Source organism: Miniopterus natalensis, chromosome 6, assembly GCF_054644295.1.
Source record: "Miniopterus natalensis isolate mMinNat1 chromosome 6, mMinNat1.hap1, whole genome shotgun sequence".
NCBI lineage: Eukaryota > Metazoa > Chordata > Mammalia > Chiroptera > Miniopteridae > Miniopterus > Miniopterus natalensis.
Window position 1 is genome coordinate 7,170,867 of NC_142086.1, and position 72,089 is coordinate 7,242,955.

The 72,089-nt window shown below is 36.2% G+C and overlaps 1 pseudogene; it reads left to right on the plus strand.

Annotated features, from left to right (window-relative positions):
• Positions 1-28,277: 28,277 nt before the first annotated feature.
• LOC107543934 (argininosuccinate synthase-like) lies at positions 28,278-52,540 on the plus strand (annotated as a pseudogene).
• Positions 52,541-72,089: the final 19,549 nt, after the last annotated feature.

A 72,089-nucleotide genomic window follows, 5' to 3' on the forward strand; every position in this document is an offset into this window, starting at 1 on the left:
TTGTATCTATTATATATTCCAATAAGTCCTCCTTCCTCATTAATTTTACTGAAGCCTCCAGATGGGAAACAAAATATTAATTTTGTTCAGCCTTAGGCATTGTTGACTGTTAAGGTACTCACTAAATCACTGATTTTATTCACATTAATATTATATTTCTGCTATAAAATTTTAGAACCCTTGGGTAAAGGGTTCAGTTTGTCATAAGTATAATTAATTGTTCTTTAAAATGATTAATTTGTCATAATAGGAAAAAAAAGTATTGGGCAGATGAGGCTCCTGAGCCAGCTAGCCTACCTTAAAGTTATGGTAATACTCATGAAATTATGCAAATTAATTGACTCTTTCAATGTTGCATAAAATGCTACTTCTAGTACAGTGCATGGAACATTAGGCTGTTCATCCTGCAAAAAAAAGGGGGGGGGGTAGTTCCATTTCGGAGGCTGAATTCTTACAAGCAAGGTCTTATGGTTGAGGATACTCACAACTACAATCTATTTTTCTACAAAGCAACTGGCTTTCAACCATTGCACACAGAACTTGAGCTGTTGATAACAAATTTTTCCCCAAGCGATTGTCAAGAAAATGTCAGCTATGTCTTGTGGGTTTTCCCTCCTCTTAATACAAAAGAAGAAAGAGATTTTTACTATTCAATTACACTAATTAAAAATGATGTTTATTCTAAAATTTAGCAATAGAAATTTTTACTGAGATAGGCTCATTTAAGAGCTTCCCAAAATATGATATGGTATGATAAAAGTCTCAGAGATTAACTAAATTATGCAAAATTTGTTTACTTACCAAATAGTAAATCAGTAATAACAGCAAAAAAAAAAAAAAAAAATACAATGCCTTTAGCATAATTATCCTGTCCAGAAATAAACTCAGTCAGATTTCAAGGACTATAGAGTAAGAATAGCAAATTTAGAATGTCATATATTACTAAACTTGGTGATATTATTAATGCATTCTTATTTTAAATCACCATTAGCAAATAAGTACTATAATTCAGAAATATTAAACAATTGAATTTTTTAAATTAACAAAATTTTTCTATTGAGTTATCAGACCTACTATAAGGGAAAAACAGAATCTCTCATGTAAAATTTAGGGCTGCTTTACAGGATTTCCACCAAAGAAGGAGGATATTCTCTGGTTTGTAAGTGTGCTTTCCCATTAGACAAATGAACTCATGTAATCAATTATTATGGCTTGAGGCAACAACTCTAACCTTAGTTATGTATTAATTTTCAACTTTCTTCCATCAATAATATTACATTAATAAACATATCAAAGCACTACTTTACAATAATATCAGTCTCTCAGTGTTCTATTCCTTTGGCTTTTCACAGTTTTTTATGCTCCTTTAAAATTAAACACTTGGACCCAGCCTGTGTGGCTCAGTGAGCAGTTGAACATCGACCTAGGATCCAGAAGATCAAGGTTCGATTCCTGGTCAGGGCACATGCCTGGGTTGTGGGCTTGACTCCCAGTAGAGGACATGCAGGAGGCAGCTAATCAATGACTCTTATCATTGATGTTTCTGTCTCTCTCTCTCTCTCTCCCTCTCCCTTCCCCTCTCTGAAATCAATAAAGACATATTAAAATTAGTTAACTAATTAATTATTAAAATTAAGTTAAATTAAATTAGCCACTTGGTTATAAAATTCAAATAATTGATTTTTATATTTCACCTTTTCCTGTATTTGTAATATAGAGCTTTAAAATTTTTCTTTCAGAGCTTCTGGTCACAGTGGAAGAGTAGGCCTGGCTGGCATGTCTCAGTGGTTGAGCATCAACCTATGGTCCAGGAGACTGCTGTTCATTTCCCAGTCGGGGCACATACCTGGGTTTCGGGCTCGATCCCCAACAGGGAATGCGCAGGAGGCAGCCAATCAATGACTCTCTTATCATTGGTGTTTCTATCTCTCTCTCCCTCTCCCTTCCTCTCTCTGAAATCAATTAAAAAATTTAAAAAGATGGAAGAGTAGGTAAAATCTGTTCAATCACACTAACCTCCCATAACCACATCAAAATTACAACTAAACTACAGAAAAGCCATTATTAAGAACTGCCTAAAGTCTAGTTGAACAAAAGTACTATAAGCAAGGATATACAGAAGCCCTATGGAGACAGGTAGGAGGGGTAGAGATATGGAACTGTTTGATCCTACACCCACACATGGCTGTTAAAAATTGAGAGGGATGCCTGGGTGTGAACATTCCCCTTGAGGAGTGAGAAGCCCCAGCCCCACACCAGGATCCCCCAGCTCAGGGTCTCATTGACAGAAAGTGAAGTGTGCATTACTTCTGGCTGTGAAAACTATTGGAGATCAAGGCTAAGTGAGATGCAGGGCTGCTGCAGTCCCAGGTGTTCCTCTTATAGGGCCTACTGAAACTTACTCAGAATTACTCACTCTGAGCAGCAGCTCGAAAGGCACCAGGGACATAAGAGGAGGAACTGAATTGTCTTTCTTCAAGGTGAGGGCTGAGGGCCAGGTTTCTCTCAGACAGAGGCCATTATTCCTTTACTGAGCCCTCCCCCACACAGAGCTGGCAGGCAGATGCCATATATGAGCCACCATCAACCTGGCTAACATTCTTACACCCTCCTCCAGTCCAGTTGATTCCCTGACACCCTGCCCCACCCAATATGTGGGCCCACCCAAACCTCTTCCAGTGTCTTTTCCATGCAAATTACCTGTGTTGGCTTATTCTACGGACTTTTCTAAATTTCTCAAAGGTTCATTCACAAACTCCAAACAAGCAGCATCTGGCCTCTTCATGCCACTAACCTCTTGCTAAGCAGCTTCAAGTCTGGCAACGTGGCAGCCAGCAAAATTCACAGTTTAGCCTCCCAGGCATCTCCAAGCCCAGCACAAGTAGAAACCGTATGCAGATCACTTTGTAGCTCATACCAAGTGGCCCGAAGTCAGTCACAGGCAGTGGCTGACCCAGGCCTGCTCCTTCTGGCCAGATTCAGATCACACCAAAGCACCAACCAAATACCTCCAAAATTGACACACCCAAAGGGCAGACTCAGCAGCCACCAGAGCTCCACTACAGTGAATTCTGCTCTGTAGGATTAGTCCCTGCACAACAGATCCCCCACTGTAGTCATGGCCAGTCCTCACAACCAATCAGCCTGAGTGAGAATTAATTCCTTCCATTGATGTGCCAATAGTCCAAGGTTGATGATTTGCCAACAACAGGAGGAGGATACACAATCCACAAAAGGGACATACCTGGAGCACCAGCTCAAGGCCCATATGACCAGGAAGCTTGTGCCACTGGGCACCACAGGATACCTACTACATAATGCCACTCTACTAAGACAGGGAGATGTAGCAACTCTACCTAATATATAGAAACAAACACAGGGAAGCAGCCAAAAGAAGAAGACAAAGGAACATGTCCCAAATGAAAGAAGAGAAGAAAACTACACACACCAAAAAAATAAATCAATAAATAAACAAAATGGAGAAGAGCAATCTACCAGATGCAAGATTGAAAACACTGATTATAAGAATGTTCAATGATCTCAGATCTCAGTGAGAACTTCAACAAAGTGATAACATAAAACTAGAAATAGAAAACATTAAAAAGAATCAGTCAGAAATAAAGAATGCAATAACTAGAATGAAGAATACATTATAGGGAATCAAAAGTAGATTAGATCAAGCACAAGTGATTTAGAAGACAAGGTCACAGAAAACACACAATCAGAAAAACAAAAAGAAAAATATATATATCCAAACAAATGAGGATAGTTTAAGGTGCCTCTGTGGCAACTTCAAACATACCAACATTTATATCATAGAAGGGGTACCATAAGGAGAAGAAAGAAAACAAGGTATTAAAAATCTATTTGAAGAAATAATAACAAAAACTTCTATAACTTAGCAAAAGAAGTAGACATACAAGCCCAAAAAGCACAGAGAGTCTCAAACAAGATGCACCCAAAGAGGCTCACATCAAGACATATAATTAAGATGCCAAAAGTTAAAAACAAAGAGAGAATCTTAAAAGCAGCAAGTGTGTAACAGTTGCCAATCTGGGAGCTCCCATAAGACTGGCAGCTGATTTCTCAATAGAAACTTTGCAGGCCCAGAGGGATTGGCAAGAAATATTCAAAGTGATAAAAGCAAGGACCTAAAACCAAGATAACTCTATCCAGCAAAGCTATGGTTCAGAATTGAAGGACAGATAAAGAGCTTCCCACACAAGAAAAAGCTACAGGAGTTCATCACCACCAAACCAGAATTACAAGAAATGTTAAAGGGATTTCGTTAAGAAGAAAAAATATATAAAAATTAAGAATAATAAAATGAGAAAAACTACATATCTATCAACAATTACTTTAAATGTAAATGGATTAAATGCTCTAATCAAAAGATGTAGGGTGGCCCAGGCCAATGTGGCTCAGTTGATTAGAGCATCGTCCCCCACACCAAAAGGTGGCAGGTGTGATTTCCAGTCAGGGCACATAACCAGGCTGGGGGCTTCATCCCTGGTTGGGGTGCATGTGGGAGGCAATGGATCAATGTTTTTTTCTCACATTGATGTTTCTTTCTCTCTCTCTTTCTCTCTCTCTCTCTCAAATCTAGGTTGAATGGATAATAAACAAGACTTTTATATATGCTGCCAACAAAAGTCTCACTTTAGGCTGAAAGATGCACACAGACTAAAAGTAAAGGGATGGAAAAAAGATATTTCATGAAAATAGGAGCAAAATCTTTAAAAAGGTGGAATAGCAATACTTACACCAGACAAAACAGACTTTAAGAACAAATACTATAACAACACACAAGGAAGGATGCAGCAACTCCACTTTTGACTATTTATCCAAAGAATCCAAAAACTCTAAGTTGAAAAGACATATGCACTCCTGTGTTCACTGCAGCATTATTTACAGTGGCCAAGATAAGGAAGCAACTGAAGTGTCCATCAATAGATGAATGAATAAAGAAGTAGTACAATGGAATATTACTTAGCCATAAAAAGAATGGCATCTTACCATCGGTATCAACATTGATAGATACAGAAGGTATTATGTTAAGTGAAACAACTCAGAGAAAGACAAGTAACATGATTTCATTTATATGTAGAATGTAAAAAACAAGGTAAATGAACAAACAAAACAGAAACAAACTTATAGATACAGAAAACAATTATGGTTACCAAATGGGAGGGGTTTGGGGGTTATGGGTGAAAAGGGTAAAGGGATTAAGAAGTACAAATTGGTAGTTACAAAATAGTTATGGGGACATAAAGTATAGCATGGTGAATATAGTCAATAATATTGTAACAATGTATGGTATCAGGTGAGTACCAGGTTTATTGGGGTGATCACTTTGTACATTGTATAAATGTGTAATCACTATGTTGTACACCTGAAACTAATATAATACTGTATGTCAACATAACTGAGAAATAAAAATTATTTTTTAATTATTTTTAAAACTAGAAAATAAGGATAACATAAACATGTAAATAATATATTAATCTCCCAACAATAATATGATATAAAGTAACTACCTAATGATCCAATATTCTATTCAATGAGTACACCAGTTAGTATAAAACCAGAAAATAATTACAGGAGCCCAGCTGGGCATAGCTCAGTGGTTGAGCATTGACCTAGGATCCAGGAGATTGGGGTTCGTTTCCCAGTCAGGGCACATGCCCAAATTGCGGGCTCCATCCCCAGTTGGGGGCATACAGGAGGCAGTTGATCAATGACTCTCTCATCATTGATGTTTCCATCTCTCTCTCCCCCTCTCCCTTCCTCTCTCTGAAATTAATAAAGATATTTTTTTAAAAAGAGAAAAAATAATTACAGGAATTTTTCTTATGTAAACTAATTCTAGCCAATTGATGTAATACCCATTTTTGTTACCCAAGTGTGTTTTAATTCATGTACATTTATAACTCTATTGCCTGTGCATCTGTCCCATAGGAGAACACTTTGGGTATACTTATGCATTGTATAAGCACTTGGTGACACCAATATTTGTGGGTTACATTTGCTGAAACTAATATAAATGGAGTTACCATGTTTTGTTTTAAAACACAAGTTTTATGCCTCCATACTGCCCAAGGTACTTGTGGTTTCAGCCCCAGCTAGGAGCCTCAAGCTTATTCGCCCAACTTGAGATGAACACTGAGCAAAAGAAGCTGCTACATCCAACTTGCTGTGTTGGAGTTTGTTTTATGGATTCTAATTTTAATGTGCAGTGGAAAAATGGCCCAAGCAAATATATGCAAACAGGTGGTATGTTTACCAATGTTCAAGTATTATCCTCACCATCACTTAGATGAGCCTTAATGAGCCTTTTGCTCATTAAGAATCCCCAGGCCACATCTTTCCAAACTCTCATTAAGAACACATCCTTCTCTTTGTATACAGAGGACCTGCTAACACTATGCACTAAGATTTCATGATTTTTCATACATACCATCTCTCCTGGTTGGATGTTTCTCCCTACAGTTGTCTCTATAAACTGTAAGCACACACTTGGAAATAAAGCAGGTATTTATGTTTGGAGGATCCTTACAGAGAATAGAATGATTAAAATTAGGATAGATTAAGTTGATATCATGAAAAGTCCATAAAACGCGACGTTATAAAATATTTTCACATTTGTTCGTTCAAACAAAAAGCATAAATGTCAACACACATTATGACAGCTGACACAGCTACCTTTATGGATGCTTACTGTGAGCTAGTGCTGTGGTATGGTCTACATTCATCATTGCATTTATTTATTTATTTATTTATTTATTTATTTATTTATTTATTTAATATATCTTTATTGATTTCAGAGAGAGGAAAGGAGAGGGAGAGAGAGAGACAGAAACATCAATGATGAGAGAGTCATTGACCGAGCCTGCAACCTGGCATGTGCCCTGACCGGGAATCGAACCCCAATCGCCTGGATCCTAGGTCAACGCTCAACCACTGAGCCACGCCTGGCCGGGCCATCATTGCATTTAAACTCTGCAATTGTCCTGAGGCAGAAGCCTTTGCCCATTCTTAAACATGAGGAGACCAAGACATAGAAAGATGAAATATCTTGCTCTAGAGTTCTGGTGACACAACTTTTAAGCCACACAGCTAGAATTTGAGACCCCAGGTCTGGTAGCCCATTTAACAACCAAATAGTTATCACCATTAGTATCACTTACTATTTTCCAGTCACCAGAAATGAAAAGTGCTTCTGCTTTTGAAGAATCACAAAGACAGGGAATACAATCTAGGTTTACCCAAACTAAAACTGTTGGTAGACTGCACTTCCATAAGCTCTTCGAGAAAGGACAGTGGGAATCTGTCAATTTATGTCTTTGCCCTGGAAGCTCACCAGAAGGCCTAGGTTCATTTCAGAAGCAGCAAAAGTTATAGATTAACAATAAAGAACCCAAGAAACACATACCCAAAACTTCATTTGCATCACAAATAAATAACATGCCATGGCATTCTACTACCCACTGACTTGTTGCCAGGAAAAATAGAAAAATAAAAACCAGTGAGTCTTCTCACAGGTAAGGACAAAGCTTGAATAAAGTGGAGCTGCTATTCAACCTGTTATTCAGCTCAGCATGTAAACACACACCCATTCTCTCCCCCAGCAAGAGAATCGGGGTGATAGGGACAGCAGGCCCCAAGCAGGGAGGGGCCCTAAGGTTCTGCAACATGTTAAAGAGGAAGTTGAGAAAACAAAGAAAAGGTTGTAGTAAAATGGAGAAGAGGCACTATGTTTCTCATCCAGAGAAAAGCCACTTTAAATCTAAGAAATAACAGCACTTCAACATGAAAGAGCAATAGTTTGTTGTGGCAATTGCCAGTAGTAGACTTAGCTGGTCCTAGAGACTGTTTTGAACTGCCAAAAGGCAAACTCATCTGACAAATTTTAAATGTGACATAATCTAGTTGAGAGGTTTTTTTTTAAGTCCATTGTTATGGCTCTTGACAGTTAGTTTTTGATCCCTGCATCTATGTGTCCTATAAAAGTAATAGTCTCTGGCTAACTAATAAGCAAGTTGTATCTGAAGGGGTAGTGGCCTGCCCATGGTTACTCACCTGGTAAATAGGAAACTCAAGAAATCCAAAACTTAAATCTAAATAGATCCAATGGGTTATCTGTACTATGCTATGTCACTACAGAGTAAACTAGCATTTCAAGTAATTCCAGCAGGAGGTAGAGGTGGTGGGTGAAGCAAGGCTGCAGGAACAGTTCTCTGACTCCTAAGTCAGATACACCATATGGCCTTGCCTTTACTGTGCCTTTGCATTTAAACTCTTTCCTCTCTCTCTCTGATTGACACCTAAATTCTATGAGACCCCTGATGGCCCATATCACCTCCTCTGCCTTGTTGATCCCAGGAGGTTATTGAAGGTCAAGAGAAATTCTATGCTAGGAAAAGTCTACAGGAGACTCTATAGGAGCTTATGGTCATCAACACTTCACAACAGTCACCAATTCCCTTTCAGCCAGCCAGACTATGAATCAAAAGTCAGAGGAGGCTTAGGTTTTACTGAGAAGCAAAGTCTCACCCTAGTTATTCCTAAACCGGGAAATGCTGGCCTTGCTACATAGGCCAGCAACATTGGCATCACCTGGGAGCTTGCTAAGGATGCAGAATCTCAGACTTCCAGCTTAATGAATCAGAATGGGCTTCTTCCATGTGCCCAGGTGAAAGAGATTCTTATGCAAAGCAAAGTTTGAAAAGCCTTGTTTCCTAATTAATATTCAGGACTATTAGAAAAAAAGATACACTGTGGTATGAAGAGGCATGTGCAAGTGATAAGGGTAAGCATAGATCAGTCAAGGTACAAAATAAGGAGGCGTAAAGAATACTACTTTCTTCTTGGTCGTTCTAGATAGATCACTGTGATATTGTATTCTTGCTTATAAGCCAGAAAACCGGCATGCTGGACCTAAAATCCCATCCTAGGCAATGGCTACAGGTTGTCAGCAGATTGGTTAGCAGATTTCTAAGCTCTTCGCAAGTATTCCTGGATAATGCCTCTTTATAGGTGATCTTGAGGAGACACAAAGTCTCCTTTAGGTACTAGGATCAGACAGAACTCTAGGAGAATGGAGGACCTTACAATCATAAGACAGCCATATGGTGATGGCACTTTGCCTGGCCAAAAAACACTCTGAGGTCAGCAGACATGTCTAATTGCATCTTTAATGCAGTACAAAACCTATTCTAAGAGAAATATGATTAAATTGCTGGGCTTGAGTGAATACTGGCAGAAATTAACAAACTTCATTATAGGTTTCTTAAGCAAGCTGAAACTAGGCTGAAGACTACAACAAAATGGGATAATGCGATTGTCTTTTATTGTTGACCGTATTGCAGATGTCTCCCATTTTGTCCCATTTCGCCCCCTCCCCTCCCCAGGCTTTCCACACACTGTTCCCTGTGCCATGGATTATGCATATACGCGTCTATGTTCTTTGGTTAATCCCTTCCTGTACCGTCCCACAAAAACACCTCCACTGAAATCTGTTAAACTGTTTCATGCATCCATATTTCTGGACATATTTTGTTCATCAATTTATTTTGTTTATTTGATTCCACATAAAAGTGACATGATTTGTCTTTCTCTAACTGGTTTATTTTGTTTAGCATAAGAGTTTCAAGGTCCCTCCATGCTGTCCCAAAGGGTAAAAGATCCTCCTTTTTCAGCCACATAGTATTCCATTGTGTAAATGTCCCACAGCTTTTATACCCACTCATCTCCTGGTGGGCACTTGGGCAGATCATAGCTATTGTAAATAGCACTGCTGTGAACATAGGGGTGCATATATACTTTCTGATTGGTGTTTTAGGATCCTTAAGATTAATTCCCAGAAGTGGGGTCACTGGGTCAAACAGTGGCTCCATTTTAATTTTTTGAGGAACCTCCACAGTGTCTGCACCGGTCTGCATTCCCACCAGCAGTGCACTAAGCTTCCCCTTTCTCCACACCGTCGCCAGCACAAGTCGTTTGTTGATTTATTGATGGAAGCCATTCTGGCAGGTGTGAGGTGATACTTTATTGTAGTTTTAATTTTCATCTCTCTGATGATTAGTGGCATTGAGCATTTTTTTCATGTTTATTGGCCATCTGTTTATATGTCCTCTTTGGAGAAGTGTCTATTCAGGTCCTATGCCCATTTTTTTAATTGTATTTTTTGTCTCCCTGGTGTTGATTTGTATGAATTTTTTGTATATTTTGGAAATTAACCCCTTATCAGATGTATCATTGGTGAACATGTTTTCCCATATAGTAGATTCCCTTTTCATTGTGTTGGTTTCTTTTGCTCTCCTTTTTAGTATGATGTAGTCCCATTTGCTAATTTTTCTTTGTTTCCCTTGCCCTAGGAGATGTATCGGTGAAAACTCTCCTGCATGAGATGTCTGAGATTTTACTGCCTATATTTTCTTCTAGGATTTTTATGGTTTCACGTCTTACATTTAAGACTTTTATCCATTTTGATTTTTTTGTGTGTGTTTGGCATAAGCTGGTGACTTAGTTTCATTGCTTTGCATGTACCTGTCCAATTTTCCCACCACTATTCATTGAAGAGACTGTCTTTACTCCATTGTATGCTCTTACCTCCTTTGTCAAATATTACTTGAGCATAATGGTTTGGATTGATTTTGGGGGTCTCTGTTCTGTTCCATTGGCCTAAATGCCTATTCTTACGCCAATGTCAGGCTGATTTGATTACAATGGCTTTGTACTATAGTTTGATATCCGGTATTTTGATCCCTCCAACTTTGCTCTTGTATCTCAAGATAGCTATGGCTGTTCGGGTCTTTTTTGGTTCTATATGTTTTGGGAATATTTGTTCTAGATCTGTGAAATATGCCATTGTTATCTTAATAAGGATTGTGTTGAATCTATAGGATGTTTTGAATAGTATGGATATTTAATGATGTTAATTCTTCTAATCCATGAACACAGTATATACTTCAATATCCTTTAGTTTACTAAGTATAGCTCTTCTAACTCCTTGGTTAACTTTATTTCCAGGTATCTTATTTTTTTGTTGTTGCAATGGTAAATGGGATTGATGTTTTAGTTTCTCTTTCCGAGACTTCATTATTGGTGAATAAAAATGTTTTGATTTCTGGATGTAATTTTATATCCTGCTACTTTACAGAATTTATTTATTAAATATAGCAATTTTTTGGTTGAGTATTTAGAGTTTTCTATGTAAAATATCATGTCATCTGCAAATAGTGACAGATTTACTTCCTCCTTTCCAATTTGGGTGACTTTTTTTCTTGTTGTTGTCTAATCACTGTGACTAGGACTTCCAGTACTATGTTAAATACCAGTGGTAAAAGCAGACATCCCTGTCTTGTCTTGATCTTAAGGGAAATGCTTTTAGTTTTTGCCATTGAGTATGACATTGGCTGTATATTTGTCATATATGTCCTTTACTTAGGTAAGATCCCTCCATTCTCACTTTTTTAAGAGTTTTTCTCATAAAAGTGTGCTGGATTGTGTCATATGCTTTTTCTGCATCTATTGATATCATCATATGATTTTTATTCTTCAGTTTGTTTATGGGGTACATCACATTTATTGATTTGCGAATATTGAACCTTCCTTGCATCCCCAAAATAAATCCTACCTGGTCATGGTGTACAATATCTTTAATGTATCACTGGATCCAATTTGCTAATATTTTGTTTAGGATTTTAATATCTGTGTTCATAAGGATATTAGCTTGTAATTTTCTTTCTTTGTAGTGTCTTTACCTGGTATTGGAATTAGGATGATGCTGGCCTCATAAAAAGAACTTGGAAGTATTCTCTCCTCTTGAATATTTTGGAATAGTTTGAGTAAGATAGGTGTTAATTCTTCTTTGAATGTTTGGTGAAAGTCACCTGTAAAGATATCTGATCCAATGTTTTTGTTTGCTGGGAGTTTTTCTGTTATTACTGCTTCAAATGATTTCACTGTTATTAGCCTATTCAGGTTTTCTGATTCTTCCTGACTGAGTTTTAGGAAACTGCATGTTTCTAGGAATTTGTCCATTTCAAGTTTGTCCAGTTTGTTGGCATATAGTTGTTCATAGTATTTTCTTATAATCATTTGTATTTCTGTGATATCAGTTTTTACTTCTCTTTCAGCTCTGATTTTATTTATTTGGGTCCTCTCTCTTTGATTCTTAATAAGTCTGGCTAAAAGTTCAATATTGTTTATATTCTCCAATAACTGGATTTTGGTTTCATTTATCTTGTGTATTGTTTTTTTAGTCTCTGTCATTTATTTCTGCTCTGATCTTTATTATTTCCTTTCTTCTGCTTCCTCTGGGCTTTTCTTGTTGTTCTCTTTCTAATTCTTTTCATTGTGGGGTTGACTGTTCATTTGAAATTTTTCTTGTTTCTTGATGTAGGCCTGTAATGCTATGAACCTCTTTTTCAGAACTGCTCTCACTGTGTCCTATAGCTTTTGGTTTATTGTGTGTTCATTTTCCTTTGTTTCCATGATTTTTTTAAAATCAATGCCTTGATCTCATTGGTAATCCATTCATTGTTTAATAACAATGTGTTTGAATGTTTTTGAGTGTTTTTATTATAGTTGATTTCTAGATTCATGCCATTGTGATCTGAGAAGATGCCCGATATAATTTCTATCTTCTTGAATTTAAGACTTATTTCGTATCCTAACATATGATCTATCTTTGAGAATGATCCTTGCGCACTTCAAAAGAATGTGTATTCTACTCCTTTGGGATGAAATGTTCTGTAAATAATAACAGATCTAGTCTGTTATTAAGACCACTTTTTCCATGTTGATTCTTTGTCTGGAAGAGCATTCCAATGATGTCAGTGGGGTTGTAAGTCCCCAATTATGACAGTATTGCTATCGATCTCTCTTTTAAAGTTTTCCAAGAGATTTTTTAATATATTTAGGTGCTCCTATATTAGGTGCATATATGTTTACCAGGGTTATATCCTCTTGTTGAAGCAATACCTTTAGTATTATGTAATGACCGTCCTTGTCTCTTGTTACATCCTTTGTTTTGAAGTGTGTTTTGTCAGATATGAGTGCTGCTACTCCAGCTTTTTTTTTTTTTAATTTCCATTTGCATGGTATATTTTTTCATCCATTCACTTTCAGTCTGTGTGAACCTTTTGTTCTAAAGTGAATTTCCTGTAGACAGCATATATATGGGTCATGTTGTGTTATCCATTCCACAACCCTATGTCTTTTGACTGGAGCATTTAATCCACTTACATTTGAGGTTATTATTGATAGGTACTTATTTATTGCCATTTTTTCCTTTATACCTATGTTGCTCTCTCTCTCTCAATTTATTCTTCTTCTTAAAACACTTCCTTTAACATTTCTTACAGTGATGGTTTGGTGATAATGAACTCCTTTAGCCTTTTTTTTTTTTTTTCCTGGGAAGTTCTTTATTTTGCCTTCAATTTTAAATGATAGCCTTGCTGGATAGAGTAATTTTGGGTTCAGGTCCTTGTTTTTCATTACTTTGAATAACATCATGCCAATCCCTTTTGGTCTTAAGTGTTTCTGTTGAGAAATCAGCAGACATGCTAATGGGCACTCCCTTGTAGGTAGCTTTCTGTCTCTCTCTTGCTTCCTTTAATAATTTTTCTTTGTATTTAACATTTGTAATTTTAATTATGATGTGTCTTGGTATGGGTCTCTTTGGGTTCATCTTAATGGGCATTCTCTACGATTCCTGAACTTATGTGATTTTTTTCCTTCACTAGGTTAAGAAATTTTTCTGTCATTATTTCTTTAAACATACTCTCTATTCCTTGCTCACTTTGTTCTCCTCCTGATAACCCTATGATGTGGATGGTGTTATTTTTCATGTTGTTCCAAAGTTCCTTTAAACTATCTTCCTGCTTTTTAATTCTTTTTTCTTTTTTCTTCTCTAATTGGTTGTTTTTTTTTTTCTACCTTGTCTTCCAAATCACTGATTCAGTCTTCTGCCTCATTCAATCTGCTTTTGATTGATTCCCTTATATTCTTGATATCAGCTGTTTTTCTTCATTTCCACCTGGTTCTTGTTCATGGTTGCTATTTCTTGTTTAATGCTGTTGTAGTTCACATGAAGTTTCTTGTAATTCTCACTAAGTTCCTTCAACATCCTTATAACTATTACTTTGAACTCTATATCTGATAAATTGTCTGCCTCCATTTCATTTAGCTATTTTTCTGAATATTCCTCCTTTACTTTCATTTGGGGGTTGTTTCTTTGTCTTTGCTTTCCATTTGTATTTGTTTCTAGGTATTATATCAAACTTCTATGCCTCCCAGTCTTAGTGGGATGGTCTCATGTGGTAAGTGTTCTGTGGGACCCAGTGGTGCTGTATCTTTTATGACCTGAGTGAGATGATCTAGGAATGTCCCTCTATGGGTTATTTAGGCTTTCCTGTAGTAATTGGGTCTTGATTGTTGTTGTCTTATTCGTGGGTGGTATCTCCTCTCAGGATGGCTGAGTATGAAGCTCACTCCCAACCACTACATGGGAGCTGCTCTGCAAGTGCTGACAGAACAAAACAAAATACAACAATACAAGAAACAAAACCCCCCAAAAATGCAAAAGACCCCTACAACAATAACAAAAGCAACCACAAAAGAAAAGAGAATTTGGAAAGAAAAAAGAGAACAAGAATAATAAAAGAAAAGGAAAGAAAAAAGTACAAGAAGGAAAAATAAAAGGGAAAGAAATAGAAATAGGAAATGGCAGAAGGTAAAGAAAGAAAATAAGGATAAAGAATAGGGTACAGAAAATGGTATAAAAGAAAAGAGGAACAAAAATAATTATGAAAAAGGAAAAAGAAGAGAAATAGAAAAATTTTAAAAGGAAATAAAAGAGACAACAGAAAGAAGAAAAAATAGAGTAAGAAAAGGAAAGAGAAAAAATAGAGATATGAAAGAAAAAAAGAGACAAAAATAGTAACAAAGCAATAAAGAAGAAAAATAAAGAAGATAATGCAAAAAAAAAAAAAAATGAAGTGGTGTTCATGTCAGCAGAGTTTAGTGCCTTCTGGGAACTCCCTCTGGATCCTGCTCTCTGTTGACTAAGGTTGACTGTTTTCTGCTGTTTTGAGGCCTCCTAAAAGGTAGTTTAGTGCTAGCCACTGTCAGAAGCTGTCCACATTTGCCTCTCATCAACCTGTTCAAAGCTTCAAGTGATCCACAGTTTGTGTCTGTCTCCACAGGACTTGGACTCGGGAGAGGCCAAGCTGTACTCTAAGGCCAATTTGTTAGCAAAACATGCACTAGGGATGGTGCAGCATACTTCCCCACGTTCCCCACTTTCTCTCACTTTCACCTGGTGGCCAACTGTCAATCTTAATCACTGCAAAGGCTGTTTCTGAAAGGGCTTTTTGTGGAATCAGGAGTATAAGACCTCTGGGTCTCCTGTGAGTGGTCGGTGCTCTTTAGATTTCAGGGAAAACAGTGAGTGTGTTCCCTATCTCAGGGCTACTCCTCTGATAGTGTTCCAGAATATTTCTCAGTCTTCAGCTGGAGGAGATCCTTGTATGCCATCTAGTGGGATCAGTCCCCAAGTGGTTTCTGCCCTTCCTTGTTATAACTCTCCTCCTCAGCTGTACCTCTGTTGGTAATTCTGGATTAATGTGCCCCAATTTAGTTTTATTTCCAGTCTGGCCCTGGGAGGAGGTGCAAGAAAGCTCTGCCTACTCTGCCACCATCTTCTTCCCAATACCATTTCTATAATCATATTAAGAGGTACTATGATGTAATAGTACCTTGAAATTTGAATTTAGAAAAGCAGATCTGGTGATACATAAAGTTTGACATTTTGCTACATAAAATCAATCCTCTTCATATCATCAATTCTTTAGTCTCAGGGTGTCTACAGTATATTTAGGGGGGAAGGGAGTCCTGAAACTATGGTGACTTACATGGAGGAGTGAGGCTGCTAAATATTTTGACTTATGTTTGGACAGAAACTACTCAATCAACTGAATTTCTGGGTTCTACGCTAGCACAAATAATAAAAGTTAAACATTTTCTCCAACATAAAAGTAATAAATGAAAGACCTAACAATCTCCATTTGCTTCTGTTGTCACACTACTAAAATTCAAACACATTAAGTAAGTTTTACTAATATTTTATGGTGATAAGGACTTTTTTTGATAAGTGGTAAAATCAAAAGACATTAAATTTAAAATTAGTGTTCTCTTAATAACAGGTCAAGGTCAGGTTTTCTTTTTTTTTTTTTTTTTAAATATATATTGATTTCAGATGGAGGAAGGGAGAGGGAGAGAGAGTTGAAACATCAATGATGAGAGAGTCATCATTGGTTGGCTGCCTCCTGCACACCCCCAACTGGGGATCGAGCCCACAACCCGGGCATGTTCCCTGACCAGGAATCAAACCTTGATCTCCTGGATCCTAAGTCGATGCTCAACTGCTGAGCCATGCCTGGCTGGGCATCAAGGTTTTCTTTTTTACCAGTTTCCCCTTGTAACAACTTCTTTTAATCCTGTAAAATTGTTATTTTATTCCAGAGTCCCATATACTTTCACTTTTAAGTAAAATTAATTTTTCCATGGAAGAACATTATTGAAATTTATTTTAAAATGTATCCATCAAAATTAGTACTGCATCCAAAGCATTTTAAATCTGTATGTACTTCACACCTATAAAACACTAGCATTGTATGGTGGCTTAAAACACTATTATTAAAATCAAAATATACAAAAAACCCACACAAGTTTGTAATATAAGGGAAGAGAACAATTAAAAATTGTGTTTAGCCTGGCCTGGTGTGGCTTAGTGGTTGAACGTCAACCTAGGATCCAGGCAATCAGGTTCGATTCCCGGTCAGGGCACATGCTCTGGTTGCGGGCTCGATCAATGACTCTCTCGTCATTGATGTTTCTATCTCTCTCTCTCCCTCTCCTTTCCTCTCTCTGAAATCAATAAAGATATTTTTAAAAAATGAGTTTAATTATGCCATTTTCTAATGATTTTATTTATTTGAACTTTATAGGAAAATGATATTAGAAACATGCTCAATGATTATAAAAGTGACATGAACATGTATACCTTATCAGAGATATAATATTTTTTTTAATAAAGAAATTCATGGACATAAAAGAGATTCTAAATCAAGCCTTCCCATGTGCATAAACAAAATTCATGGTCCATTATCATTCTGCCTGATTTAATAACTTCGGATCAGAGAGTTTAGGGCACCTTGGAGAGAGAAAAAAATCAGTAATTTTTTATCTACATGGAAGGAACAGAACCTTGGGTTTAAGATGTGACTCCCAGATAAGACGTTAATATTCCACTTAAAACAGAAGCCATCTTTGTCCCTCTGTTTTATGAGGTTTAAATGCACTGAGTTGTAGAGCTATAGATATTGCATCTTCCTTCTGTGAGACCCACCAGGGCACCCATGAAAAGAAGATGTATCTCAGTAGGGTTTTCCTTGTAAAATATTTAAATGAAAAAATAAACATTTAAGGCTTTCACAATCCTTCTTTTTCATCATGCAATAAAATATTCATACAGTGCAAAAACGCTGCAGTTGTTACAGCATTTTAATTTTAAAAATAAACAATGTAACTGTGATTTCTAAGACCGCCATACAGTAGGACAAAGGAAATACCAAGAGGAGAGGAAATTATTTTTTTAATCTTCAAAAATTTAATATTTAGCAAAGCAATCCTTCACTTTTATTTCAAACAAAACCCTTTTTTATTAGAGGAATCAAGACAAATTTAGTAGGCACAGCAGCGATTATTTACTTGCTTATAGGTTCCCAGTTTTTAAAATGGCGTCACCACTTTTCTTATTCCATTGCTTTAGCTCATCACATGACTAAGTCTGCAAACCCAGAAAGACCACTCTATTCATTTCTTAGGAAGTAATTTGGATTATTTATTTAGTCCGGGTGCTGGAACATTTGACTATAAGGAGAGTTGATAAAGATTACCCTATTAAAAGTTGAAAAAGTTACACAACAAAAATACTTTAGAAGTTTCTCAAAGGAAGTTCTATAGATATATTTCACACTTCCTATTTGGGTTCTTGATATAGTAGACTGAGCTAATATGTAAAGAGTGTGTCATGTGTAAATTAAATGGAAGCATTCATACCAAGTATATCTAAATATAACAAGTATAATGAAATAATATATCATAGACACTAAAGTACTGTAGAAATAAATGTCAATGCATATTTCAGTCTCCATAGGAGAGAGGTAACTCATGGTTCATGAAATTGGATTATGGAAAATTAAGTTCATAGGTCACTATATAAATCACAGGAGACTTGGTCTTCCATTTCTTTTTGAAAAAAATATAGACACCACCTCTGTGGAATACATCAAGTAAAGGCTACATGTTGTTTTAACTAGAATTAGAAGTCATTTATAATGGTCAGCCCTTTCAAAGGCACTAGCATTCTTCAATTTAAACATGTATCTACTTCTCACACACTAGGCATTTGAACAGAACTATCACTTATTTAGATGTTTGCATTTTGTTTCTGGAAATAATTTTTCTACAACATATTTTATATGGATGTGATTCTTAATGCTTCATCAGTAAAAACACATGAACAAGAGGTTACTGAAACATAGGGCAAAGGCTTGCCTTTGATGTTACCCAACTTTATATTAAAATTAAATGTTGGAACTCTGCAGGAAGTAAGCACACTGGGTGTGCAGGGGTTAAGCTATGAGTAGGGTCAAGAGGAATTGAAGTCAGCAGGGGTAACCAGATGTTAGAGAACCCCAGGCATCACCTCTCAGCTGGTGACCAGCCTCTCTGGCCCCACCTTGTCCCAGTCTGTGTGCTTGAATCATGGTGCTTCCCACTGCCCCCCTAGCTCTGACCTTCCAGATTCCTGACCTTAGTTTGCCAACCTGGCTTTGCTCTGTGGTAGCCTGACTTTGACCTGACAATCTGATTCTAATGTTCTGCTCAGTTTTTGATCTTGCTTCCTGTTTGTCCTGTCTACAGTATCCCTGGTCTTAATCTCTCTATTTCCACAACCAAATATCCCCTCTTCACCACTCTGTATTTGATGCTTTGGCATTTTTATGACTGGGCTTGTATCCTAGCCAATTTATCTCTTTAACAGAAGAAGGAATGAACCTAGCCTATTACTTCACAAATTTTAGATTCCATTAAAATATCAAAGTTTCTGGATTTTTTAAATATATGTGAATCTTATACCTTTATATATGTGTGTATGTATGTGCACATATACACATATACACAGGTTTGGAAAAAGTAGGTTTATAGTTTTGAGTATGCAAAACTGTTTATTCTTATATTATTATTTGTTAATTATTGTATTATTTTCCATGCAAATGACTGTAAACCTACTTTTGCCTCACACTGTATGTCATATAGACTTAGGTAGTCAGCTCTTTATCAATAAGTTTAAGATATTAAGAACAGTTAAATTTTAAATAATTTTTATTTTCTCTATTTACTAAGCCTGGTAGAATCAATTGTGTATTTTCTAAACATATAAAAAACATATGACTTCCTTTTATTTATTTTATATCAAACTACAAAATGTATATGAAAAGACAAAGTAGAAGTTTACTTCTTAATAAACAAATAGATATAATAAAACTTCATTTCATGTGACATCCTTTTTGGAAATACGTGAGATGAAGATGTCATACTGTGAAGTGTTAATTAAAGCACAGATAAAATTCCAGTGCTTGGCCAAAAATTATAACTAGTCTGACTTTACATATCAACCAAAGTTTGTTATTTAATATAATTGCAAGCTAAAATTTCCTGAATTGTTTAATACACATAATGAAAAAATGTCCACTTATAGTTAAGTAACTGAACTGGGTCATTATTTACTATCATCACATGAAACTACAATACACTAGTAAATCAACTACAGCCTAGAAGAAATCACTCAGCAAGCCCTAGATGAATTTTGCATATTTAGCACTTCAAAGAATAAAAATTATACATATGGATAAACTCCATGTAGGTTCATAATACCAATTACAAGCAATTTCTGAGCAATATTCTATAAGCTGCTCTTTAAAGGAGCTGACAAAATATGAAATCCAGAAACAACCCATGTTCAAGACATGAGTGTTATTCTACATCTCTTTGCTCAGAAAATTCTGCACATCTTACTTCAGAAAATCAGGGGCCCCCAAACTACGTTCCCTGACAATCATATCAGTCAACATGCACGTACCTGGGAGCCCGAGCACAGACAGGTAAACAAGCTATGAAGTGAAGGGTGATTTCAGAACCACGCTGAATACCTGATGTTCCGAATATTTGTTTGTAAGCTTGATAAGGATGGAAATTCTGTAAGGAAATAATATCTACTCTCCATTCCGATTAAATGATGATGTTTTGAAGTACCCATCAAGCAACAAAAGTGGACTTTAGTGGGCCTCAGACCAGCTCTAAGTCCATGAACATCAAATTATGTCTTCACTTCTTTCAACCCATTAATTTCTTCTAAAAGAATAAGCTCCTACAAATCCTGGAATGACTGTTACTTAAAAGTGTCTTCTTTTAAAGGAGGAAATCACCACCCTTTGCCAGCAACTGGATAGAAGATTCAGTGAAATGCTTCCCGCAGGAAACAGGAGCCACTGTCACCAAAGGAGAAGAGACCTGGAGTTTCAACCTGGCAGATACTTACCAGAGTATTTTAACCAGAAGAGGGACTTCCAAATATTATGACTTAATCCCAAATGGAATTTTTATATTGGAGTAAAAAGTAACAAAAGAGAAAGACCAAAAATACAGTTACAAACAAAAGGATAATTCCCTCAAGAGGGAAATCATTCAGGGTTTTATTTCTCCCCGCTATGCACCTCCTGCCTGCCTGGCCTCAGCACCTGGCACTGCCTTTGGAATACTCCGGGGGGCGCCCTAACCCTCTCTCCAGTGTAAACAAAGTCAGAATCTTGGTCCCAACCTGCCTGAAGATGTACAACCTTGAATGGATACAAGGCTGCAGCTACCTTCTGCATCTGGAAATGGTCTGGCTGAAGTGGCATTCGAAAGGCTGACGGAGGAGCTGCAGGTCACAGACAGCAGCTGCTGAAGTTCCTAAGAACAGCCATGGTAGGAACTTGTGAGTGCCACCAACCCCGTGGGACTGCCGTCTGGTTTCTAGTCGCTCCAGGACCTGTTAGAGGTAACATAGGAGTCTTCTCCCCGCCTCTCATCCCCTCTGACACATCAAACACAGTCACACTGCCAGCTTTTCCAGGCTTGATACCTGTCTAGAAATCAGAGACTATTTAATAAAACAGATGTTAAATTTAGTTAAAAGCAAATGGAAAATAAATGCTCCAAGTTGGAGAGAGGAGTGTTGTATTTATATATGAAGCCAGTAAAAAATCAAAATATTTCAATCAATTATTTAGCACTCTATATTTAAAGAAACTTCAGGATTTTAAATTTCTTTTTCTTTGTTTTTCATTTGCTTTGAAATCCCAAACAGCATTTCTAAAACCCCCATCTAGGTATTAAAAAAAAAAAAAAAGACACGAACTTGGCACCTTTGAAAACTGAGCTGGCCTGACAAGAATGCTTTGTTGTCCACCACCATTGCTTGCTTTCTTTCTTTCTTTCTTTCTTTCTTTCTTTCTTTCTTTCTTTCTTTCTTTCTTTCTTTCTTTCTTTCTTTCTTTCTTCCTTCCTTCCTTCCTTCCTTCCTTCCTTCCTTCCTTCTTCCTTTCTTCCTTTCTTTCTTTCTTCTTTCTTTTTCTTTCTTTCTTTCTTTCTTTCTTTTTTTTTTTTTTTTTAGCATTGTTTACTTTCAACCTCGCTGCCTTGCTACTGCCTCGATAAGTAGTCACTTGGAGCCTTCTAAGCACTGAAAAAGTAGGATCTCTTCTTGGGGTAAAGCATCCCTCTTCCCTAGGAGTCACTGTTGGCAGCATGGTTGTACTCCACTGTCTTGCAACTACAATCAGCCCTTTCTCCCCATTGATTTCAATAAGAACTGAGCTGGAGTAGAAATTACTATGTGGCCAGTGAACCTACAGTTAAACATCCTTCTGAGGGGGAAAAAAAGCAAGCCCTCTAGGCCAGTAATCTGGAAAAACTAGAGTGTGAAGCAAACTGTCGGGCAAGTACAGTTAAATTGGAAATAGAAATAAAGAAACCTGAATCAAGCAGCTTCTCTCAGGTATTCTTCCTGCCTTTCTTAAGAGAGAGGAGAATGCAATGTTTGAGCAGCACTCTGTTTTTCTTCATATCCCTATAGAGAGCTTTCATGTATTAACAGAAAAATCTAAGCGGTGAAATATTATAGTCGTTTGGTTATGATTAGGCACTTTTAAAAAAATGTTTCGTAACTTGATGCATGTTTTCATCTGAATTCTAAATGTTAATGCATATGAGTAAGTTGGTTTGTTAAGTATCTAATCAACAAATGACCCCTGCTTTTCTGCCTATTTTTTCATAAAATTGTATAGTTTATGTTCTACCTGTATTTACTTCAAACATTTTCACCTAATTTGATGACTGGTATTTACTACTTAAATTAGTCATCCTCTTATTTAATTCTGCAAATGAATTTCAGAAGGAAAAGTACTACTTCTTTGATAGATACTATTTAATTGTATACAGAATAATATAGGTTGAGAGTTTTTGAGTGGAACAGAAGCAGAAATACTTTCACAACAAAAATAGGAGAATTTATGATTGTGTACTCTGTCCTGTAGCTTAAAAACTGCAGGTTAAGCAAATTACCATTGGGACTTCACTCTTAATTCTGCCCATTACCTAACTGAATGATCAAGTCTGAACCTTTCATGAGAGCTGCATTTTTTCCTAAATACCTTCCTACTCAGCAGCCTACAGGGACCCGTCACATCAGTAACACCTTCCATGCACTGTCGCATCCCAGCTTGAACACAATAAACTCCAAGGCCTTTGAAATCTTTAAAGCCAATCACACATAAGACAGATTCTATACTGCAGGGCGGGCTGGCTACACTTCAGCACAAAACAATATCTCAAGCTTTCTGATATACATGTGTCACCTCTTTGTGACAAATAGCTGGTATTAATTAGGCACTAGACTTGGTGAGATTGCTGTTATTAACTGAGGGAAGATGGGTTGGATTTAATTGTGTGTGACATCAAAGTCAAGTGACTGATATTTCAAGCATCATTTAAAATGTTTGATATTGAAGTCATTGTATGCACATAAAGACTGTCTAAAAATATAAAGGAGACTGATGAGAAAGGAACTGAAATGCATTTGTACATCTATCTTATGAAGTGTATTTGATGTCATTTTACTGGTATTTTCAATCCCCATATGTATTATTTATTTGTTTAACTGCATAAAATTCTCATTTCATAATGGGCTTTAAAGTTTTCAAAATTAACACTAATCCAGATATGGTCTGTTTATAGTAATAACTGCTCTTTAAAAGGCAAGATATTGATTTGTTTAAAATATATTTTGATGTAAACAGAAATAAAATAAGAATATTGCACAAAATTATTTCAATAAAATATATTATCTGTAGAAGATTATTGAGAATAATTAAAATAACTAATATGCATTTGAAATTTTTTAAAGATTAAAACTTTATAAAGAGGTTCAGAGAGAAAGCAATTTTACTACATAAAAAAATAAAACACTATCACTTGAATAATGATGATGAGAATTTTCTGTTTCGTTAACACATAAAAATGCAGGCAAGAAACATTGTAAGTCAAGATGATCAATCCAATAAATCCAATTAGTTAAATTAAAGACATTATGATATCAAAGTAGCATAATAATTTGTTTAATTACTTTCTGAGAAAAGATGAAGATATTTATTTATTTGACAGTTGACATAAAATACACAAGACAATTACATGGAAATCTGCTTAATTGAAATATAATATGTTGTAACAAAAATATCCCTTGGGTATTGTTTTAAGAACAGAAATATAACTCACAATAACCAAAAGTTAATATGTTTTCTAACATATCACCAAATGCTCTAATAAAAAGCCAACAAAAGATATCCAAATATAAAAATGTTGAGAGCTGCATAAACAGTATTAAACCATTATATTTAATTTTTTCTGTTTTCTTCTTGATATTTTTTAATCATATAGATATGTCCTTGTGAAAATATAGTCAAAAGAGTATGCTTAAATTTTTAAACTACACCATTTTTATATTATGTACATAATTTCTCCCCTCTATTCTCAAAGTAATCTGAATTACTTATTAAAATAATCATGATAAATCATTAGATATTTCAATATATTTGACTAAATGATCAAAAATGTAACTAAAAACAATAGTGATTCTTAAAATAGAATTACTAAAATTTGATCTTTGAAGTAATTTCTGTCTTCCCAAATTGTAACAAAGTACATATTTTAAGGTGATCATGAGTTCTTAATTCTGTAGACAAATGATAGGATATTTGATGTACCTATGCATATCTATAAATTTATATACAGTAAGTTCCAGAAATAGGAAGAAATTCATAACCTTTGCTGTCTATGAACCTGATTAAATAATTGTAATTAAAAAGCCACCTTGCTATACCCATAAAGCTAATAGGCATTTTTTAATAATTTTAACTATATGTCTTCTGAGATTCAAGATTTTTAAAGAGTATTGAGATAAAAATAACTTATATATTGAAATTATTTATTAGCAAATATTTCTTTGATTTTTCTAAATTTATCACAGAAAACAATTCTGTATTTTGTGTATGATTTATTCTGTTCATCACATTTGACCTTCAAAAGCTGGTTTCAAAATTATATTCAACTTAGTCATTGTAATTACTTCAAATGGCTTGTAAATTGTAAAGAAGTGTTCAAATGTAAAGTATTATTAATATAAAAATGATAGGAATAATGTCCTCTTTATAATATTAAAGTGTCTGGCTTCTCACTCACTGCAAAGACACTTTTATTAACAAAATGAATCAGACTCACTTAACAATTATGCTCTGGATTCACCATCGGCAACATTTTGAAATATGTAGCAATCATGATAACCCTACTTTCTATATCATACTATTGTTAAGAAAGTATTTTCATTTTATTTTATCTTTAACCTTAAGGTAGGTGGATGTGGTTATTTGTCCTTGAACTATAGCTATGTGCGAATTTGTGTTTGTTCCTTCATACCCTGTCCTCTTCCCCACCCCACGTCCTTCTTTGTTAGATGAACGATTAGCTAAATTATGCAAAACTATTAAAGGGAAATGGTAGTTTAATGTGGATCAGTCTCAAGTAAACTCATTTCTAGCGGAACCTGCAGAACTTAACCAGAGAAGTGCTTAACGTTGAGGCCACCTGACGCCACATTTCAATGTGGCAGATACATTGGGGTTAGAAGACTTTCTGGCATCTTTGCGATGTAATTGTACATGAGCTCCTGTCTCCCTTGTGTGTGAGCAGGCCCAAGTCTGTCTCATGGGATTGAGTGGTGGTGCTTTTCTTTCCCCTCCATCTTTCTCAAGGTATATCACTGGTTATCTTTATCAGTGTGGAATAGAAAATGTAGCTAAGAAAACAGTTTATAAATTTGATTCTCATGTGAACATAAGCATACCCCTAGATCTGCCAGGCATTTTGTGGATTTGAGTTCTTAGTTATAAAGTGAAACAGGTGGATAGATCTATCCCTCAGCCACACTGGATAGGTAGTAAGTAGGTGGATGGGTAGGTAGATGATAGATAGATGATAGATAGATAGATAGATAGATAGATAGATAGATAGATAGATAGATAGATATAGATAGATGATAGATAGATGATAGATTAGATAGATAGATGATAGAGATAGATAGATAGATGATAGATGATAGATAGATAGATAGATAGATAGATAGATAGATAGATAGATGATAGATAGATAGATAGATTGATAGATGATAGATAGATGATAGATAGATGATAGATAGATAGATGATAGATGATAGATGATGATAGATAGATAGATAGATAGATAGATAGATAGATAGATGATAGATAGATAGAGATGATAGATGATAGATAGATAGATGATAGATAGATGATTGATAGATAGATAGATAGATATAGATAGATAGATAGATAGATAGATGATAGATAGATAGATAGATAGATAGATAGATAGATAGATAGATGATAGATAGATAGATAGATGATAGATAGATAGAGATGATAGATGATAGATAGATAGATGATAGATAGATGATAGATAGATAGATAGATAGATAGATAGATAGATAGATAGATAGATAGATAGATAGATATAGATAGATGATAGATAGATAGATAGATAGATAGATAGATAGATAGATAGATAGATAGATAGATAGATGATAGATAGATAGATAGATAGATAGATAGATAGATAGATGATAGATAGATAGATAGATAGATAGATAGATAGATAGATAGATAGATGATAGATAGATAGAGATAGATGATGATAGATGATAGATAGATAGATGATGATAGATAGATAGATAGATAGATAGATAGATAGATAGATAGATAGATAGATAGATAGATAGATGATAGATGATGATAGATAGATAGATAGATGATAGATAGATAGATAGATAGATAGATAGATAGATAGATAGATAGATAGATGATAGATAGATTAGATAGATAGATAGATAGATGATAGATAGATAGATAGATAGATAGATAGATGATAGATGATGATAGATAGATAGATAGATGATAGATAGATAGATAGATAGATAGATAGATAGATAGATAGATAGATAGATAGATAGATGATAGATAGATTAGATAGATAGATAGATAGATGATAGATAGATAGATAGATAGATAGATAGATAGATAGATAGATAGATGATAGATAGATGATAGATAGATGATAGATAGATAGATGATAGATGATGATAGATAGATAGATAGATAGATGATAGATAGATAGATAGATGATAGGTAGATAGATAGATAGATGATAGATGATAGATAGATAGATGATAGATAGATGATAGATAGATAGATAGATAGATAGATAGATAGATAGATAGATAGATAGATGATGGATGATAGATGATAGATAGATGATAGATAGATAGATAGATAGATAGATAGATAGATAGATAGATGATAGATAGATAGATAGATAGATAGATAGATAGATAGATAGATAGATAGATAGATAGATAGATAGATAGATGATGGATGATAGATGATAGATAGATGATAGATAGATAGATAGATAGATAGATAGATAGATAGATAGATAGATAGATGATAGATAGATAGATAGATAGATGATGATAGATATATAGATAGATAGATGATAGATGATAGATAGATAGATAGATAGATAGATAGATAGATAGATAGATGATAGATATAGATAGATAGATATAGATGATAGATAGATAGATGATAGATATAGATAGATAGATATAGATGATAGATAGATGATAGATGATAGATAGATAGATGATAGATAGATAGATAGATAGATAGATAGATAGATAGATAGATGATAGATAGATAGATAGATAGATAGATAGATAGATAGATAGATAGATAGATGATAGATAGATAGATGATAGATAGATGATAGATAGATAGATAGATAGATAGATAGATAGATAGATAGATAGATAGATAGATAGATAGATAGATGATAGATGATAGATAGATGATAGATAGATAGATAGATAGATAGATAGATAGATAGATAGATAGATAGATAGATAGATAGATAGATGATAGATAGATGATAGATAGATAGATAGATGATAGATAGATGATAGATAGATAGATGATAGATAGAGATAGAGATAGATAGATGATAGATAGATAGATATAGATTTCTAAAACAAGGCAAAAGCCTGGGAAGCTAGAAAATGATCACAGAAGTGCTAGCATGGTCACTCTTGGAAGCAATGGAAGCCCTAAATTCTTGCTCTCAACCTTCACTTGGGCCAGTCTTTCCACGTGATCCAGTCCCCTTATCTGCAGAAGGTTTAAAAACTCTATAGAAATAGGGACTTTGCCTTTTTTACCATTGCACCCCCAGTGTCTAGGACAGAAACTGACACATAGTAGATTCTCAATAAATATTTGGGGGGGGGGGTTGTAAAAAACCCTAGAGAGAGAAGATTAACAGTTGTATTTACTTTTAAAGGATAATACATTATTTTTAATCAAGAATCTTTTAAAAAGAATTTTAAAAAGAATCCTAGCCCAGTTGCAGAGGAAAGAGTTGCTGTAGAAAGGCACCCCCAGAATTTATTTTCAGCCAGTCTGTGACTGGTGTATGGGAAGATGGCTGTCCTGGTCCATATATTTAAGTACACGCTACTTGGAAAAAAGCTGCTTTCTGAGCCATCCCACCCTCAGCCACTCAGAACAACGCTGCCTTCGGAGCCACAAGTGAGAGCCACTGCCCTGGTGTCTTCCGGCCTCCAGAACTGCTGGCCAACCCATCTTAGCTCTTGCATTCCGGTCCCCATCCCAGCATTTTCCTCTGTTCATGTGGATCAGAGCAGGGCATACAGTGCCCCACAGTGGCAATGGCATCCTGACAAGGAAATGCTCACTGCCCATCTCCACCCACCGTCAACCACCACAGCAGCTCACACCACCAACCTGAATCCCCCCAAAGTCACACTCACTGTGACGTTGGTACCTGGGCCTCCACAGTTCACCGTATCAGTTCTTAAATATTTTACACAGCACTTCTGTGCAGCCCTATGTATGCACAGACATTCATCTCTCAAAGAGAAATAAATCATAGAATATTAGAACTGGGAGGGACTGAAGGCATTACCTTATTTCAACTATTAATGTCCCAAAATAGGAACCTCAAGTCTAGAGAAGTTAAGCAGTTTTTCTAAGTTTATATAAGCAGTAGCAAAAATGTTCGTACAGAACAATATTTGCCTGCAGTTTCAAAATATTTTCTAATTATTTGAGTCAAAAAATTTTTAAAAACCAAAATTACTTTTGAAAACAATAAATGTACAAATGGAATTAGAAACTCCAGCAAACAACTACACTACCATGTTTTTTCAAATTCCCAGGGCAGGTAAAAATCAAGACAAAATATGGGTGTTGTGTAATAACTGCCTCATTTTTATTCAAAATACATATTTAATGGCATTAGAAAGTATGAAACATGAAAATGTCAAGGAAGTCCTGACATATATTACCTACTCAAAGTGTTAAATAAATTGCTGGACAGTTCATTAATACATTAAGTAGTATAATTTCTTCTGACTTTTTCTTTAGGTTTTATTTATATGCAATGAATAAGCCAGAAAATAGTATCTTAATTCTGCCCCCAGCCTGCTCTTGCTGTGGACTCACTCTTAGTCCTAAGGCAGGACAATGTCACCATCCAGACATGCTCAGTTGTAGGATGAGGCATAGAATGGGTTCAGTGTTATTTGTCCCACACATCCATGAATTGGCTCCACTGCATCCCTGTCACAGCTCTGGCTCCAGAGAAAGGCATGATAGGCAGATAGAATTTCAGGTCTTATCCAGGGAGGAAGGGCTTGTGAATCAAAAGGATCTACTCACTTCCAGTGAGCTCTTGCCTCTGTTCACAGCCAGAATTTACGTACTAGAGGCTTGCTTTCTCTTCAGGTCCACTAAAGCAAACTAAGGCCTAATTGTTTCTAACAAGCTTAACAAACTCCAGCTAATATTATTAAAACATTTGTATGAAAACCAACACAACACTTAATCATTTGTATTTTGAAAAAATATATTCTGACTTAAAACATGCTTAGTATATGTTCTTAACATATTCAGTGTAACTCACTTCACAGCAAGCTAATTCCAATAATATTCTTTAGGTAATTTCCCTTTAATCTATATCTTGAAAGTTTTCTCCTTCCATTTCTTCCCAATATAAAAATGATAGAAATGCTCATTATGGTGGCAAATAATTACTTAGTGGTTGAACAGTTTTAAGAACCAATAGGTCAAAAGCCACTTTTGTTTGGTACCTTGAATTGACTAAAACTTTAATTCAGGATACTTTATAATTAAAATCCTAAGAGTGCATTAAAGTTACTTTTTAATATAGCTCCAGTTCCCTTCTCGTTGGGTGACCATGAAACCACAATCCTTTTATCAAGTTCATTGTTACAAAAGAGTAGATTTATTGCCCTTACTATTTAAAGCCACTCATTCAACCATATTTATTGGGCAGCACTATAGCAGGAAGAGTGAATTAGACGGTTAAGCATCCTGTTTCATGGAATTTATATTATAGTCATGGAGAGAGAAGTGCAAAGACAAGCACAGAAATATGTAAATGTAAATCATGATTAAAACCATAAAAAACAAAATAACAACATTTGTGGAATAATTACAGGACAATAAGGACAACTAAGTGTTTGGGAAAACCACCTCTGAGAAGGTGATATGATATTGAAGCTGTGTTCTGTGTAGCAATAAGAAATTCACTATGCGGCCCTAGTTGGGTAGCTCAGTTGATTAGAACATCGCCCTGACATGCCAGGGTTGCAGGTCCGATCCCCCATCAGGGCATATAAGAATCAACCAATGAATGCATAAATAAGTGGAACAACAAATCGATACTTCTCTCTCTCTCCTCCCCTTCCTCTCCCTCTAAAAATAAATATGCTTTTTTAAAATTTATCTTTATTGTTGAAAGTGATACAGATATTCCCTCCTTTTTTCCCCTATTGACCCCCTCTACCCCGCTTCCATCTTCCTCCAGGTATTCACCACACTATTGTCTGTGTCCATGGGTTATGTATATATGCATATAAGTTCTTTGGTTAATCTCTTCCCGCCCCTCCTCTCCCCCTTCCACTCTAAGATATGTCAGTCTGTTCCATGCATACACGCCTCTGGACCTATGTTGTTCATCAGTTTATTTTGTTCATTAGATTCCACATATAAGTGAGATCATGCAATACTTGTCTTTCTCTGACTGGTTTATTTCACTTGTCATAATACTACCAGGTCCATCCATGCTGTTCCAAAGGGTACAAGGTCCTTCTTTTTTACAGCTGCATAGTATTCCATGGTATAAATGTACCACAGCTTTTTTACCCACTCATCTGCTGAAGGGCACTTGGGCTGTTTCCAGATCTTAGCTATTATAAATAGTGCTGCTATGAGCATAGGGGTGCATATACTCTTTCTGATTGGTGTTTTGGGATTCTTAAGATATATGCCTAGAAGTGGGATCACTGGGTAAAAAGGCAACTCCATTTTTAATTTTTTGAGGAACCTCCATACTGTTTTCCACAGTGGCTGCATCAGTCTGCATTCCCACTAGCAGTGCACTAGGGTCTCCTTTCTCCACACCCTCACCAGTGCTTGTCATTTGTTGATTTATTGATAGTAGCCATTCTGACAGATGTGAGGTGATATCTCATTGTAGTTTTAATTTGCATCTCTCTGATGATTAGCAAAGTTGAGCATTTTTTTCATATGTCTCTTGGCAATCTGCATGTCCTCTTTGGAGAAATGTTTATTTAGGTCTTTTGCCCATTTTTTAATTGGGTTGTTTGTCTTACTTTTGTTAAGTTGTATGAGTTCTTTATATATTTTAGAAATTAACCTCTTATCAGATGTATCATTGGCAAATATGTTCTTCTGTACAGTGGGATCCCTTTTCATTTTGTTGATTATTTCTTTTGCTATACAAAAGCATTTTTAGTTTGATGTAGTCTCCTTTGTTAATTTTTTTCTTTGTTTCCCTTACCCTAGGAGATGTGTTGGCAAACTATTCTTTAAAAAATGAAGTGAGAGCTCCCTTCCAGGCATGGCTCAGTAGTTGAGTACCCAGGATCCAGGAGACTGCAGTCCAATTCCCGATCAAAACACATGCCCAGGTTACAGACTCGATCCCCAGTCCGGGGCTTGAAGGAGGCAGCTGATCAATGACAACTCTCTCATCATTGATATTTCTATTGCTCGCTCTCTCTCCCTCTCCCTTCTTCTCTCTGAAATCAATAAAGATTGGTTTTTTTAAAATGTGAGGGTAGCAGGTGAATATTGATGGGGACAAGGAATGAAGTAAAATGATATGGAAGTCAACAGATGTCAGAAAGGAGAGCCATGTGTGACCTTGTAAGGAGTGTGAATTTAATGCTAAGGACAATGGGAAGCCAAGCCTGGAGAAGGGGGGCTCTCTTTAACTAGTTTCTTTGTCTTTTCCAGTGCTAACCTAGATTAAATTCTCATCAGCAATAACCTCTTCCAGGCACTTTTTGGTGTCCCTGACTCACCATCAATTGGTGGGTCATCACCAAAAGTCTCAAGTTGCTCTGCAGGAGCGTTAGAGGATGGTCCACAGTCTGTATGGAAATAATGTGTCAGGCAACACAGCACCTGAGATCCACCCAACAACCAAGCAGCAGCTTCCCTGATGGTTTTATTTACTGCTATTTCCCTAATTTTCTCTCTTTTTTCAATCAAATATGAACTTCTCGATCAACTTTTATTTAGTTTTCTACTTCATTTATAATCTTCTCCATTCTTATGAAATTTTATATTCTGAATATTATACCATATGTTACCATATCTTGTTTTTAAAGTAATCCTTAGAAACATCAACATATGAAAAGATTCATTAATACCTCCTCCAAGGATAGCATGGGTTGACAAAATACAATTAAGGATGTTAAGCACATGTGACATCTCTTCCAAATGTCATTGGTGGCATGTCAGAAATTGTATATTTTCTATAGAAAAAGTTTGAAAACATGAAAAGTTAAGAAATATTTTCCTATTTTATTCAGATTACATTAGACACATCCATATTTGTAATAGTGTACTTAGTAGTTTTTCAGGGTTTATAGATATAAAGAATAATGCAGAGTTAACCTGAATAGTTTAGCTTGTTCAATTTTCTATAGTACATGGTTAAAAAAAAGAAAAGAAAAGAAAAAAACTCTTGCCACTGAAGTAAGAACCAATATTTCTGGGTTCTCCAACATACAAAACTTGGTAAGTTATTCAGAAAGTGTCAAAATTTATCAATTACAAGTAGCTTGTCTCTACCTACCAGCTTAAATAATACCAATAATTTTTTAGAAAAAAAAAATACAACCACTAAAATTCACTTTAAATCAATTAAAATTGATTTAATTACTTTTATTTTTTATATTGATTTGAGAGAGAGAGAGGTAGAGAGACAGACAGACATAGAGAAACATAGATGTGAGAGAAAAACATTGATGGGTTACCTCCCATTAACACCCCAACTGGGGATTGAACCCGCAACCCAGGTATGTGACCTGACCTGGAGTCGAACCTACACTTTCTGGTATACAAGAATAGATGATGCTCCAACCAACTGAGCCACACTGGTCAGGGCAATTCAGTTATTTTTTACAACGCCCAATTCAAAAGATTCTAGCCATAGTTTCCTGTGTACCATCAAGAAAAGGGTAATCTATGACTTATAAAAACTACTCCAAATTATTAAAATAAATATTGGATCCTAATCAATTAATTTTTAGTCGAACATTCCTCAATACCCAATAAGGCGAGGGTAATACTTTTTAAAACAAAAGGATTAAAGGATTCCAAGATGACTTCAAACCTGAGAAAAGTTCCATCCACTTGCTCCAACACCAGACTGGATTTGCAGCAAAACTGCAGAGCATTCGGCTTGAAAAGCCAGATGAAAAATAACTGATGTGAAACATTGGGAGGAGGGAGTGCAGAGAAGGTGAGTCAACACTTGCAGCCACAGAGCCAGGAAGCCAGAGGGAAGGTGGAGCAACACAGCCTCTGGCCCCTGGGAACATGTGGTCTTAGCCACGGGAAAGGATCCCCACTCCAAAGCAACAGAGAAAGGATCCTGCACATAACATTGGGTAGTAGGAATCAGTGGGCATTAGGTCCTCCTGAAAGACTCAGCCAACACTATCCCAGGCAAAGAGAAATTGCTTTGTTACAACACCAACATGGGAAGTTCGCCCTGCGCCCTGATCTGTGTCTGTGGGAGGGGACCATATGGCAGAACTCGGGGTGGTGGAAGGGTCTCACTGGTACATCCAGCAGTGAATCTGAGGTACATTTTATTCTCTGGAGGAACTTTTGACAGAAAGCAAGATGGGAGCTAGACAGTGTGTCTCAGGAAAAAGGATCAGTCCTCCTTACTTGAGCTCAAGGGAGGTGCTCCATCCCCCACCAGTGGAATGGTTGGTTCTGCCCCACCCATCTGCAACCAGAGGCAAGAGGAAATGGCTCTGGGCTGGTTATCTGCACCAGTGCAGCTGGGACTGTCACTGCAGGGAACTCAAATATTTGGTCTTGCGGGAGCCTAGACAGGGGTCCCACCCAGTGGGAGTCGTCTGCACTGAAAAAGTGAAGTGAGAAGTGGAGTTGTCTTTTCATTTTTTTTACATACTCTCCTGCTTGGGATGGTGACCAGGGGTTGCCAGTGAGTCAGGCAGAGCTGAGACATTAGAAGGCAAGGAAGTGCCCATCCCCTCCTCCTCCAAGTTAAGGGCACCACCCCCAATGCAACTCTGTTTAAAACATCCTGGCCAGGACCCAGATACCACTGCAGAGCCTAGTTCCATAGGGGAAAGTAGAGAAGCTCAGAGCAGGAACATTCAGTATATGAGACCCAAGGCAGACCCTGCCTCTGGGCTACAGATACCCTGCCTACCAAACTACTAGGGTCTCTACCCTGCCATGCTTCAGTCAGATTGCCTGGGGACATGAGGGGCAGTGATGCACAATGGCTTACACCAGAGAAACTCACAGGAGGCCCAGGACCCACACACCAAAGGTCCAGATTCAACAGCAAAATCCAGTGAACTCCACAAATAGCAGATATATAGTGTATTTTGTTGTGGTTGTTGTTTTTGTTATTGTTTTGGTTTTTTATGTAGTTTTTGGTTTGACCTTGTTTTGTCTTTATTTTTTAGCACCTGTATAACAGTTTGCACTATGTGGTTGGGGTTAAGACTCACAGTCAACAAGCCTGAGAGTTGAGCTCACCTATGAATGAGATAATAGCAATCAAGACCCAAATAAAAAATGAAGGCCCACATCAACCACACAAGGGACATTCCTAGAGCACCCAGCTCAAAATATCAAGCAGATTACACCACTAGGTCCTACAAGAAGACCACCCCACAAAGACTGGGAGGTATAGCAGTCTTATCCAATACACAGAATAAAGAAACAGAAAAAATGGGGTAACAAAGAATCAGGTCTCAAATGAAAGAACAGGAGGAATCCCTGGGAAAAAACGAGCTAAAAGAAATAGGGAAAAGCAATTTACCAGAAACAGAATATAAAGTAATGGTTTTTAGAATGCTCAACAGCAAAAGAGATAAAAACAATGAAATGGTCAGAAATAAAGAATAAAAGAGTTGAAATAAAAAATACCCAGGAAGGAATTAACAGCAGGATAGAAGAATCAGAGGATAGAATCAGTGAATCAGAAGACAAGGTAGAAAAAAATCACTCAATTACAACAGTGAAAAGAAAAAGTACTTTAAGAGCCTGAGGACAGTTTAAGGGAAATATGGAACAATATGAAATGAAACAACATCCACATCATAGGGGTACAAGAGGGAGAAGAAAGTAAGCAAGGGATAGAGAAACTATTGGAAAACATAATGATAGACAACTCAATGAAACTGGTGATGGAAAAAGTCACACAAATTCAGGAAGAACAGAGTTCCAATCAAAATGAACCCAAAGAGACCCACACCAGACACATCATAATTAAAATGACAAATCTTAAGGGTAGCAAGAGAGTGACAGTACCTACAAGAGAGCTCTCTTCCATAAGGCTGTCAGATGATTTCTCAACAGAAACACTTCAGGCCAAAGGGATTGGCATCAAGTATTCAAATTAATGAAAAGCAGGAATCTGAAACAAAGCCTACTCTATCCAGCAAGGTTATCATTCAAAATTAAAGGTGAAATAAAGAGCTTCCCAGACAAAAAATAAGCTAAAGGAGTTTACCACCAAACCAGCACTGTAAGAAATGCTAAAGTGACTGTTGTAAGAAGAAGAAATAGAGAGAGAGGAACATAGGCATAAAGAATAAAAATGGCACCCAGCCGGGCGTGGCTCAGGGGTTGAGCATTGACCTAGGATCCAGGAGATCAGGGTTCGATTCCCTGTCAGGGCACATGCCCAGGTTGTGGGCTTGATCAATGACTCTCTCATCATTGATGTTTCTATCTCTCTCTCCCTCTCCTTTCCTCTCTCTGAAATCAATAAAGATATATTTTTTAAAAAAAAAAAGAATAAAAATGGCAATAAATAAGTACTTATCAATAATAACCTTAAATGTAAATGGATTAAGTGTTTCTATCAAAAGACATAGGGTAGTTGAATGGAAAAGAAAAGATGATTCATATATATGCTTTGTACAAGAGACCCACCTCAGAACAAAAGACTCACACAGGATGAAGTGAGGGGATGGGAAAAAATTTCCATGCAAATGGAAATAAAATAAAAGCAGGGTTAGCAATACTTTTTTTCTGAAACAAACAGGCCATACAAGAGACAAAGAATGTCACCACATAGTAGTAAAGGGATGGATCCAACAGAGGATATAACCCTGGTAAACATATATGCACCCAATATAGGAGCAATGAAAAATATTTTAAGACTCCTGGAGGACTTTAAGGGAGAAATCAACAGCAATACAGTCATAGTAGGAGAGTTTAACACCCCACTAACATTACTGGATAGATCGTCCAGACAAAATAATCAACAAGGAAACAGCGACCTTAAATGACACACCAGATCAGATGGATTTAATTCACATTGAAAAAACATTTCATCCAGAATATACATTCTTCTCAAGTACACATGGAACATTCACAAGGATAGCCAACATTTTAGAACACAGAATAAGTCTTAACAATTTCAAGAAGATTGAAATCATATCAAGCATTTTCACAAATCACAATGGCATGAGACTAGAAATCAACTACATTAAAAAACTCAAAAACATTCAAACATATGGAGGCTAAATAGCATGTTATTAAACAATGAATGGGTTACCAATGAGAACAAAGAAACAAATGAAAGTGAACACACAACAACCCAAAATCTATGGGACACATCAAAGGCAGTCTTGAGAGGAAAGTTCATAGCATTACAAGCTTCCCTTAAGAAAGAAGGAAAATCTCAAATAAGCAATCTAACCCTACAACTAAAAGAACTAGAAAGAGAACAACAAGAAAAACTCAGAGTAAGTAGAAGGAAGGAAATATAAAAAAAGATCAGGAAAAAATAACTGGCATAGAGACTAAAAAAAAAAAATTGAAGAGGTAGAGTAACAACTGACATCACAGAAATACAAAGAATTGTAAGAAAGTACCATGAATAACTATATACCAACAAATTGGACAACCTGAGCAAAATGGACAAATTCCTAAAAACATGCAATCTTCCAAAACTCAACCAGGAAGATTCAGAAAACCTGAATAGACCAATAACAACTAACAAAGTTAAAGCAGTAATTTAAAAAAATTAAAATTAAAATCCCAGCAAACAAAAGACCTGGACTGTGGCTATTCAGGATCATTTGCGGTCCCATATAAATTTTTGGAGTATTTGTTCTTGATTTGTGAAATACACCATTGGTATTTTAATAGGATTTGTTTTGAATCTGTAGATTGCTTTGGGTAATATGAACATTTTAATGATGTTAAGTCTTCTTATCCATGAACATGGTACATACTTCCACTTGTTTGTATCTTCCTCTATTTCTTTTTTCAGTCCCTCGTACTTTTTTCAAGTATAGGTCTTCTATATCCTTGGTTAACTTTACTCCTAGGTACCCTATTTTTTTGTTGCAATTGTAAATGAGATTGTTTTCTTAGTTTCTTCTTCTGATAGTTTATTATGATACCAATTTCTGAATATTAATTTGTATCCTGCTACTTTACTGAATTCATTTATCAATTCTAGTAGATTTTTGGTGGAGTCTTTAGGGTTTTCTATATACAGCATCGTGTCACCTGCAAATAATAACAATTTTCTCTCCTCCCTTCCAATTTGGATGCATTTTACATCTCCTCTGATGGCTGTGGCTGAGACTTCTAATTACTATGTAGAATAAGAGTGGTGAAAGTGGACATCTCTGTCTTGTTCCCAATCTTAAGAGAAACACTTTTAATTTTTCCCCACTGAGTATGATGTTGGCTGTGGGTTTGTAATATATGTAATTCTGCCTTATAACTTTATTTATTTACTGACAAGAGATGCAGAGCAGAGAAACACTCACCAGTTTGTGACAGGACATACACATCCCTGAAATATGTGCATTCCATTTGCACCTACCTCCATTAGATTCTCTCTGGCACCCTTGGCACTCTAAATAATAATTAAACTCCCAAAATTCAATCAAGGATCCAAATTATGACAATTATTTTATTTACCAAACCATCCAATGAGATGTTATACCTAATAATAAAATAAATGTTTCTGGTATGTGTATGTATTAGTTTTTAAAAGAATAAAAATCATAAATAAAATAAGCATCTTGACTTTGTTCTTAAGAGCTTCCCTAGATCAACATCGTTGCCTCCAAATCCCGGGCAAAGATTTCTTTAGAGGTACCATGACTGTTTTTCAGTAACATCCTGCCTGTAGAATGGGTAAGGAGATGTGAGGCCAAAGAGCTTTGTAGTTCTGGAAGCCCAATCAGCCTCATGATCTGAACCCACTTCAAGTCTCAGCCTGTATCTATACTGGAATCATTTTACAGCCAAATTCATTCACAACCCTGAGTCCAGAAAACTGTACATATCTCTTAACCTTAAATAACTTTTTCCTGTTCACCTTTCTCTGGCTGAAGTATGGTGAAGACCATAATAGGGGATAAGAATTAATGTGTTCAAGGATAGTAGGACACAAGTGAAGTGATTCAGCAAGAGTGTGTGGTGGCAGGAAAGACAGAGAGCTGTCTATAAGAAAAAAATGCAAACAGAATACAATTATTTAGCCTAGAAGCAACAAAAATGAAAAGAAAAGGGAAAGGAAGAAAAAGAGAATGGAAAGGGAAAGGGAGATGGGAAAGAAAGTGAAGACAAGACCTTTATAAAATGAGCATCCTGTGTAACTCTTTCCAAGCATAAGTCAATTTCTCAAAAACTTAGTTGAGCATCCAGTCTCTTCTTTCTCACCCTTCATGCACTAGTCAGACCAGTGAATATGGCTTCTAGGCCATTATTCCACTAACATCACCACACAGGCTCACCAATCATTTAGCTGCTGAATCCAAAGTACACTTTTTAGATGTTTCCTTTCTTGGCCTCCAGTGTTTACTTCTTTATTTTGTTTTATTCTAATTTATCTTTATTGCTGACAGTATTACAGATGTCTCTCTTTTCCCCCTAGTGATCCCCTCCACCCCACGCCTGCCCCCCCTTATACTATTGTGTATGTCCAGTTCTGCATATAAGCATAGAAGTTCTTTGATTAATCTCTCCCCACCCACTCGCCCATCTTCACCTTCCCTCTGAGATTCGACAGTCTGTTCCATGCTTCTATGTCTTTGGATCTATTTTGTTCATCAATTTATTTGGTTCATTATATTGCACATATGAGTGAGATCATGTGATACATGTCTTTCTCTGAATCGCTTACTTATTTTAAAATGCTTACCCTTTGCTTTTCTAATACCACTGGCTCCCTTTATTGTACCATTCCAAACAATACTTCTTTTTATGGCATAAGACCGTTCTGATAATATATTGTTATTTTCATGATTTGTCAAAACAACTTAATAAAAGTCATTCTTTATGGAACAATTAAAACACATATAAAAATAAAGAGATGTGTCTTTACACAAAGACCTTTTTTTTTCTTTTGTTTATACCAAAATTAGTGACCTTTCCAAATATATTGGACAATACCATGTTCAGGTATTTACCGAACAGAAATGCATACATATACTCATCAAAATATATGAATAAGAGTGTTAATAGTGGTATCATATGTAATAATCACAAATTGAAAACTAAAAAAATGTCCATTAAGAACAGAAAACATAAGCTGTAATACACTCACTAAATAGAATACTATGCAATAATGAAAATGAACAAACTACAACCACATAACATGAAAGGATATATCTTACAAAAATAACCTTGAATGAAAACACCATACACATACAAAATGTAGATTCCATTTATCTAAAATTACAAACCAGGCAAAACGAATCCATGGTGTCAGGAGAGTGATTATCCTCAAGGAGACATGAGACTGGAAGAGGCTACAACAGGGGCTTCATGAGTACTGATGAAATACTCTTTTTGATTTGGGTGCAGCTTACATGGGTGTGATCAATTCATAAAAAGTCAAGCTGCATACTTGTAATTTGTACTACTTTTCAGTATGCATGTTACTATTTCTGCTTTAATTTTATTGATTGATTGATTTTAGAGAGAGAAGGAGAGAGAAAAACATCAATTTGTTGTTCCACTTATTTATTCATTCATTGGTTGGTTGTTGTATGTGCCCTGACCAGGGATTGAACCCACAACCTTGGCGTATGGGGATGATGCTCTAACCAACTAAGCTACCTGGCCAGGGCCATGTATTAATATTTTGATAAAAGTTTACAGCAGATGAGCTAAAGACTGTTGCCACATTTGAATTGAGGAGGCATCACTACTATATTTCCACATGGGCCATGTTTTCCCTTCAAAAATGTCTGGGCTATATTAAATATAGTTGCATCACCTCCAGAAACTTATGAAAAGAGTAAGATTAATTCAGAGGCAAGTGTGTGCAGGCAGGTTTTTTAATTTTTATTTCTAGACCTAACTCTTTTAAATTACTTTTCATCTGGAGAACCTGTCTGTGTCTGTGTGCATGTGCACATTAAGAGTAGGGTTCCTGCCCTGGTGCATCTCAGTTGGTCTGGTTTTGTCCAGTGAACTCAAAGGTTGTAGGCTCAATTCCCTGTCAGGACACATGCCCAGGTTGCAGTCTCGGTCCCCAGTAGGGGGCGTGCAGGAGGCAGCCAATTGATGTTTCTCTCAAGCATAGATGTTTCTCTCTCTTCCCATCTCTCTAAAAATCATTAAAAAATCTTAAAAAAAAAAAGAGAGAGAGTAGAGTTCCACTTCTGAAAATTCTCTCTTAGTTTTGTGGATGAAAGGGGCCACATACTAAACCTTAAAATTCAGGGGGCTGCATGGTGGTCTTACAAACTCAAAGGCATAAACTAATCACAAAACCACAAAGGATGGTTTGAAATTAAAACTTAACTAAAAGCAGTTGATGACAGGTAGTCATGTCTTACACGAGAATCTTCCCTAACGAAAGTCTGTCTTTACCTTAATTAAGCCTGCCTATTGTCTTTTTGCATCTAGGATAACATGCCTTTGGAATGTCAAAGTAATTTTCCTTTTTCCAGACCCCTCAAAGCACAGATACTGCACCAGAGCAGAGACCACAAGTCCCCTCATTTTTGTTAAGTTAATTGTTGACTGTTACCTATCCTGCACCCACCTGTGTAAAAAGAAGTATCTGTCTATCATTTTACTTTTATCCAATCCCAGAGGCTTCCCCACTTTGCTTTTTCCCACCTCCCTAATCTATCACAAATAGATTTCATCTAACTCCCTAACGGCTCCTCCTTTGTAATGTGTATACAAAGGTGCAAAACTGCCATTCTCTGGAGCATTTTCTCAATCCATTGAGAGTTCGCTTCTGGGCAATTGTCATCAGTTTGGCTCAAATAAACTCACAAAAATTCTCTACAGGTTTAAATGTATCTTCGGTTGACAGTTTTGTTATGTAACTTAAAGCTGGTGCACAGAAAACAGAAAAACACCTTTGAAGCCCAAATTAGGTCAGGACAACCAGGGAAACCAGAAATCAGAGGATAATCCAAAAGTAAATGAAACTCCTGGACAGTCTAGTCAGAAAATCACACATTTAAATCCTGACTTATACCCTTATTGGCCGTGTGGCTCTAAAGAAGTCACGTTCCCTTTCTCAGCCTCCGCGTTCTCATGTGTAACAGACTAGGGAATTTTCTTATGAAACAAAAGGAGAGAACAACTTTGGGCAAAAGAAATGTTCTTGAAAATGTGCTTCACTTAAGTAATTATTCTACAGTATCACCAAATGTCCCTGTTTTATGGAAAACTTCTTTGAGATTATATTGGTATAATTTACTTTTGTATTATGTTATTTACAAAGATGTGTATGATTGCTTATAAGACTATATTCATTCATATATTAAAAAGGAAAACTCTGGGAGGGTTACTTATTTGTTTCTGGTATATTATTTGAAAAAAGGGAAACTGTTAATGTAATAAGCAAAGTTTTAGCTCTTCTTGATAAAAGTGATCCCTTACTGAATGTAGGCATCTTAGAAGGAACTCCCACTGTTCAATACAACGTTCAAGAATGGAATTCTCATTAAGCTTGAACATCCTGCAGATGCTCCTTTGATAATATTAACTACCTCACACACCATGTGGTTTCCGTCCACTGACCCATACAATACATGGTGTGAATGCACATGTGGAAGTTGAAATCAAAGTTTGAGAAAGGTAGGTTGTCCAATTTCAGATGAACCTCTACAGACTCAATATTTTTGTTAGCTCTTGTTGAGTAAAGTTAACACTGTTTTTTTCTTTAGTTACTTATCCAGATGATGGAATCATGTGTTCTGTGTTGACTTTAATTTTAAAGGCAGATGAAATGCCTGCATAGCAGGAATCTAAAGATCCATGAAAGGGATTCTGCAGCATTCTGTAGTCAATGATGGTCATAACCAAAAGAGTACTATGTATTTTAGCTCAAATTAAAATTAAAGATAGAAATCCATTCTGAAGATTTAAATTTCAAGAAGCAAAAAAGCAATGAGAGTTTCATGAAGATGGGAATTTTTGTGCTTTGTTCATTTCCATATCTGCAGTACCCAGTACAATGCTTAGCATGCCACTCAATAACTGTTCAATAAATGAATAAATGAATGAATGCAGGTTCCTCACAGCAGACAAAGAAATTAAACTACATTGTTGAACCTTGATTTACCCACAAAAACTCTAGGAAAGTTTGAATATTATGTCTTTTCCTTTTAATATTTTCTTTCCCTGTCTTTTCTCCAGTAACTTTTAATATTGATCATCTAAAATAATTTTCAGACATGCATTATACCAGTTGCCTTCTTATTATAAATCTGATGTTTGGAACTAAATTCATTACCATATCTGTAGTATAATCAGAACAAGTATACTGAATTCATTTTATTACTGTATTCCAGACATGTATTTTCAACTTCTAATGAAAAGAACCTTCAAATTATGCCCGTTTTTTTCTTGTTTTTGTTAAAAGCAGTGTGGTGTTAGTTAATATTTAAACTGGAACAAACTAAATTCCTTTGACCAAATCTCACCAATATAAAAATACACTGCTGACTTTATTAGGACCTAAATGACAGGCTTTACATTGATCTCTATGATTTTAAAAACTTAGACTTATCATTCCTAACTATTAAGGTCTTTTACAAATAATCAGTGGTAAAGATATTTACCATCATTGTGGAACAGTGCCATACACGACTTCATCTAAGGCGCCTTCCTTAGGGCAACACTGTACTTGTCTAAAATTTGTCCTCTTAGAAACAATGGCATGTTTGGTAGGCCCTGAATCACCAGAGGTTCCACAACCAGCCCCTAAACACTTTTCATTGCATTTAACTAGGACTTTAGGTGCCAGGCAGGATGCCTGCAGAGTCACTCTCAAGTTCTGGAAGCACAAGGTAACACAGAAGAGCAAGAGAGAAAAGCTGGAAAAAAAAAAGGGAGACATTCAAAAAGTCATAACTGTTGGCATGGAAGCTAGAAAGAGCTCTGTTCAGAAATGCTCAGTGTTCTCCAACGATTCCCAGCATCTGTGGTCTTCGCTCTTCGCTCTTACCTTCTGGGAATCTCAGAAATAATGGAGCACAGGACATACTCTCCTGTGTCTTCCTTCTTCAAATAAGTTCCTCCTTATTCAGAGAACAGTGAAAGTTGATGAAATGTTCATAGTAACCAAAAGGTTTTTCCTAAGCTTCTTTTTAAACACAAAACTTTTATAACACACTATCTTTTCAGATATAGGTTTAACCTTTGGTTTGTAAGCTCTGTCTTATAGCTTGACCTGAACATTTAAGGGGATTTTAAATGTTATTTTGTTCCGCTTTCTTTGAAACAATTAGCATTTTGAGGATAAGAACTGCATCTTAATGATACCAGAAGGTAGCTACTTAATACATTGGGATAATGATGGTGCTGGTGTTGGCAATTATTAAATATAAGTTAATGGCATGATCTCAAAAATTTTTATAAAGCAATATTTAAGGAAAAGTACAATACATAGATAGAAATATTGTTTGGAGGCTAATTATAATTGTCAGAAAATAGGGAATAGTTAAGTACATTTTTAAATCATTTAACGTGTGGTTATTGAGCACTAGTCTAGGCCCTAGAGATATAGAAGTAAACACAATTGGCAAGTTACTTTCTCTGTAAAACTTCCATTCCTTTCTTTCTTCTAGCTTCCTCTCCCATCTCTCCCACCTTCACTTCTTCCTCCTCTCTCACAAATGCTTTCCACTGACAATGGAACAAACATTTCTTACTAATTATTTTAAAATAATTACAAAAACATCCTGAGTTCAGTAGTCTACTAAGTTTAAGAATAACCACAAGTAGAGATCTGCTATGTTTTTAGCTATGACACCTTGAACAAGTCTTTATCCACAATGAGCTTGCTTTCTCACTTAGTAATATGAGGATAACAATATCTACCTTAAAAGTTTTGTAGTAAGCCCTGGAGATACTGTATATACAGCTCCTACTATATTGCAGTGTATGTGATATGCAATAAATGATAACTGTAATTATAACAGAGCAACATCTCCAATCACACACATACTTCTGAAACAAGACCTGCTACTCCCTCATCAAGAGAAATGTATCTTTTCACACTACTCCCACCCCATGCATCTAGGTAACCCTATGACAGCAAAAGTTACATTGTATCATATTTAGGTGCAGTCCTTACCTAGCCTGGAAGTTTCTGCTGTCCTTCTCTTAGAGTCCTGAGCTGCCATGTAAAGAAGGCAGGCTACTCTGTTGGAGAGAGGCCATGTGCAGAAGCACTGAGGCACAGACACAAAGGGAGGAAGCTCTCTCTGCTGCTCTGCTTGATCAAGCCTTCAAATGATTTCAGCCTCAGCAAGTGACAGAACAGCATGAAAGATGATAATTCATTGCTTTAAACCACTAAGTTTTGGGGTGATTGGTTACAATGGATAACTGGAAGAGTGCTGTGTATTAAGAAATACAGAATATTTTCAATTCTTATTTGGCCTTTTTGAGTATTTCTGTAACTGAGTGTTTCCTTCTCCAAACTTCTTTCCTTTTCTTTTCCTCTGCCCTGTCTTGCTCTCTTGCTGCCTCTTCTTTCTTCGTCAATGTGGTCATTCCTTGGGCCTCCATACTATATGCCAAAGGTCCCAAGTACATATATCCAGCCCAAACCACTTTGTGACCTCAAGATTTAAATAGTAAACCACCTACTTGGTATTATTACTTGGAAGGCTCACATCTCAGTTAAGGAATGCATCATTCCTTTTCCTCCATTACTACCTCCTCACTCCAAACAGGATACCCTCCTTAGGCTTCTTAGCCTATAATTACAAAACTATCATTCATCTAATTATTCAAGCCAGAGGACTAGGGGTTGTGCTTCTCTCCTCCCTCTCACTTACCCCCTTTAAAGCATTAGTTAACAAGTCTTTCATTTATGCCTCTTAAGTATCCTTCAAATCCATTTACTTCTTTCCACCTTTTTTTGCGGGCCTCAAAGTTTCCTACTATTTGCACTTGACTTAAAAGGTATTCCTTAGAAATGTGCAAAAAAAAAAAAATGAAACTAGACCACCTTCTTACACCATACACAACAATAAACTCAATATGAATTAAAGACTTAAATGTTAGTCTCAAGTTCTTTGTCCTGCCCTGTTGGGTGGGCCCAGCCATGGCTAATTTGCAGTAGGTTGGGGTTCTGGTTCCACCCCATCTGTGGGAGTGAGAGCCTGTTCCACACTCAGTCTTGGGTATGTGAAGTTTGTCTTCATTTTCTGTAGGGGGTGCCTGGACTTGAATTGTTAGCACAGACCCAGGAGGCCTCAAAGTCAGTGAACAGAATGGACAGCTTCAGACTACGTCAAAACACCACCCAACTACCTCTACAAAGACACACTCAAGTGGCAGATTCAGCAGGCACCAGAGCACTGCTGAAGTAAGTCCTGTTCTGTGGGGTAAACCCCTGCACAGCTGATCTTTCACTGTGGTGATGGCGGCAGCCAGTCCTTGCAGCAGATCAGCCTGGGGATAAATCCCTCCCATTGATGTTCCTATAGCAATCAATGATCAACAATAACAAGAGGGTATATACAGACCACACAAGGGGGTGGTGAGCAACTGGAGTGCTCAGCTGGGGTGATCAGGGACTCTGTGCCACTTCACTCTACAGGACATCTACTACAATAGACCACTCTACCAAGCCTGGGATACATAGCAGCTCTAATAAATACATAGACACAAACACAAGGAAGCTGCTAAAATGAAGCAAAGAAACATGTCCCAAATGAAAGAACAGAACAAAACTCCAGAAAAAGAACCAAACAAAATGGAGACAAGCAATCTAAGATGCAGGGTTCAAAATACTGGTTATAAGGATGCACAAGGAACTTAGTGAGAACCTCAACAGATAAAAAACAACCTGACAGACCTGGACAGTGTGGCTCAGTTGGTTGGGCATTGTCCCAGGCACCAAGGGATAGCTGGTTTGATTCCCTTCCTGGTCAGGGCACATACCGGGTTGTAGGCTCAATCCTCAGTAGGGGGCATGCAGGAGGCAGACAATGATGTATTGCTCCCACATAGATATTTCTCTCTCTCTCTCTCCTTCCCTCTCTCTCTAAAATTCAATTTTTGAAAATCTTAGAAAAAAAGAGTCAGAAATAAAGGGTACACTAACTGAAATAAAGAATAATTTACAAGGAATCATAAGTAGAGTAGATGAAGCCAAGAGTCAAATCAGCAATTTGGAATAGAAGGAAACAAAAAACACCCAATCAGAACAGCAAAAAGAAAAAAGAATCCAAAAACACGAGAGTAGTGTAAGGAGCCTCTGTGACAACCTCAAGCTTACCAACATTCTCATCATGGGGGTGAAGAAGGAAAAGAGAGGGAGCAAGAAATTGAAAACCTACTTGAAAAAATAATGACAGAAAACTTCCCTAATTTGATGAAGGAAACAGATATACAAGTCCAAGAAGCAGAGTGTCCCAAACAAGATGAACCCAGAGGCCCACACCAAGACACATCATAATTAAAATGCCAAACGTTGAAGGCAAAGAGAGAATCTTAAAAGAAGAAAGAGAAAAAAGTTAGTTACTATAAGGGAGCTCCCATAAGACTGTCAGCTGATTTTTTAAAAGAAACTTTGCAGGACAGAAGGGAGTAGCAAGAAATACTCAAAGTGATGAAAAGCAAGGACCTACAACCAAGATTGCTCTACCCAGCAAAGCTATCATTTAGAATTGAAGGACAGATAAAGAGCTTCCCAGACAAGAAAAAGCTAAAGGAGTCCATCATCACCAAACCAGTATTATACAGAGTATTAAAGGGTCTTCTTTAAGAAGAAGATAAAAATATGAACAATAAAATGGTAATAAATACATATCTATCAACAATTGAATCTAAAAAGAAAATGAACAAGTAGAACAAATAGACTCATAGATAAAGAGAAGTTTTGTTGGTCTCCAGATGAGAAGGGAGTTAAGAGGATGGGTGAAAAAGGTGAAGGGATTAAGAAGTATACAAATTGATTGTTACAGAATAGTCATGGGAATGTATAGTACAGCATAGAGAATATACTCAATAATACTGTATGAACAGTGTCAGATGGGTACTAGATTTATTGGGATGATCACATAGTACATTATGTAATGTCTAATCATTGGAGTGTACACCTGAAACTAATATAATATTGTATGTTAACTGTAATTGAGAATTTAAAATGATTTAAATTAAAAATAAAAAAATATTTTAAAAGTCAAAAAACTGTTAACCACCAAACCATAAGAATCCTAGAAGAAAACATAGGCAGTAAAGTATTGGACATTTCTTTTAGCAATATTTTTTTCTCATGTGTCTCCTTAGGCAAGAGAAACAAAAGAAAAAACAAACAAATGGGTCTACAACAAACTAAAATGTTTTGCACAGCAAATGAGAACATCAACAAAATGAAGAGACAATCTACTAAATGGGAGAATATATTCACAATACATCTTATAAGGAGTTAATATCCAAAATTTATGAAGAACATATAAAAATCAACACCCCCAAAAAAATAATCCAATTGAAAAATGGTCAAAGGCCCTGAATAGACACTTGGCCAATATCCGCCAGAAGGAAGACTTTGAGGAAGCAGGGAAGAAGGTGTTGAAGCTCAGGGCCAAAATGTGTTCATCAATGATTCAGCAAGGAGTCTATGGAGTTCTTCTGCCCTGCCATCCAGTATAGTGCACTGTACAGGCCTGCTTCCTCCTGGGCACCTCTCTGTCCAGGCCTTGCATCCCCACAAACAACTGAAGATCGACTAGCTAGAGGTAGCCAAGTATGTGTCCCAAGGCGCCATGGGAAAGGGGAATAACCAGATCTTTTTTGAGCTCCCTTGATACTCACTTGCCCCCCAGATTAAAGTCATTGCTCCCTGGATGATGCCTGTGTTCTACAACCAGGTCCAGGGCCAAAAAAATCTAATGGACTATGTGAAGCAATAAGGACTCCCATCCCAGTCACCCCTCAAGAACTCATGAAGAATGGACAAGAACCTCAAGCACATCAGGTACCAAGGCTGTAATCCTGGAGAACCTCAAGGACAAAGTACCTTTGGGTCTCCACACAAAGACCCGGGACCACCAAAGGCCCCAATAGACCTGACATCCTTGAGATTGAGTTCAAGAAAGGGGTCCTGCAGTATGAGTGAAATGGACCAATTCCTAGGAGCATACAACCTTCCAAAGCTGAATCAAGAAGAGGCAGAAAACCTCAATAGGCCAATAACAACTAATGACATTGAAGCAGTAATCAAAAGACTCCTAGCAAACAAAAGTCCTGGACCAGATGGATTTACAGGCGAGTTTTACCAAACATTGAAAGAAGAATTAACACCTATTCTATTCAAACTATTCTGTAAAATTCAAGAGGAGGGAAAACTCCCAAACTCTTTATGGGGCCAGCATCATCCTAATCCCAAAACCATATAAAGACCTACAAAGAAAGAAAATTACAGGCCAATGTCCCTGGTGAACATAGATGCTAAAATCCTCACTAAAATACTAGCAAACAGGATCCAGCAATACATTAAGAAGATCATACACCACAACCAAGTGGGATTTATTCCAGAGATGCAAGGCAGGTAAAACATCTGCAAATCAATAAATGTGACACATCACATAAACAAAATGAAAGACAAAAATCATATGGTCATATCAATAGATGCAAAAAAAGCATTAAAAAAAGGGTTTGACAAAATCCATCACCCATTTCTGATAAAAATTCTCAGCAAAGTGGGAATAGAGAGAGCATACCTTAACATAATAAAGGCCATATATGACAGACCTACAGCAAACATCATACTCAATGGGCAAAAACTAAAACCATTTCCCTTAAAAACAGGAACAAGACAGGGGTGTCCACTTTCACCACTCTTATTCAACATAGTACTGGAAGTCCTAGCCATAGCCATCAGACAGGAAGAAAACATGAAAGGAATCCAAATTGGAAAGGAGGAAGTAAAACTGCCATTGTTTGCAGATGACATGATATTGTACATAGAAAACCCTAAAGACCCCATCAAAGTACTACTAGATTTGTTAAATGAATTTGGCAAGGTAGCTGGATACAAAATCAACATCCAGAAATCAATGGCATTCCTATACACCAACAATGAACTTTCAGAGAGAGAAACTAAAAAAACAATACCATTTACCACTGCAACTAAAAAATTAAGATACCTAGGAATAAACTTAACCAAGTATGTAAAAGACCTGTACTCGGAAAACTACGTGACACTGAAAAAAGAAATAGAGGAGATTTAAACAAGTGGAAGAATATACCATGCTCATGGATTGGAAGAATTAATATCATTAAAATGTCCATACTACCCAAAGCAATTTATAAATTCAATGCAATTCTTATTAAAATACCAACAGCATATTTTACTAATCTAGAGCAAACATTTCAAAACTTTATATGGAACCAAAAGAGTCCAAATAGCTGCAGTCATCTTGAGAAAAAGAACAGAGAGAGAGGGATCACATTACCAGACTTTAAACTATAATACAAAGCCATTGTAATCAAAACAGCCTGGTACTGGTACAACAGGCATATAGATCAATGGAACAGAACAGAGACCCCAGAAATAGACCCACACCATTATGCTCAGTTAATATTTGACAAAGGAGCTAAGAGCATCCAATGGAGTAAAGACAGTCTCTTCAATAAGTGGTGCTGGGAAAATTGGACAGATACATGCAAAAGAATGAAACTAGACCACCAACTTTCACCATACACAAAAATAAACTCAAAATGGATAAAAGACTTAAATGTAAGTCACCAAACCATAAAAATCCTGGAAGAAAACATAGGCAGTAAAGTCACAGACATCCCACTTAGTGGAATTTTCACTGATACATCTCCTAGAGCAAGAGAAGCAAAAGAAAAAATAAACATATGGGACTACATCAAACTAAAAAGCTTCTGCACAGCAAAAGAAAACAGCCTCAAAATACAAGGAACCCCATGGTCTGGGAAAATATATTTGCCAGAGATGTATCTGATAAGGGGCTAATTTCCAAAGTGTACAAAGAATTCATATTACTCAGCAAGAGGAAGACAAACAACCCAATTAAGAAATGGGCAAAGGACCTGAATAGACACTTCTCCAAAGAAGACATACAGATGGCCAAGAGACACATGAGAAAATGCTCAATGTCGCTAATCATCAGAGAGATGCAAATTAAAGCTACAATGAGGTATCACTTCACACCTATCAGGATGGCTCCATTAACAAATCAACAAACAACCCCTGCTGGCGAGGGTGTGGAGAAAGGGGACCCTGGTACACTGCTGGTGGGAATGCAGACTGGTGCAGCCACTGTGGAAAACAGTATGGAGGTTTCTCAAAACATTAAAAATGGAGCTGCCTTTTGACCCACTGATCCCACTTCTAGGAATATATTCTAAGAATCCTGAAATACTAATCAGAAAGAATATATGCACCCCTATGTTCATAGCAGCGCAATTTACAATAGCTAAGATCTGGAAACAGCCCAAGTGCCCATCAGTAGATGAGTGGATAAAAAAGCTATGGGACATATACACCATGGAATACTATGCAGCGGTAAAGAAGAAGGGTCTCTTTCCCTTCTTGGGAAAGAAGGGCCTAGAGAATATTATGCTAAGTAAAATAAGCCAGACGGAGAAAGACAAACATCACATGATCTCACTTATATGTGGAATCTAAAGAACTTAATAAACTGATGAACAGAATAGAATCAATGACATGGAAGCATGGATCAGACTGAGGAATCTCAGATGGATAAAGGAGGGCGGCTAAGTGGAGGGGGAAAGAGTAACCAAAGAATTTATGTGCATATATGCACAACCCAAGGACATGGATGATGATGTGGAGAGGGACTCTGGAGGGGATGTGACGGGGTGGAATGGGTCATTGGGGAGAAAATGGGACATCTGTAATATTTTAAACAAAAATTAAATTAAAAAAAAAAAAAAAAAAAGAATGGGGTCCTGCCCAGCTGGCGTGCGCCAGTGGTTGAGCATCGACCTGTGATCCAGGAGATCATGGTTTGATTCCCTGTTAGTGCACATGCCCCAGTTTCGGGTTCATCCCTAGCAGGAGCGTGGAGCAGGCAGCCAATCAAATGACCACCTCTTATCATTGATGTTTGTCTCTCTCTCTCCCTCTCCCTTCCTTACTCTGAAGTCAATAAAACAAAATAAAAAGAAATGGATTCCCATGAAGATGACCAACATCAAAGATGGCATCATCCACTGCATGCCCTTGGAGCTTTTCATTTACCTGAATCAAGTTGTAAGCAAGCATGGCGTAGGCTACATCAACATCATGGAGAACCACTTCATCCAAGGAAGCCCCAAGGTATCTATAAGATCCCAGCAGGCACAATCCTTTACCACCCTCATTTAAACACTGAGGTCTTCATTATGGATTGGGAAGTGCGCAAAATCAAACAAGGTATTGGCTTGAGATTCACCAAGCTGGTGCACACCGGTTTCTGGCACAGCCTTGAGTATGAATTTGTCCATCTCTGCATTGCCAAGTGACAGGATTGCATGGAAAAGAAAGTTCTCATGTCTCTCTTCAAGGGCCAGGTGTACATGCTAGACCAGTGCCCCCACTGTCCCTCTACAATGATGAGCTGGTGAGCATGAACCTGCAGGGCAACTACGAGCCAATGGATGCCGATCAATGACTCTCTCATCATTGATGTTTTTATCTCTCTCTCTCTTCCCCTCCCTCTCTCTGAAATCAATAAAGACATATTTAAATAAATAAATAAACAAACAAAAGGCATTTCTTTTCTCTAACACTTTTCACCTAGGTTAGGTCTTGGCATATACTCACATAGCACTGTCTATATCTCTTTTTGTAACACAGATTACACTTGAAATTAATTGTTCCACGCCTGTCTTCTCTACTAGACAACAAGTTCCAAGAAGGAGGAAACATATATGTCTTATTTAGTAACATTTTCATTCCCATTGCAAGCACTAAAAGAATATTTGTTGAGTGAATAAATTAATGATTGCAAACACAAACTATACATCTGCCAAAGTTTTCACAGTGCTGTAAATGATCGTCAGGAGAAACAGGCAATCAAAACCCAGGAGTGACCATCAGCCCAATCTCTGATTACCAACCTAAAATCCAGTATTTTATGTTATTAGCACATAGAATACACATACTTTTTCTGTTGGTAGTCAGAGTGCTGTAAAAAGCACTTAATACAGACCATAAAGAGTGTTATTGATTTCCGAATTATCATGCACTACTTCGGAATTTCTATGATATTTTTACATTATATTGTTTATGTTGTTCTTAAATTTATATTCTGGCTTTATTTTTCCAACTAGATAGCAAATGGAGCCAAGATTATGCCGTGGATGTCTTTATATCCCTCTGCAACCACCTCTGACATAGAAGGCCTTCAAAATTACTGTTGATTTAAAGTTTGAAAAAAACAAAGTTGATGAAATAATAAGCAAAAGAAAAAAAAGTTGAACACAAACAACAGGTTCCTTTCACTCATCACCCTGAGAACCCTTCAAAGGATGGAGACTGGTGTGACATCAGTTTCATTGCAGAACATGTTGTCGTTTAGTACGTGGGCCACACTTCCATTTTTCCAACCTCAGGAGTACCCCAAACCTTTTGCACTGTTCAAAGTCAAACTCAACTGGCTTCCCCAGATCTTCTAAGCAACAACCTAAGTATTCCTCTTGGGCCTTTAGTTTTACCATCAAACCCCTAACAGTCTGACAGCCTCCATAGTTTCCAGAACTATTTTGGTTTCAGGTTCCAAACACCTTCAAGGACAAATGTCAAACTCAGTCTAACTTAGATCTGATTTCATGTTTCAGTTATTTCTGCATCCACATGTTTACAGCCCTGCTCCATTCTCTCCTTCATTAGTAAAATCTAAGGAATAAATTTCCACATTCATGAAATCCAGGAATTCTCCAGACTCTATGCATTGGTGTAACGTTACGGAAGAGACTTCCCTGGTGTCTGCAAGGTGTCACATTCAGAGCCAGTCTTTTATTTTTTTTATTTTTTGGTGGGTTTTTTTTTTTTATGTTTTTGGCAAAGCATTTATTATTAGTAGTAGTAGTATATTTTATTTTTTGTTCAAAATATTACAGATGTCCCTTTTTCTCCCCAATGACCCATTCTACCCCACCCCCCACTCCTCCCCAGTCCCTCTCCACATCATTGTCCATGCCCTTGGATTGTGCTTCTATGCATATAAGTTTTTTGGTTAATCTCTCCCCCTCCACCCACCTGCCCCCCTCCATCCCTCTGGGATTCGTCAGCCTGATCCATGCTTCCTTGTCATTGGATCTATTCTGTTCATCAGTTTATTAAGTTCTTTAGATTCCACATATAAGTGAGATCATGTGATGTTTGTCTTTCTGTCAGGGCCAGTCTTACTGTGAGTGAGCAGTGTGTGCTGTGGGCTCTGAACTGGGTTCCAGAAGCATCCTCCTCTGGATGCCTCCCTTCTGCTCACAGCCAGCTCTGCTTTGGCTTTTCCATTCCTTTGTCTTTATGTTGTTCCAAGCCATTGACCTCCAGAGTTTATTTTGGGATTATTACATCAGAGTTCCATGTTGTCAAATGACTGGCTTAAGAAATGGAAGCTTTTGGTTTCTGTGTGAGGAAAGTGAGAGGAGTGCTTTGGCAAAGGTCAGTTGGAGTCTCTCAGCAACTGTATAAAGTCTTCATATGAAACACTAGCTCATGTGTGCAACATAGTTACACAGAATCTTGTCCCATTAGTGTCTCATTAAAGCATAAAACATGGGCAAGCAAGACTTCCTGATATTTAAGATGTTATAGAATTGTGGGAAGAAGGAACAAGTCATTCTGCATTATTCCATAAAACAAATTTCCCAGGAAAGAAAGTGTAAAATTAAAGGCGGAAGATTCTGTCATCCGTTCTTATGCTTTTGGCCATAAAGTTGGAGAAGGAGCAGTCCTTTTCCTCTCACCTGGACAACCTGCAAGGACGCTTCCACACCAGCCTCTGCACAACACAGTGTCATTACTGACATGTGAAAGGCTCTTCATTTGTTCAGCTCAACAAAGAGATTCTTTTTCTGTCTTATATTTAAAACAATTTTTGTGAGTAAATATGGCCAAGAAAACATGTGATGGTAAAACTCCTTTTACCATTTTAAAGCTCACATCATGTTCAGTACGTAGGTTAACTATAAGTATTAAATTTAAAGTAAAACATCACAGACCAACTAGAAATATCTTATCACTGGGAATCTTAATTGTTCAACATGCAAATGTGTTTAAGAGTAAAGCATTGAAAGCAACTGAAAAACAAGTTCTTTAAAAACCGAAGAACAAATTGATCAAGTGAGGATCGCGAGCAATATGTGACAGCCGAGTGTGTTTTTAGTGGAAGACTATTTGGGGGAGAGAGGAGCCTCATGTGGACACTCCCGAGTGGATGTTTTATTGAACTGCATCTGGTGTTTGTTGATTCTTTGTCTGCATGACATCTATGTCATTTCCTGCATTCTTCCATTTTCTGACTGCAGTATTTATTTTCCTTGCATTACATTCCTGCATTAGGAAGAGAATAGGATCTCTTTGTTTATAAAGTATAAGAAGTCCTGACAACTTTTCTATCTATGGAAAGTAATTATATTTTGAGGTGGTTATAATGAGAGGCAGAAGGAAAAGTTTTTCAAATGTATCTTTTAAAACCCAAGAATAATACAGCCTTGGCCTAGTAAGTCACTTGGTTGGAGCACAGTCTGGATGCGTCAAGGTTGCAGGTTTATCCCCCGTCAGGGCATATGCAAGAATTAACCAAAGAATGCATAAATGGGTGGAGCAGCAGATCTATGTCTCTCTCTCTCCCTTTCTCGCCCTCTCTCTCCCTTCCTTTGTCTCTAAAATCAATAAATAAAAATTTAAAAAATAAAATCCAAGAATAATCCAAACTGAACCTCAGTGTAGCAAGAGAAGGTTAAAATATAAGACCATTCTCATTTAAAATTATAATATCTACACAGTATAGAATAAAAATACATTTCTAATGCATTATTGTCAGAAAGACAATTTGTATTCTCTCATTTATATATATATATCTTTATTGATTTCAGAGAGAGGAAAGGAGAGGGAGAGAGAGAGATAGAAACATCAATGATGAGAAAGTCATTGATCGAGCCGGCAACCTGGGCCTGTGCCCTGACCGGGAATCAAACCCCGATCGCCTGGATCCCAGGTCCACGTTCAACCGCTGAGCCACGCCCGGCTGGGCTCTCATTTATATTTTAAAAGAAAATGTTTCTGTTGTAAATACATTCAGTAAAACACAATTTTGATTATGTTAATTTTAAGGATAGAAATATCAGCATTAGCTTATATTTTCTATCACCTGAGTTATAGATTTAGCTAATTCATTTTAAAATATAATGCTAATATTCCATAGCAATACATACCTAAAGATTTTTAAACAAAACTCAGACATAAATATGCTATATAAAGATAAACCAAGTATAGATACATGATTGTTGACATAAGTAATCTAGTATTTCTTACTTTGTTAAATCAAGTGAAATATAATGTAATATGATACCATAAATGAATTAATAACCAAACTGGTGTTAATGATTTTATAAACATTGATTTTTTTTTATGTCCAGATTCCTGATAAGCATTGTGAAAATGTTAAATAAATAGGTTTATTCAAATTTCTTGAACTCACTTTAGGGCACTTTGCAAAATTCTAGTAGATGCCACATTACATACGTAAAGGAATTTAAATTCATGTTTTTGTTTTGATTGGGTATGTAACAATTAAACATGAGTGCATTAGTTAAATGTGTTCAAAAATACATGCCATTTTTGTTGCTGTCATAATATCAGATTATAATAAAGTGAAAAGAACATTGGAAATGAAATAAGAAATGTGGAGGTTTATTCTGTTATTTATAGACTCTATGACCAGGCCCTGTTATCAGGAAACATACATTTAAATTTAAGAGATAACATATGAATAAATAAAATAGCTGCCCAATATCATGAAGCAGCATATGGACAGACCTAACATCTGTACACACCAAGGAGGAAGGAAAGATGGATGAAGACTGGCTTAGTGAAGACTGGCTTGAGTTGGGCATTAAGGAAAGCATGTGAATTTGTTTTGGAGAGAGAAAATGAAAGAAAAATTTGAACAAATTAAACATAGGAAAAGAGTTAGGAATGAGCATGGCATATAAGGAGTAGCCCAGACAAGAACCAGAGTACCAGTTAATGCAAAATTTGAGACAACTTGGCAGGTGCAGAAAATTGAGTTTCATAGGATAAAGAACTATACTTGAGAAGTTTATGCTTGCATGCGGCAAGTAACTGAATTTAAAAATGAAGTTTTAAAATTTAAGTCAAAAAGTATTCATTTATTTTTATTTTTATTGAATTTATCAGGGTGACCTTGGTTAATAAAATTATATAGGTTTCAGCTGTACAATTCTATAATATATCATCCTTATATTGTTTTGCGTGTTTACCACCCCAAGTGAAGTCTCCTTCCATCACCATATATATTTTTAAGATTTTTTAAATTGATTTTCAGAGAGAGGGAGAGAGAAACGTTGATATGAGAGCACAGCATCGAAATTCATTTAGAACAGCAAAAGTATTGGCTGTTTCAAAGCCTAACTACAGTAGAAGTCAAAGTGGTGGGGACTATAGTCACCACCTTTCTTGTGAGAATACATCCCCATGTGTCACTCTCTAACTCACTCTCCCAACATTTCTGTTGTTTTAAGACCCCAGCCAGGAGGCTACTTAAACCTCTACAACGTTCCTAAGACTGCTCTTACTAAGATGGCCCAGCTTTCAGACTTCTGTACTTTGATCAGACACTTACAGGTTAAAACCATTTTTCTGGATAATGTTTTCTTCAATAGTTCTATAAACAAAGCAATAAAATTAGGGAGCATAGAAGAACACATTATTAAACTGCTATTATAATTTTAATATCATGGGCTTTGTAATGGAAACAAAGCATATTTTGATAGCAAGAAAACAAAACACATTAAAAGTTTAGAACCAAAAAGGTGTTAATTTCTCAAGTGTTTGGTCTATATTTGCTTTTAAACTTAATCTTAATACCTAATTATAATGAGAATTTTATTTAAATACATTTCTGTTTTTTATGTTTTATTTGATCTCTGAAATATTATATCCTGCGATTTTTCTACTCAAGATGAATAAAAAGCATATATATTTTAGATACAGAAGCAAAGGTTTCCTGGTTCCCATCAAAATATTTTGTTGGATTTTTGAAATGTGATTTCATATATTGTAAAATCCATTTAATTTTTACCTCAATTTACTGTCATATTTGAAAATACATTAAAAGGTAATAGTAAAATAATCTTAGATTCAGATGAAGTTGTATCACCAGTCATTTCTATTTTTCTCTTCACTTTAACTTATTTAGACTACATAAAGTGTCAACTCTTGTAAAGTTCCAGAGTTTGAAGAGGTTTTTATTAATAATAAACCCACAGTTCTTTAAGTGGTAAATATTGGATATATCATTTTAAATAATAAAGCACTTTGCCTTCTCCTTAGCATTATACCTTTATATACTTATAAGTTTGTAATGTTAAAAATATATAAATATTAAAATCTAGCAAATCTCTGGTTAAAAATTTTCTCCATTAATACAAATAATCATTGATTTGTTTTAAATAACATTACAAAATAATTATTTTTTTACTTTAGTAACAATATCTTTATTGCTTCCTTCCTACAACAGCAAAAAACAATTTCAAAAACTACAATTACCCTGAAACTTTATAGAATTCTCAAAGTATAATCTCCTGAGCCTCTTTCCAACAACATGCAGTGTTCATCTTGCCTTAAAAGGCACAGTTTTGGTGTTCTGACTAAAAATGTGCTGCCAATTTTTAAAAGGAAAATGAATCTAAAACTCACTCTACATTGTTTATTCTTAGTCTAACTTTCAGCAGAGATCTAATGGCAAATTGAATCACTGTTTCATCCTCTTATATTCTATCTTCATTATCATATATAATCTCTTAAGTTGGTTTCAACACTTCTAAGTTAAATTTAGGAATTTTCAGTATATGATCATTCAAATATGTTCAATCTAATCGGTGTAAGCTAATTTGAGATCAAAGGAGCGACACTCAGAATTTTTAAAAGTTGTAAGTACATGTCCTTTCAGTGTGTCCTCATATGCTTATGTCACTAGCAATGGATGATTTCCATTGAAAATAAACTGCTTTTTATATCATTAAATTTTCAATATACATGAATGATTTGTTTTTCCAAACTTCTTTGTACTATTACTTATTTACAACAAAAGCTAATTCTTATGATTTCAGACTTTTATTCAAAGTTCACATTTCAAGGTATTACATTAACTAATTTAGATCACTGTGCAATATTTGTATTTACTTACTAGTATATATTCTCAGGAACTTGGGTTATAGAAATATAACTAATATTGATTATTACACTGCTTAACATGCTTAAATAAATAAATTTCTATTTGTAAAATAAGGGAAAATATGAGTGACTAGTACTGCAAATTTCAGTTTTAAGAGAAAATGGATGTATTTTATACTAGCTCAAAGATACAAGGAAAAAATTTATCTTGTGTATTATCTAATAGGCCTTCCAGAACTAAAGACCACAGGAGGTAAGGCTAACAAAATTAATATGCAAAGAAACTCAACACTAGGGACCTATAATTTTCTTGCAAATGGTTTCGCTTTAAGGATGAAACAACACAAGACAATACCAATTTCTTTCTTTTTTTCAAATAGATGAAGCTTTAAAAAAAATTAGCACATGACAGCAGGTGGATATTCAAAGCAGAGAGAATCCAAATTTGATTTGCCTGCCATTTCACAAACTAATTTGAATTCATTGGTATGTCTTTTAAAAACCAACTTGGGTAGATATATTCAATTAATGAAGAATTGGCTATCTGTCAGATCTGAAGTAAACACTTAGTAAACTTGGTGAGACATTATGTATTTATAAACATGAAAGCGTTTACAAAAATAAAGTCGGTGGAATCTAACTTATTAAAAATATTTATGAGCATTTTATCTGTAATTACTTGTGATCTTTTAATTAACATAATATTAATTTGCTATTGATTACAAATAATCTAGGTAAATCAGTAAATAAACAACCTTCCCATTCATTTTAAGTATCCCCTTTCCATTTAAAAGGTCAAACAGAAAATGATACATTAACTTTTTAAACAATGCAACTTTCCTCAGTCTTTAAATGCAGAAAGTTAAAATTAAACAATTTGCATCTAGTTATGGAAGTAATTCATCTTTAAATGCTATTTTCACATTTGTTCTTAGTCAACAATATGTAGGTGTTACCTGTCATGTAGTAAAGAGCTCACTGTTACTCAAATTTTTAAATGTACTCCTGCACCCCAGGAATGGTTTGGTGCTATTCCTATCAACTTAAAGTATGTTAATGTCGGACAAGCTTTCAAACTAACAAACCAGTCCAGTATAATTTGAAATTTTAAAATCTGGGCTTTCAAGAAAAAAAAAAAAAACAGTATGTCATCGAATATTTCATTTCAACTTTCTCTCAAAATTTGATTTTTCTGATGTGTCCAAAACCGATGTGTTTGTAACAAGATAAAATAGTTTATATGCTAACAACACTAAGAGTAGGGAACAAAATCATATGGATTTTTATTGCAAATGCTTGTGTCAATAAATAATATAATTGACTAATGATCTACATATTAAAGACCATTTAATGGAGCAAATTTAGAGGTGTTGTTGCTTTAAAAATTGGCTTTAAAATAATTGATACAGTTGATGTTAAAACAATGATATTTTTCTAGAGGTAACAGAAATATTAATATATTGCTACTCCTAATGGCAAATTCATAATCAAAGATATTAATATACTAGATTAATGTAGTGTAATATAGTGCAATGCCATGCTTAACAACAGTGTACTAGAAAAGCCTAAATGACTCATACCCCAGGGAAGAGTTTGTGCTATCAATTTAAAGTGTTTAATATACATTTATTTAAATATGAAGTTGCACTTTGCCTAAGGAATGAGTATTTAAATTGACAACCTAATAAAATTCCTAAGTAATGTAGTCATTTCCCCCACTTACTTATTAGTCATATTTTAAAATCATTCATTTAGAGACTCTAGAAAAGGCACGTGAACTAATTGTTTAGGGATAAAATAATTGTTTAGGGAATTAAATGTTAATTCTATGGCTATCTTCTTTTATATCATAAATATAGAGCTTTGATCTTCAGCCTCCCTTCTTAAAGCAAACAAGTTTCTGGATTAATGGCTCCAAATAAATGGTTCCATGAATAGGAGCAGCCACAATCTTTCAAATAAATAATATATATTGTTAACATTCTGTAGAACTTGTTCAAAGGTTATATCCAAATTTCAGATCTTAAACTAAAAACCAGTGGTGTTTTCTTATAAAATTGTAAAATGTTTTAGAGAGTTAATATATAAAAACAAATTCTCTTGTATAGAAACGTTTTAGATAGTTGAAATTTCACACGTTATGCTTTATTCTATTCTCATAATTTATGAGCCTTGATAAATTTAATTGTTGCCGACATCATAAAATTGAATTACTTTTCATGCAATCAAATTAGTTACATTAATTATTTGCTGGGGTTATAAATATGGAAATCCAGTAAAGAAACAGTTTTCAGCTTTTCTAAGTAAACAGTTACAAATCCATTTTCTCTGTTTTGGGCAAAATGAAAATTGCCCTAAAGAGTAAGTAGAAATTTTAAATAATTCACTAATTTCACATGTATCATTCATATACTCTACTTTGCCCTCACCAAAAATTACCTATTAGTCAGCTGAAATAAACTCAAGTATCCACAACCTATATATGGTAGATTCCTACACTATTTGTAACCTGTCACTCGCCCTGAAATCTAGTGGAGTTGCCAGTGTGGGACATTTCCACCAGTTACAGCACCCCTTTCCACTTTTCATCTACTTAGGAACCCATGGCTGCAAAACACATGCGCTCACAGGTACACAGAGAGGGATGCTAAACGCTCAGAGATTGCTAAATGGTAACACCATTGGGCAAATTCAGCCTTCGGAAGGCTTGGCTTTGGCTTCACAAGGGTTTTCAAATTTCTCAGTTTGCTTACATCTAAGCAGGCATCCCTGGCTAGTCGGTTTATCACAAGCCCATCGTTTCCTGCGGGCTTGTATTTGGCACAGTTCACACAGTGCCAGGTGCATGCAGTTATTTGAATTTGTTACCCCTGCTTTGGCCTGACAAAGTATTATGTTCTCGAAAAAAGACTGGATTCTACTGCCTTAGAAAAGGCCCATTGTTTTCACTCCATCCTTTCTTTCGACATCTTTTAGATCCTAAAATTATCCACTACTTCTTCCTAGCCCCGAGGGTTGCCACAGTATGAAGACATCTTTGTCTTTATTAATCTGCGATATAGTTACCACAGTCTGTTCAAAAGCGCCAACCATCCCTAATAGACAAAACCAAAAGACACTTCCATGTGGAAATAGAATGTATTACTTACTGCATAGCAACAGAAAAATTAAACTCTAAGCGATATTGTATGTCAATTGTTTATCAAGTAGAACATTAAATTGTTTTTCCTTCAATAGAAAATATCAGTAGCCATTCTTTCATGTTGGAAGCAGTCAAATCTTATTCTCTTGATAGAGGAGTTTTTCACTGTGAAATAGCATAGCATCGTGTGCCACCGAGAATTTCATGATGCACATAACAAGATAAATTCAGGAGTGTCTCAAGTGTCTTTAGTTTTTGTGGTTTTTTGTTACATTTTCCCATAGGGACTTGAAGAGTCATAGGGAATAACTGTAAAGCACTTTAACATGCAAAATTAAAGATGGTAAAAATCACAAATCACATCTTTGCATATGTGTGCTTATAGTAATTCAAATGTTGTTGATCTTTTCAAGTCTTTGAAAAGAATAATTTATATTTGTATATTACCTAGCTTAAGTTACTTATCTATTTTATAATTCTTTTTAAAATATGAAATACATTTTAGATTTGTCTGAGATCTCTCAGATTTTTGTATGATATAAATGTGTGTATGCATCAACAGCATACTTTTGTAGCGAAACTACATAGAGTGAGGAGTATATTCTGTTAAAAGTACCCTCATAAATTTCATTATCTTTTTCCAGTCTCAAGAAGAAATTGCCATGTCAAAACCATATTCGTTCATGGCTGAGGAGGCAGCACCCAATGTCTTTCTGGAGTCATTTAGTATAAATGTGTTAAATCATAACAAAATTGGGTTAAATAAATGTTATTGTTGGTACAGTGTAATCCTCTTTGTGATAAATGCCATTGATTTGCTATTTACTTTTCAAACGATTTTGTTTGCCAAATTATATACCAAACAGCCCCATGGGCTTACTGAATATATGAGGGCTAACAATGAAAAATGTGCATAGTTTTAGCACCAACTTTGTAAATTGCCTTAATAATAGCTGGTATAATGTAATAGTATTTTCAACCAGTACTTTTAATTTCTAGCTCATAAAGCCTTTTCATTGAACCCCAAGGGTGTAGCTATAAAAGTAAGATTTAATTTTGTATATAATGTGGCCTAAATTAGCTTTAAAGCAATAGGAGAAACAGGCAGTCACAAAAGATAGGTTGAAATTATTATAACTTGATATGAATTTCTGTAACAAAATTATTATTTCTATTGTAACACAATTTGTAATGAAATTTTAGTTATTCAGAATACATATTTTAAATTTTATTATTTTAAAACAGTGCTATATGTATGGGAAACCTTCATGGACATATGATAAGAAGAAACCATTGACCAAACATATTTATCTGATCCCCTTAAACTCCCAGAGAATCATAAAAGCCAGAGATACTTGCAGAATATGTCTTTGCCACACTAATTCCCTGCTAATTATTTGCCAATTGAGACAAAGCAAAGAAAATTCAATATAGTCCTTTGTTTCCTGATATTTGGACATAAGGAATATAATAGTTCCTTATGATTGTATGGTGCTTTACAATTGACATTGTTTCTATTTGGGCTTTCATTTTGCCCCTGTGTGAATGTTTATGGCCAGTATTGCTCTATCTCATGGGTGAATAAGCTTAGTATCTGGTCCAAGATTAACACCTTAAAATGACTAACTCATATGCCAGGTACTCAGTATAATTTCTAAGGTAGGTAATAAAGTGACAATATTGAGTTCTAGGAAAAATTCAAATATCTTTATAGAATTGGACAATCAATTTAATACACTATATTTTTTTAGGTCACCAACCAGTTCACATCACTCACTAATAGCATTTCTGGTCCTTTTTAAGTGATTTAAGTCCTGTTCCTTTTTTTACATTTATAAAATAAAAGCAAGAAAAATATATTGAATAAAGCATGGCCATTCTTATTAGACTTAATAATAACTATGCAAATAGCTACACAATACAAGTATTTGATGTGTTGCTCTATATTTTTATATTCAAGACATACGTTTAGATAGAGTTCTCTCTTAAATAAATTTTTATCTTAAAAATGAGTGAAAAAACATATTATAAAATATAGATTCTTATTTTAAAATGGCATTGCAGTTTTATTCCTTTTCTTTCTAAATTTTGAAGCTACTACTCTTTCATTTATGTTTTGCAGTCTTATATTTTAATTTAGGAAACAGGCAGAAACGTAAGGAAGCCCAAGTTCTCAGTCAGCTAGCAAACCACACCAACTGACTTAAGCAATTCAATTTCACACTTCGGGGTCTCAATTTCTATAATCATAACACAAAATTATTGGACTATGTAAATTATAAGGGCCATATTTGTACAAATATTTAAAAGAAGAGTGTATTTTTTCCTCAGCTTTCCTGCTTTTCAATATTTGTTATCTTAATTCATTTGTCCCCCAAAAGAAAATTGTCACATTATTTAACACAATCATATTTTGAAAATTAGTACACACAAAAAATAGATAATGAAAGGATAGTAAAGGATTTGAAAGTATGTTTTTAAATATTAACACTTAGGATGTGGTGGAGGGAATTTCCACCTAAAAATGTTTAATCTTATTTAATAAACATCGGGAATATTAAAATCTCATTTATCTTAAAGGAACCAAAAATTTTGTCATGCTACTTATCTTGCTATCACCAAAAAAACAAACAAAAACAAAACCAAAAGAAACCCAAACCCTGTACTCTGAAGTCTCAGGTGAGAATAATGAGCCGTGCTCTGCAGGCTGGCACCGTGCTCACTGAGGGAAGCAGGGCCCAGGCCAGCCCTGGCCTGCAGGGCAGGTCCGCCCACGGGAGGAAGCGCCACGTGGACCACATGGCACCGCAGCAGCTCTTTAAAGGCCTGGCTGTGAGCTCACTGACTAAAAGGCCTGACGTGGTGTTAATTTATTATCAATCTGGGGGCTTTTCTTTCCCTTACTCATTTTTTTTTTTTTTTTCAGGCTTGTCTTTAAGCGAACATTTAATTTGTTTAGTCGCTGTGATTATGCTCTGGTCACATTTGGCAAAGGGAACGATCTGGAAAGCTTAGAGGGAATGCATTATGGTGCCATAAATTTGAGCAGGAAGTATGTTTTTGTATTTCTGCCAGGAATATCAGACAGCAAGTTACTGTTCGAAAATCTGCTTTTTCAGTCTGCTCTGCTAATACCAGGGTGGGTGGTCCTGGGGTCATCTCATTCCTTCTTCAAAAAGACAATCGCTATTCCTGATGTGTCCCTTGTCTTCCTGATAACCACGTTTGGGGGGTTTTTGTTCTATCAAGGAATTGATTTCATAAAAAATCTCAGTGGTTGTTTTGTTTTAGTTTTTTCTTTCGCCGATATAGAGATCGATTAGCCAAAGCTGTTCCTAGCACCATAAACTCTGGCGCGAGGCTGCAGACTCCACACCTGAGGCGGGATGCGCCTTCTCCGAGCCCTGGACCGTGAAGAATGCGTTCCTGACCTGCATGTGCATCCTGGCTGCCTCGAGATAAAGAGGGTTTCAACACAGACACTGGGAATTCCCATGAAGAGACAAAAACAAACGATGTGGTTCAAAGGAGAAGTTGTTACAAGAGGAGATGCATTCCTGATGTTGTGCAGAGGACTGGAAGCATTCTCTACCCTGCAGAAGTTGCCTGAGAGCAATTACATTTGCCAATTCAGCGTCTCCAGGAGTTATCTGACTCACAAGACTTTACTGTGAAAAGATATGTTGCCTGGCAACAGCCTTACCATGGTGCAACTGACTTTTCTGCACTTCTAAAAAGATGTTTTATTCATTAGTTGCCTTCCTTTGCTTATTTGTGTGGGCACACCCTCCCTTTCTGTATCAAATGCCACTTCTGGTTGTGAACTTCTCCCTTGGCTTTCAGGCTAAATGTGCCTTGTCACCCATTTATATATATCCAAATTCAGCCACAAATAAAAATTGAGTGACCGAGCGGGCCATTTCCTGTTATGTGGGGAACAGCAGCCATGGTTGAGTTATAACCATTGTTAGGTTATAACAAAGATGTTCTTAGTATTTAAAAGTGTTTTCTATAATCCATGCTATTTATAGGTTGAGGAAGAGAGAGAAAGAGACTCAGGTGGTGAGACCAGTTCACTACTGGATTGTTTTCCAAATTTCTATCCATAACAGTGAGCTTTGGCAAATGAGGTGTTTTAGATTTCAGGTTGCCACAAGGTTTATTTAACCCATACCCCACTGGGTAAAATATTGGTAGTTTTATAACCAAGCCCTTTGCATCTCTTCCCTGCCCTCACATGACAGCAGAAGATTGTCATTACACCTACAGGACTTGAAGTCTCAAAGAGGGGCTGCTTTTCCAGGCAATGATTTAAACATTTGAGCTCCAATCGTAAAATTTCCATCCTGAGATCATTTTGTTTGAGCGTTTTTCTCAAAGCCAAGGGTTACATCACTCTGCTGGAATCACACAGCTGCCTAGTAGCTCAAGTAAGGAAAGCACAGTCCCTGCTACATTCCCAACAATATCGTAGTGTCTCCCTCCCTATGGTTTACAATGATATCCAAAAATGCCATTTCTGAAGAAAGTCTAACACTACAGCAGAAGCAAATCTGTCACAGTGACTACCTGATAAGCAGCCACTCCAAGAGGCCTAAAGATTCTACTGTTATTAGTATTCATTGCACAAAACCAAAAAGACTAATATTTAGTACCTATCACATGCCAGCACTACCTTATGTACCTTATTTCATTCAGGCCTCACAACACTAGAAGGCCCACATTATCACAACCATTTTGCAGAAGAAGGCTTTAAACATTTATTTGCCCAAATTAATGCAGCTAGCACATGACCCAGCCAGCATTTGCAGCTGAGCATGTAACTGTGCCCTTCAAGAGCTCAGAGTGAGCATGTAAATATAAATATATATAATTACATTTGTACATGAATAGTTTTTACAAAAATAGTTTGAATTTCAGAGCTGGAAAAAAATTGGAAACGACATATTTGCTTAATAACAATGTATTTAGCATATGGTTTTTGCAAGGGTTCATTCCTGCATTCAGCAAGCCTGGACTGTTCCTGTGCTGCATGCAGGCTCTTGTGCCCAGCAGTGGAACACAGCCATGAATAAAGAAAGTCTGCATCCCGTCTTCACTCTACTCACATTCTCACCAGGGAAGTAGACAATTACGATGAGAGCCACAGGTAAGAGGAAATAAATCTTATGCTGGGACCTTTTTAGGACGAGTAAGAGTTAGCTAAGGTTCTGAGACAGAAAGGAGCAGAGTGAGTTTCAGAAGCTGAACAAGTGGCTAGAGTGCAGTTGGTGAGCAGGAGGACAGGAGAGGAGGGAAGGTCCGGGCATGCAGGACTGCGTGGGCCAAGGTAAGGATGCCAAGATGGTCCCTACCTTCATAGAGATTGCAGTCCAGCAAAAGCACAGAATTATTGACAAACTCATCTTTTATAGGTGGCAATGGATACATTAATTTAGAGATCCATTTCTCGAAATATTCCATTACAAACATAGTCTTTTGCCATAGATCAGCAAACTAAAACATTGACAACCATGTCCAAAGGACTCAATTTCCAAGCCCATCTTGTTTGTCAAATACACACCCTTGCACGTAAAATAAATGTGGTCTTGTATACAGTTCATACATCTGTTCTCTTCTAATTTTACTGTTTAGTGGAAAGATATAATTGGAATAGTAATTACAAATATGAAATACAAATTATGTTCAACTACTATACTTAATGCTATTTCAACAATAGATTTATTCACATATACATGGATAGTAACATTGTAATGAGTACCCACAAGGACCTATCAGCTGTGGTAGACACCGTCAGTATTAAACTAACATGAAAAGAAAGAGTTAAAATGGCATGTGTGTGTAGTATTATATCTGCTTCTCAGTGCACAGTTCCGTTGCTAACTTGGTTTTAGAGCTACTTCTTTTATAACAAAAAATAACTCAATTAAGAGAAAAACCATGGGTATTGTTTAGTTTTTGTGCTGTACAAAGGATAATAACATAGTTGATTACAAACTGAACTGTATTCTAAATTCTTCATGTCAGGCTAATCCAGAATTAACTGCATCCATATTTGCAGAAACCACTAAAGGTTGTTTATAAACTGCTCTAAGTTTCCGTAACTCATCTGCAGAGCGACTTCTCATTTGCTTTATTTTTCACCACTGAAAGGCACAGGAGGGTAAAGGAAAAACACGGATGAAATTGTCTCCTCTAGGCCCCGCCTTGTGTGCATATCATGGTACTCAAGGTGCCTGTCACAGCAGAAGTCAATGAACCAGGTAATCGTTCCAAATTAGAAGTTTGTGCCTCTGCTGACATTTACATTTTGAACCTAATGATTACACTATTTAACTGACCTTTGCTCTACTAATTATGGGCACTTACAGCATTAAATGTTTTTTAAATGTCAATATATTGTCTAGTTAGGAAAAATATTAATATAACATAATCAGTACTATTTTGATATGCAAACATCCAGTAATACAATCGGCAATCTTCAGTTTAAACGCGCAAAGCACTAGGCAGGAAACAACACTTAATACAAGCCCAACTTATTAATTTGCTAATCATTTATAGATATTCATCAGTTTATAATCATGATGTGTGTGTGTATGTATATATACATATATCTGTCTATGCTTTCAACCTATATTTTTAAGGAATCTTCACAAAGCAAAAGCTGTCTTAATACTGCCTCAGGTTGTATGAGTAGAGGCAAGTCTGAGATGATGTAGGGAGTAGGTAAAATAACAGCTAACATTTGTTTAGTGCTCATGCAAGAGGCACTTTCCTAAGCACTTTTTTCTTTATTTTTTCCATCACCATTTATCCCCCCTAAACCCCCTTCCACATCCATCTACCCCCTCCCCACTGCAATCACCACATTGCTGTGTCCATGAGTTCTTTCTCTTTTTTTCCTCAATCCCTCTACCCACCCCCAACTCCCCACACACACCACCAGAGCTGTCTGCCTGCTCTCTATCTATGACTCTGCACTTTTCATGCACGATTCATTGTCATATCCTTACAACAAGTCTGGTAAGGTAGGTATTAATATTGCTGTTATAATGTCCATTTTGCAGATGAAGAAGCTGAGGCAGAGAGAACTTAAAATCCCAAAGCAGGTCTTTTCAAGACACTGCTGTGTGCTTCTTTGCAAGTAAAACAGATTTTCAGCCATCTATCTTTTATGTTATACAGGCCAACACTGAAATAGCTTTAATTTGATTTTTTCAAAGTCCTTTTTCCCAATGAATTTACAGAGATATTATTCTCCAGGCGTCTTCCTTCCAGTGCCACTTGTGCAATTGCAAGATGTGAGCACCAGTAATATGGGATGTTGTCTCTGCTGATGTTGGATATGATACAAAAAAGAAAGAGTTGCACAGAATTTCAGTGAAAACAAAACCAAAAAAAATGGTCCTGGAAATCTCTTCTCTGCTGGCACAACTACTCAAGGTCTAATGGAACCAGAATCAAAAGTCAGCATTCCTACACATTGGATGAAGAAAAGCAAGAATTGTCCTCAGCAGCCCTGTCCACAGCCTCAGGGCAGTCGTACTGATCTCCTGCAGCTGAAGGCAGTTGTGGGGACTCCCTGAGCCCCACACTAGAGGCCACCAACTGATCATCTGCACACCAAATCCCTCTGGCAGATAGGATTTGTTTTGCATTGTTTTTCAAATATTTAAGGAGGCTTAGAAATCAGAGGATTTCACAGCAAATCTGGATTTATAGTCCTGTCCTTAAGAAAACATAAATATGGGCAGCTTCTCACATGACAGCAATCAGCCAGAGACACTGCCTCTCCTAAAACGGGCATGTAGCTCCAGGTGATCACACGCTATCGTCTTACATCAGGCCTACTTCGTAGGTTACATGTGGCTGCTCAGTCAAGAAACTTGAGCCTACCACCCTTGCTCTAGTCCAAGATTTCTTCCAGCTCTGAAATTCTATTTGTTTTAATGGAGAGAAAACAAAGACCTCACTAAACTGAGTTCAGTGACTCACTCAAGGTGACCAGGCTAGAGAACTATTTAAGAGCGTAGCCAAAACTTGAACTTCAGTCTGAAGCCCAGGCTCTTGCTTTGTACACATCACCTGTTGTCTCTTATTGACACATGAAGTGATTGGTTCAGGTCTGTGAAACTGAGAATATTGTTCTTGCAGCCACAAGGAAAGCTAATTTAACCTTGTTATGGGGTAGAGAAACCTGAGAGTTGAATTAGAATCCTGCCAGTACCCAAGAGTTTCCAGAAATCCTATCTATAGAAAAGATTTCAAGAACTGAGCATACGTAGATCAGCAGAGGATATAAATGTGGAGTGGTAGTGAAGAGAAGCTCCGATATAGTTTAGGCTGCTTCTGTGACACCATCAGCTCCCCAGAAATTTCTGTGTGGCCTGGAGTCACCTCTCTGCAGATGTGGCTTCCAGGCTCTTTCCACCCCAGGGTGGGATCATGGTAGCCCACGGTCCTCTAAGAAGTTCCTACCCATGTGCACATCCTTACTCAAGGCAAAAGCCACTATATGCCTAGAGATCATAGCAAAGATCAAGAATAAAACCTGGTCCAAATTTTTATTTTCTCTCAGTAAATTGCTAAGCAAATGGATACAGAACTAAAAAACTAATTAAATTTTTTCAGTTCTGTGGAATCACATACAAAGAATTATGAAGGACTAGAATATGTAAAATAATCTGGTAATTCTCCCAGAAATCCTATCATTCAAGGAGGATTTCACACTAATTAGTCATTATTTTCATTCAGAAGCACCGGTCAGCCTAGAAAGCACTGGGGAGAAACCAGATTTAAAGAGTTCTTGGGGGAGAAAAAAAAGCCTTTTTGTCTAAAAACTAACAGACTTATTCCAGTAATAAAAACTCTTACAATTAAGTGCAGACACAAATTATTGCACTCATATTGATTCAAATTGAGTTGGTGTATATATGTACTTCTACAGTTCTACAAATAGAACATTAAATTTTAATTTCTACAGAGACCAGGTAAATGAAAATTAAAAACCTTATTGTTATTTATTCAATTATCACTTTTCTAAAAGCAGAACAGGAACTTAGATTTTAATTCCCTAAATAATTAATTATTGAATCAGGTTTGACATCTGCAACAGGAAGCTCTCAGCCATTCCAGGGCTCTGTAGAGAGCTCTGCTGCAGCAAGCTTCTCGCTGCTGCCGAATCTGTTTGTTCTCGTTTGAGTGGAAGTAGAAAGATGTTCAACTTCACGTTTTATAAATCATCTGGGTCCTCCCAGAGGAAAGGCACTGGATCATTATTATTATTATTAATTTGTAACCTAAATTTTCTGAAAACCAGTTACTTTCTCTATTGTGAGTCCTTTCTTACATGGTTTATCTTTTAAACCTTTAAAATGTTCTCCACTGAAACAAAGGGAGAGTTTTGTTTTGTTTTATTTTTTCCTAAATGATATCTCACTGAAGAGAAATGTGGGGGAAATGAGACTTCCAGGGGACATTTGGTCATGTACCTCAAACATCTGCTTCTCATATGCTAAAATTCCTTATTTCACCAATATTGATGCCATTAAGTTATTATGTAGGAAAAGCATAGACTTTTAAAGAAAATAAAATTGATGCAATAAGCCTAGTTGTTATGGCCTTGGCGTTTGGAGTTAGACATGGGTTTACATCT